Raw genomic sequence first — 71,342 nt, 5'->3', positions numbered from 1 at the left:
ATTACTTTGGTTCTATGTGAAGGCATATATATTATCACTAATATGTATAAAAGGAAATAGTGTTAAACAATATAAAATCAATAATCAATATGAAACAAATAAAAAATACAGTATGTGTGTTAAGACTGAGAGTATTGGGTGTATTAAGAGAATAAGAGGCAGAGGTATCCATCGTGTCAAGTTTAGGGTTGAATTACGAAACCCCAATATGACCCATATTTTCATGGGGACGGCACCAGCCCGTTGAGGCCCGTCCCAAATCGTCAACACCGCCCCTTGGGGCCCATCCAGTCGCAAACGTCACCCAACCCACGAGAGTGACGAGCCAATTTTGAAAGAATAATGCGATTGGATTAACGACTAGTTTATAAAAAAATCAATTTTCTTTATTATATAAACCATTCAACACCTCATTTTTTTAAAAATATACCACCCACACTCTCTAAAAAATCTTATATTCTCTCAAAAAAATCAAACAATGTCTTCTCATCTTTGTGTTTTTCTTCATCTTCGAGTGAAGCCGTACAATTTTTTTGTAAATGTTGTAATGCAGACGAGGTTAACGAGAATTATGTTCCGGTAAGCGAAGAACAACAAGATTTAAACACGTTCTCATTACAGAACGAGTACATACATGAAAACCTTAAAGCGGACTTGGTGAAATACATTTGGAACTTCGCACACAACGAACCCAATGACTACTAATATTTTATTTAGTTAAGTTTTTTTTAAGTCTAGGTTTTATGTTTTTTAATGTAATGTATGCTATATTATTAATTTTTGTATTTAATTTAATATAACTTTTATATATATATCGAATATTATTTAATAAAAGAAAAAAAAAGTGAGGCTCATCACTCACACCCCAGGCCCATCACTTAGGTGAGGTGAGTAAGGTGATGGCCCCCGATGACTTGGTCGCCTACATCAAGGTCTATCACCACACCCACCAACCTAAATGGAAATAAAAGAATAAAACAATATGAACTAAAAACAAGAGATAATAAATGAGTAAACAGAAACTATATAATCTATACATATAATAAAAGAAACTTGATTGAGGACACATGTCAATCTCTGAACTACTCTTTAATTAGGTTTCCCTCCTAAATTATAATATTTTTATTGTTTTTTTATTCCTAAAAATATGCCATATTTCTAGATATTTAAACAACTGAAATTATATGTTATCAATCGATAATAAGTAGAAAACTCATTTTTATTATTATTTTATTCCTAAAAATTTGCCATATTTCTAATATTTAAATAACCCGATAATTAAGTACAAAAATTATTAAGGTGACCCCAAACTATTTTTTTCACGTATCATTAAATATTATTCTTTACGTTAAAAAAATTGATATTATTATTAATTAATACTATCGCATAGGACACTATGACCAGGGCCGGCCCCGGGAATTCATGTACCATGTTCGAGCTTGAAAAAACATGCCCTACCGCCCTTAGGTCTTAACGAAATTGGGTATTGGGCACAATAAATGTCTGAACCTAATGTTAATGGGCTAATAACTACTAAACCTTAAAAATAGTTTTGTAAGTGGGCCTATGTTAATGTTTGTATGGGCATACTCTATTAATTTATTTTTTTACATATACATATCAAATATTTTTAAAATAGTGTGCCCTTCAAAATATCGGGCCCTGGCTGGTGGTCCTCCCCGCCCACCCTCAGGGCGGCCATGACCATGACTAAAGGGCATAATTGAATTTAGGTTTTTTTACTTATAGTTTGTTAGTTTATTTTAAGAAATTGTATATATATATAGTTAGGTTCTTAATTTTTTTTTCATAATATTATGTTATTGTCTTGTGTATTACATGGATTCAATGAATTCAATAATGAAAACTGTTTATTTACATTTTTTTAAATAACAACAAATAATCATGTTTAAATAGTCCTGGTAAAGGCTTAAAATTAGATTATATATGAAATAATGGCCATCATTATAAATCTAATATAAAAACACTTTCGTAAAATATATTTTTTTTGTAAGGTTTAAACAAAAAATATCATTATTATAAGTTATAAATAAAAATATATTTGAGGTAACGGTTGATTTTGTCTGAAGGTTTAGGAGACCTAATCTAACAAAAAATATTCATTAGTTTAACATATATATTTAAAGGTCGGATATTAAGGTAAAGATTTTAAAATAAGAAATGTTGATAGTAACTAAATGAAATTATTTCCGCTTATTATTTCTTAGCTATTTATTACTTTTCTTTATTAATATTTACTTTATGAATGTTTTATTTATTTATTATTTCTTTTTCTAATGTTTCTATTTTTTTTCTTATTTAATAATTTAAAATTTTATTAACTTAACCCCGTGTAATACACGGGGTTCTAACCTAGTATAGTTATATACCATCTATTCCGAAAGACAATCAATCACGGTTACATATTTAAGCGAGAACACAAAGAATATCAAATAGCTAATCTAGTTACATATTGTTGATCATTCAAAGGAATGAAAGGTTGTTTTAGCCTTGCTTCATTATTGTATTTAGTCACTTGACATTTTTGTTTCAAGCTTAAAGGTATCACACATTCACATTCACACTATCATATAAATCAGACTCCTGTTGTATAAAAAAATAGATAGAAAATTAGTGGACTCCTTAATTTATAAGTTGCAAATGACTGAAATGAACTTTTGACAATAGTTATGAAAAATTTACCTTGTCGAGAATTCTTCTTCACACTATTACTAATTTAGCACCAAATGAAGTCGCGCTTGTTGAACCTGTTCGAAGATTGTATAGTTATGACAATAGTTATGAACATCCGGATCCCATCCCACCAGCAGCATCAGTTCATCCCATCCCACCACCACCACGGAACACCGGCGAACAATTTCTCAGGCGGTGTATGTCGGAATTCCATACTATTCCGATGAGATCAACCAAACGACACCGTTTCGGCTACCATGATGAAGAAAACCAACGGATACGTCATCTCCGACGACGTCCTACCGGCGCCGGCGCCGGTACCACCTCCGAACAACCAGATTAATGCCGTCAATCATTGAAGAATATAACGAAAGTAACAGCTGTGAGTTGTTTTTTTTATATAGTGGTCGGAATGTGAACTGTGACCTTGTTATAAAACGCAATTTTTGTAAAACGCAATTGTGTTTTTTCACCTTCATGTTTCTTTGTTTATGTGAATTTGAATCTCCAAAACACAATGAATTTGTAAAAGTGTTTTTCACTTTAATGTTTGTCTGATCCTCATTGTGTTTTATGTAAAGGTCCCTAAAATAGCTTATGTTTCAGAGAATTAATGGCTGTAATAGTATTCCAATTTGTGAATGTAGTGAAAGATGAAACATAAATGATAAAAAAGAAAGAAGAAGGTGGCCCTTTGAGGTATGAGGTGGTAAAATTTTGTCCAGATGCTAATGCTAATGCTCATGTCATGTTTCATTTGGCTGCATTAATTAATATTATAGTTGTTTTCCATTCATCTTTTAAATTAAATAAATGTATTTTATACTTGAAAATTTCTTTTAGTAATGGAATACCATATGTATTAACCTTAACTGTGCATTGCGTTTTTGAATCAACGTGCATTGCGTCCTTGAATCAACTTATTGCGTTTTTATAAAACAATGAGAAAACCCATTTTTTTATGTTTTTAATTCATTGTGTTTAAAAAAAACACATTTTTTTGTGTTTTTAATCTATTGCGTTTTACAAAAAAAAACATTTTTTATGTGTTTTTAGTCCATTGCGTTTTAGAAAAAACAGATTTCTTTGTGTTTTTGGTCTATTGCGTTTTATAAATAAGAGATTTCTTTGTGTTTTTGGTGCATTGCGTTTTAGGTAAAACACATTTTTATGTGTTTTCAGTCCATTGCGTTTTAGAAAACAGACATTTTAAGTGTTTTCTGGCCATTGCGTTTTAGAAATAAGACATTTCTTTATGTTTTTTGTGCATTGCGTTTTAGGTAAAACACATTTTTATGTGTTTTCAGTCCATTGCGTTTTAGAAACTACACTTTCTTTTGAGTTTTTAGGCTATTGCGTTTTAGAAATAACACATTTCTTTGTGTTTTCTAGCCATTGCGTTTTACAAATAAGACATTTCTTTGTGTTTTTGGTGCATTGCGTTTTAGAAAAATGTCATTTTTTAGTTTTTTTTTTCATTGCGTTTTACGCAACTGGGTTTTCAAATTTTTTTTTTTCGAAAATATAGCAGTAGTATACTCGTTTTAAAGATAAAAAAACGCTTGTTTTTTTGGTGCAATTTTTATAAAAAAAAATAATGTCGTATGAAAGAGTTATTAACGTTTAAAAAATGGGGGGGGGGGAATTGAAGAAGAGAGAAACTATTGCCTTGGATTGACTAGAATGCCCCTAACAAACTCACGCGCTTCTTTTCTTCCCTTTAATTTCCATCATTTAATCTTAGCCCTTGATTAACTAAATGGATGGTCAAGATCACTTCTTAACGGGTATTAACAGGTAAACAGGTATTTAACCTGTTTATACACGAAAATTAACAGGTAATATCGTGTCCACCTGTTTGGTACACGATACCTGTTAAGGCCATACACGATACCTGTTAACTTCGTGTAGGTTCGTGTCGTGTATTCGTGTAAAATTACCGGCCCTACCACCCCATATATAATATCTTAAAGATTAGAACACTCATTTTTTAAACTCGCACTCAAGTTCATTTCTAGCGACCCCCCTCTTTTTGTAAGATATGGTGCCATCAATCAGACGCACGTTCTCAATTGTTGACATCTATGTGTTATTTAGTGGCTAATTAATATCCTCATCATGAAGTTCAATTAATATATTTTAACCCATATCTTTCCAATACTACAAGTCAATTTTTTTTTTTTTTGCAATGAGGTAGTGGTAAAGTGATTGGGGAAAAATTTGGTGTTTTTTGTGACTCAGGTTCGACTCTCACTCTTCTCATTATTTTATGCGGCATCCAACTAGAGCCAAGGGACTGGCGGAGGTCGAGTAGTCAACCTTGACCACAACGTCTGGTGTCATGGTGGTTGACACGTCGTTCCTTGCCGTTAAAAAAAAGTAGAAGTCATTTTCTTTAATGGTAATTCTTTCTTTTAGTTCTTGTAGAATCTGAATCCACGAGTTCTCTAATTTAAGTGGTCATAGAAATTTTGTTTTTCTTCATTAGGACACCAACCCCGAAGGATACAAGTCACTTGAGTCTTGACAACAGAAGCCACTTGAGAAAATTAGATTTACTCTGCATTTGTAAAAGAGTTGGGTAGTGGGCCGATTAGACTTGGATCTGATTTTCATTTATATTTATTATTTTGTTTACTGGGCTGGCCCACAACTGTTAATATTATTGATATCCAGTGTTGTGTGTTAAAAGATTTGATTTGAATAATAGATCCTCTTTTCTTTTTGTTTATTTTTTTAAGTGGGCCAAGCTAACAATTATATAGCGGTTGGAAATCTCACCAAAATGGTGAAGAGTTTGGGGAATAGTTAAATCAGTCAGTGTACCTTAAAGAATGGTAAATGGTAAATTATATTTTGTGTATGTACATACACATATATACGAGCTTATTCAGGTATTTAGCGTATATGAACAAACCGAAACAAAACCTTTTGAGGTACACAATTGTGATAATTATTTTAAAACTAGTAAAAAACCCGCGCGCGTTGCGGCACGGGTACATCGCAAATTTTGAATGGATTAGTCCAAATGTTATGTCATGCGTTAACTATATGAAAACGCACGTTTCGAAGTATCTGACTGAACTCAATGTGACCTATATAAGCATTGCGATTGTATCAAAACGTAAAGTAAATCGAGTTTATATCGTACAATCATAACGTATTATATGTTACCCAACTCATACATAGAAAACATCAACCGGTATAAATGAAAAACCAACACGAGTAATCAAAAAAGATAAATAGCAGCTTTTGAAAAAAAGGGGAAAACACAATCTGACTCCACTCGGTTCGAAATAAAATTTACGAAACATACATCAAAAGACGAAAACATGTTATATTTGACCTGACTCGTTTTCAAAAAAGTTTACGTTGAAACGTAAACCAACTGTAATTTATACCAAAACGTACATAAAACATGCACTTAAAAATGTTTTTTTTTTAAATGAAAACAAATTATATCTGACCTAACACGTTTCAAGAAAAAAGTTTACGTCGAAACGTAGAGCAAATTGAATTTATACCGACAGATACATAAAACATACACGTAAAATTTAGTTTTCTTATTAAAAAATATATAGAGGTAAACTCAAAAATATTATTAGTAAAAAACTTAATAGATTAAAAACGTTCGTAAAGACGTGCCAAGTAGCACCAATATTACATCACCGCCAACGACCACTAATATCGGAAAAACTCGTAAAACTAAAATAAATAAAAAGGACAAAATAACACCGGACGAAAAGCAGTCGTAAGATCGTCGAACCACACACGTCCATTGCGGCGTGTTAATGCGATGAAATTAGAGCGAAACGTTAAACGTAGAAAAGAATAAATAAGTCGATCTAGGACCTGTGCGTTGCGACGAATCTGTCAAACGGGGAAAGATAGACATTTTGCGACGGGCTTGTCAAAAGGGAAAAAATAGACGAAAAAACGTTGAACCACACACGTACGTTGTTGTGTGTTAACTCGCAAAATTTAGAACGAAACGTAAAACGAAAAAACTTGCGAAAGATAAAAAGTATGGAGGATCAAAGTTGAAAATATAAAAGTGTTGGGGTTAAATTGAAAAAGATGAAAAACTTTAGGTTAAAAGTTAAAAAATTAAAGGGTTAAAATGCAAAAAGTAAAATTCTTTGGGTTAGAAGTGAATTTTTTTTTTTGGAAAACTCTCAATCCATGGGATACAAGACCATTAAGCAACAACTTGTTGCTAATTTATAATATGGAAATGGTCTATTTCCACCGACACCAATGTTTGTTAAAACTTGTTTTGTCCCGAAACAGTATAACTTTTTCTATATCGACCCATTTCTGACGTAAACACGTCCTTACCTGAATCCATTTTGACCAGAACCAAAACAACTATTTTCTAAAACAACCCATTCTGACCCGTACCCGTCTTGACCCAAACCCGTTCCAACTATAATACATTTTACATTTATCAAATTCATGTATCTAATATTTGTACTTGAGTAAAGATAGAGTTTTGTGTAGGCGTGGGATTTTTAACCAAAACCTGAAATTCAAACCCTATTAAAAGGAACCCGAATAACCCGTAGTTGAATAATCTAGATAATGTCAATACCCTAGCCCGAATATAGTTTATGGATCGGTAATTGGTTAGTTTTCTTGTAGAAAGTTTGAAGCATATTTTGGGTGACGAGGTCATTATCAAGAATGACTATGAGATTTTGTTGGAATCACTAATTCGACTATGAGAGTAAAAACGATGAACAATTATGAAATCACCAACTCGGTTACTAGTTTAACCCAAACTCAAATTAACCTAAACCTGACCAACCCAAGCTTAGAATGATTCGGTTATCGAGTTAGTTTTTCTCATCCAAAAACCCGAAAAACCTTGAAACTCCGGTTAAAAAAAACTCAGAATAATTTGGGTCGTTGTTAAAGTTGTAAATATATTCTGTTAAACCTGTTCTTCAAACGCTACAATCACCATTCACACTTCAAATCCTGCAAGTAACCGATCCATCCGTATGTATGTACCAGATGTTATCACTTTTCATGAAGAAACCCTTACTCACCCTCACATTCTTCACAATCTTCCTGTTGTTCGTCGCGATCTCTCTATCTCCTTCTTCACCGTTCTCGCAGATTCCTCTCAATTACGTCATGTAAGTCCACAGATCCTCCTTTTTTCCTACCTCTTTTAGTTCATAATCGATTGCTGTAACTGATTTTAGATCAAATCGATCTACTCGAACACTTAATTGCAGTGTAGAGTCCGATATATGGAGTGCGAAAAGGATTCTGGAGTGGAGACCTTGCAAATGGTGGCTTCAAGGACATTTAACCGGTCAGTTTGTTCTACTAATTGTTACAATTTATGTTAGAAGATATTTCTGTATACTGTTTGCTGTAGATCTGAATTAGAACTAGAAAACTTTGAAGCATATGTTTAGGAATACTAATAATTATAGTGTAAGAGAATTAGGTTTTCGTTTCGCCCGATTAATGCGAGTGGTAGGGTTTACATGTATGAGAAGTGATTTAGGGTTTATAATTGAGTCGAATTGTTGAATCGCGTTCAGTGCAGACAATTGCATTTGGTTTTTTGTGTTGAAATGCTGCAGCTCTACCGGCTGAAAGCAATGGTTACATTCGAGTGGATTGTTACGGTGGCCTTAATCAGATGAGGAGGGATGTAAGTGCTCTAGACACGTACAATTAATGACATTTTGTTGTTCGGTTAGAAACTAGATCGATTGATGTTTACTTGTTTACTACTGTTTGCAGTTATGTGATGGTGTTGGTGTTGCGCGGTTACTAAATGCAACTCTTGTTTTGCCAAAGTTTGAAGTGGCTGCGTATTGGAACGAATCAAGGTACTTTATGAATTTGTGTTGCTAATGCTTAAAGCTTCAATTATCTTTATTGGATCTTTATCATACGGACTTTTAAATCACTTGTGAAGATTTGAATGTAATTGTTGTGTTTGTCTTCAGTGGATTTGCAGATGTATTTGATGTGGACTACTTCATAGAACAGCTGAAAGGATTTATAAATGTTGTAAAAGAACTACCTGCAGAAATAGCATCGAAAGAACCTGTTAGAGTAGATTGCAGTAAGCGAAAAGGCCAGTTTGATTATGTTGAGAGTGTTCTTCCTTCTTTATTGGAGCATCGTTATATCTCTATTACACCTGCAATGAGCCAAAGACGTGACAGGTATGTTAAAAACTTTTAGTTTTCTTTAAGTAAAGAACATACTTACTAGAAGTGGCAATTTCTACTCGTTAGCTTATGTATAGGTTGATTTGGGTTCTGTTTTGTTTTGAAATAGGCCGAACGGGTTCAACGTCTCCATAAGTCTATTTCTAGGGAAAACAACTTCCTAAATTGTTCCATCCATCGACTTTGATTATATAATATTTTCTTTGGAACCGTAGTTGATGCATTATTTATTCTTAAGAAAATTTAATAATGGACAAAAAGGTATTTACCAATGTATTTTCAGTTTTTCATACATTTATCAATCAAGATAGTGGACTTATAAAACATTACAAGACAGCAATCTATGTACAATTGTTACCAGCCATGGCAACTGGCAAGTTAGCAACAATTGGTAAATGTACATTGCTATGATTGGTAAGAAGTTGGAAAGAAGTGAGATTAGTTTGCCATTTTGTCTAATTTATATTGGAAAATAATATATCCTTCTTCTACTTATTGTGTCTAAAAATGTGATGGTGTCTTGTGGCAAACTCAACAGACTAGATGCAGCGGACACATGTCATCATTGTATTCTTAGGAAGATTGTCATCTTTATACGTACATTGTCTCATTGGTAAAAGTGTTTAAATACGTTTTTAGTTTAGGCAATTAGCCCTTTAATCCAAAAAGTCGTATTATTGTTGCAATCACAATTTATATATTATTCGTTGAACAGCAAAGACTCACACCTATAATAGACCTTTTGTCTCCTGTGGGACTTGAACCCACAACCTTTTGGTTGTTTGGTCACCTTGATACCGCTAGCCCAAACGCTTGTTGGCTAATGCATTATTTCTGTAGCGTTTTTATAATGGTAAAAGTGGGGGGGGGGGATAGTGCACGGTCCTCCCAACCGCCGGAGTGATCTCACTCCGGGAGCCGCTACCCGACCAAGCTAGCTCCGCGGTGACTTCCCCATGCCGAGTTCTTACCCTGGGCGACATATGCCACTCCCAAGGCTCGAACCCGGTACCTCTGGGAAGAGGTGGGTGTCGGTGGTTATCAACCCGATCCAGCTAAAATGACCCATTACCGAACTCTCCCAGACGTACCCGGCTCTAATATATTGTCTTTTAAAACTTGTGAAATATTGCAGGTTTCCACTCTATGCAAAGGCTGCCCTTTGCCAAGCATGTTACAGTGCCTTACGCTTAACAGCCGTTTTGGAGAAAAAAAGCAATGAGCTTCTAGAAGTCATACCCAAACCGTTTCTATCTCTTCACCTTCGGTTTGAGCCCGATATGGTAGCGTACAGTCAATGTGAGTACAGTGGGCTTTCACCGGCCTCTATGAAGGCTATAGATGCTGCACGTGGAGACCGAAAACCATTTACTGGTGAAACAGCACGTGTTTGGAGAAGCCGAGGAAAATGTCCTCTTACACCGAATGAAACCGCTTTCATTCTTCAATCGCTTTTAATCCCGAAAAACACAAATATCTATTTAGCAGCTGGAGACGGGATTATGGAGTTAGAAGGGTTAACGTCTGTTTACACAAATGTTGTTACAAAATCGTCTCTTTTGAGTGGTGAAGATTTTAAGAATATGCATGGGAACACAAAAGCTGCATTGGATTATTACGTGTCGATTAATAGTGACGCGTATGTGGCGACTTACTTCGGTAATATGGATAAGATGGTGGCTGCAATGAGAGCTTATAAGGGGTTGTATAAAACTTTATTTTTAAACAGGAAGGATTTTGCAGATTTTACTAGTCAGGGATTAAAAGGGAAAGAGTTGAAGGAAGCACTTAAAAAGGCTCATGGAGATGATTTTGTAATGGGTAGAGGCTCTGCCTTACCAGATTGCTTTTGTGACTTCAAATTGTGATGTTTTTTTTATTCCACTTTTGGTTATCTGTTTTTTGGGCATGTGAATTCGTTCTTTTAAGGTGGTAACATTTTGCAAATGAAGCACGTTTTACCCTTTGGGCCATTTTGCAAGTTTTGTCCTTTATCTTTAAATTTGACGAGTTTTGTCCTTTATGTTTGAAAATGAAGCACGTTTTACCCTTTGGGCCTTAAAAATCAAGCACGTTTTGTCCTTTATGTTTAAAAATCAATCACGTTTTGTCCTTTATGTTCAAAAAATCAAGCACGTTTTGTCCTTAAAAATCAAGCACGTTTTGCCCCAAAGGGTAAAACATGCTTGATTTTCAAACATAAAGGACAAAACTCGTCAAATTTAAACATAAAGGACAAAACTTGCAAAATGGCCTAAAGATAAAGGACAAAACTTGCAATTCACTCTTGTATTTAATTGTCTTTTTTTGTTTATCTTATGTCGTTGGTTTATTTTTTGGGCATGTGAATTCGTTCTTTTAAGGTGGTAACATTTTTGTATTTAATCGTCTTTTTTTGTTTATCTTATGTCGTTGGTTTAGATTTCATGCTCCTATTGACGGTTTAGCAAAACCCAGTGTCTTAATAATCTATATCTATACTACCTTATTAAAGAAATTAGGTTTTCTACCTTTATGGTAATTTGCACAAATTTTTGAAATGACATAACAAAGGTCAAGAACAAATCTACATCAAATTCACATACTTTTGTCATGTTCTTCCATTTCTACCCCTTGCACAAATCTATATAAATTAAATACTACCTTATTAAAGAAACTAGACTTTCTACCCTCATGGTAATTTGCACAAATTTTGAGTCTTCAAGTGAGTGAGTTGCAGACCTTCATGCTTGTTATTCTACGTAGACTTCTGGTCTAGTGATCTGTTTCTCGACATTATTTTAAATCAAAACTATGTTATTTTCGTTTAGATTTCGTCGCGAAAGATGGTGTGAAGTAGTTTTACTTTCACTTGTTTATAAATTAAGAGAGTGGACGTTAAAGGAGCTAATGAGCTTTTTTATACGGAAGATGTTGTCTTTTATTATATGTATCAAGTATCACTGTTGCTTTGAGAAATGTTTTCTTTAAAACTGATGGCTGACGTCCTTTTTTTATAAAATGATACGATTGATAAACAACGGAAAACAAGCACAACCAGTGGCGGAACTAGCCCAAAAATTTAGGGGTATCCCATTTTTTTATTTTTTAGACCAGGGGTATCCTTTGTATAACGGAGATGAAGTTGACGGGTATTTTTACACTATGAAAACGAAGTTAAGGTGTATTTTTACACTACGGAGACGGGGTTGAGGGGTAGCCCGTGCTACCCCTAATAACCTTCTAACTCCGCCCCTGAGCACAACGTAGGATAATTTTCTACCCCGTCGCAATGCGCAGGTTTCCCACTAGTTTAACACGTACTGATATGAACCTGGTTCGGGTCTATACCCATAATGGTAAACGGATCAAGTCACATATTCAAGTTCCCGCCTAAATTATTTAATTCAAGAGAAATCATTGGAAGGAAAGTAGTGGGGAAGTTTTTATCAATTTAGCTAGTAACCGTATTAGGATTAGTATTAGTTGCTTTGTTTTTCCATTGTAATGTTCGTTCAGTTTTTATCAATTAAAAATAATATTTTGTTTTCGAAGACCTAGCCTATTGGTGTGTATTGGATATATGTGTGTGTATGTATGGCTAGAGTTAGTTACCTGAGTGGTTAGTCGGTTAGATACTATGTTGTGTAGCTCCACTCTCCTATATAGGAGTGATCCTTAGTTTGTATGACTGATTCACTGAGTTGTTATGTGAGTTCAGTTTAGCTCTGCCTTTATAGTCCATCTCAAATCAAGCCAATTATCCTCTAATTTTGTCAATTCGATTTCTGAGTTTTATCACATACTATCTATAATTCTTTTTCTAAATCTACACCTATGCCCATTATAAAACACAAACCCTCTACTTCAAGATAGAAACACCATTTAACAGACGAAGTTATCATCATTACACTAAAAGCTCTTTTGGCCTGGGGCGGACCAATGCTTTAGCAGCCATAGCACGGGCTACGGCTCAAGTGCGTTCATAGTGTATTTTTTTTTTATTTATTTCCGGTTTTATACCAAAGATACCCTTAACCAACCTAAACTTGTAGAATAAGGGACCCCGATTGAAATAGTGGCCCAATTGCCCAAATTATTAATAATATGATTGAAAGTGTGACCCAGTTAGTTAGGTATTTGTTTTACTTGATTTATTTATTGTCGTTTTTTTTATATTGTATGATTGTACGCTAAAAAAATTGGGATACTTCTGATTTAGGGTTTTTTGCATATTTCCCTTTAAAAAACTGTTAAATTGCATATTTACCCAAACCTAAAATAAAATTGCATATTTCCCCTCTATTAACTAATGAAATTGCAAATTTACCCATTTTGCTTTATTTTATTAAAATTACATTTTATAATGACTATTTTACCCTTAATTTTACTAAACTTTAGAAAATTGCATATTTACCCATTTTTTACTAGTTTTTGTCCTTTTTCGTTACTTGCGTCTTTTACCAAGTTTTTTTTTCATTATTTTTTCTCACAAGCTAGAGTAACAATCATAAAAAATACGAGTGACAATCATGTATAAAAAAGCAAAATACCAAAACTTTAATTCGTTAAGGTCCAAGAAATCACTTCAAAAAAACAACCCCAAGCTTTATCATATCATATCTTCCATCTATATTATCATATTCCATTAGCTAATTCATAGAATATATTTTCACAAGCTTTAATAACTAACATTGTACTGTTGCTTTAATAGAATACATATCTTACAGTTTCTTTAATAGAATACATTTTCCGTTTGACTTGTGTTGCACCAGGTGTGATTCCATGATATCCAATTGTTGTTTTAATATGATTCCAATAAATATGAATCCACTAAATATCAATCCATTAAGCATATGTGTGTGGTTTCGTAACTAAACAAAGAGAATTAAAACAAATAACTAACCTCAAATCTTTGAGACACGCCGCTAGAATTACCGCCGTAAAAGAAGCTAAAGAGTCGTGGGTGTGAATGGTGAATGATAACTATGAACCTGATTTTCTTCTAAGCAAGATCTTTAATTTTGAAAAGGGTGATTTTGTCATTTTAATAGAGAAGGGGAAATATGCAATTTTCATTTAGGCTTGGGTAGATATGCAATTAAGGGATGTTTTTAAGGGGAAATATGGTACCTGAGTTTTAAGGGTGTGTTGAGTGTAAAACTTGGTATTGTGTTTGAAGCATTTCATCATACATCTGGTGTGCGGTTTCAAACACATTTGGAACTCAATAGAGCTTACTGACACTGGTTCAACTATGGCAATCAGATCATTCTCCCGGCAAACAAAAACCATAAACCGTCTCTTCACCACAAACCCTAAACTTCATTTCTTTAAACCTTTTTCATCTCAATCTCAACCCTCACTTGCTCCTCCTTCAACACAACTCATCAACGACATCTCTCGCATCCTCAGCGACTACCGTAGCCCCCGACACGACATCGTTTCAGCCCTCACTCCCTTCTCACCCGCCATAACCACCGATTTAGTCGAACAAGTTCTCAAACGCTGCAACAATCTTGGTTTCTCTGCTCACAGGTTCTTTCTCTGGGCTAAAAACTTACCCAATTTTGTACATAGCAAAGACAGCTATCACATTCTTATAGATATATTAGGTAGAAGCAAACAGTTCCCATTAATTTGGGACTTTCTCGGAGAAATTAAGGACTCTCAATCCTGTGTAATCAGCTCAGAAATCTTCTGGGTAATTTTTAATGGTTACAGTAGAGCTAATTTACCCTCTGATGCGATTAGGGCTTTTAATAATATGGTTGATTATGGGATAAAACCGAGTGTTAATGATTTAGATCAGCTTTTGTATGTGCTTTGTAAGAGGAGGCATGTGAGGGAAGCACAGTTGTTCTTTGATAAAATCAAGCATGGATATAATCCAAGTGTGAAAAGTTACAGCATTTTGGTGAGGGGTTGGGGCTACATTGGAGAATCAAAAGAGGCACAGAAGGTGTTTGATGAAATGCTTGTGAGAGGATGTTGTGTGGATGTGCATGCTTATAATAGCATATTGGAGTCATTGTGTAAAGGAGGGAATGTGGAAGAAGCCTACAGGTTGTTTCGCGGTATGAGGTCGAAAGGGCTTGAGCCGGATGCGTTCACGTATTCGATTTTTATTCATGCTGCTTGTAACGCGAACGATGTTCATTCTGCGTTCCGGGTTCTTGATAGGATGAAAAGGTATAATCTTGTACCGAATGTGTTTACTTACAACGCGATAATCAACAGACTGTGTAAAAACGATCAAATTGATGAAGCGTACCAACTGTTAGATGAAATGCTCGAGAGGGAAGTGAAACCGGATGTGTGGAGCTACAATGCTATCTTAGCTTTTCATTGTAACCGGTTGGAAGTTAACATGGCGACTAAATTGGTATCGAGAATGGATCAAGACTCGTGTGACCCTGATCGTCATACGTACAACATGCTGCTAAAGATGTTAATTCGCGTAGGGCGGTTTGATAGGGTCACGGCGCAATGGGAGAAGATGGAAGCGAGCGGTTTTCATCCATCAGCTTCGACATATGCGGTCATGGTTCATGGACTTTGTAGGAAGAAAGGGAAGCTAGAGGATGCATGTAGGTATTTTGAAATGATGGTTGATGATGGCATACCACCATACTCTTCAACCTGTGAACTTTTGAGGAATAAGATTATAGGATTAGGGTTTCCAGAGCAAGTAGATATTCTTGCTGATAAGATGGAAAGAAGCACTAGTTGTACTATACAAGATCTTTCAAGCATTATGAGAGGTAATAGGAAGGATATAAAGCTGACAAAGGAAGAGGATAGCTCAGAAGAGAGTGATTATTGACACTAGAAACAGATACTGATATAATTGATTGTATTTTTGATGATGTAGGATTTGAATTATTTACTTTTCTTTTTAGAGTTAAATGTCATTTTAGTCCCTGTGGTTTGGGTCATTTTGCCAGTTTAGTCCAAATGTTTCATTTTTAATCTGTGGGTCCAAAAAGGTTTCACAGTTGCCATTTTAATCCACTGGGTTAACTTTATCCATTTTTTCTGTTAACGAGAAGGCCAATTCGGTAATTTTGTATGTAATTCTGTTAACTAAAATGGCAATTCAGCCATATAAAATGACCGAATTGGCCTTCTCGTTAACAAAAAAAAATTGATGAAGTTAACCCAGTGGACTAAAATGGCAACTGTGAAACCTTTTTGGACCCACAGGTTAAAACTGAAACCTTTGGACTAAACTGGCAAAATGGCCCAAACCACAGGGACTAAAATGACATTTAACTCTTCTTTTTATCTTAAATAAATATATAGAGTTAAATGCCATTTTAGTCCCTGTGGTTTGGTCCATTTTGCCATTTTAGTCCAAAGGTTTCATTTTTAACCTGTGGGTCCAAAAAGGTTTCACAGTTGCCATTTTAATCCACTGGGTTAACTTCATCCATTTTTTCTGTTAACGAGAATGCCAATTTGGTCATTTTGTATGTAATTCTGTTAACTAAAATGGCAATTCAGCCATATAAAATGACCGAATTGGCCTTCTCGTTAACAAAAAAAATTGATGAAGTTAACCCAGTGGACTAAAATGGCAATTGTGAAACCTTTTTGAACCCACAGGTTAAAAATGAAACCTTTGGACTAAACTGGCAAAATGGCCCAAACCACAAGGACTAAAATGGCATTTAACTCTAAATATATATTTTTGAGGTTTTATAAGTTCACATGTCTACTCGCTCGTTAAGCAGCCCTATCGTGAAGCAAATAAAATGCAACAAGAACATGTAAATCGCGTATTCGTACTTGATACATTTAATATACAATGTAAAATCACCTAATTTCATTCTTCTCTAGCTAACAAAACTTCATGATGCTTGGCCTTACTATTATCAATCAACCTCTGCAAAATCAAAGAAGCTTCTGAAATCGCCCCTTGTGGGACATATCTATCAAAAATCGACAAATATTTTACAGCAACAACGAGATCCGTTTCATTCAAACTGCACGAAATCACATTGTTCCATTCTTTCGCCTTCCCTTCTAAGCAAACGCCATATAACAAAGCAGCAAAAACAATCGGACAGCCCCGAATCCCCATTTTCTCACTCAGCCGCAAAGATATATCGAGCATTCCGTGAAGACAAAGGCATACAACGATAGTACTGTACGCAGCAACTCTTGTACACCGACCGTCTGATATCATCCTACTGTTGATATCCAAAAACATCAAGCTTTTCGCCTCGTTATCTTTCTCATAAGGCTTCGAGAAACCGTTCACTAAATGATGAAACGTAACATCATTCGGCTTGCATTTGTTCGTTAACATTTGTTCGAAAAAAGAAGCTGCTTTTGCTAGTTTACCGTTTTTGCAATAGCTTCCTATTAATATACTGTAAGTAACAACATTTGGCATCACCCCATGAAACTTCATCTCTTTTAGTACTTTCTCAGCACCGAGATTATCTCCTTTTCGACAGAATCCGTTAATTAGTGAAGTATACGTGACCACATTCGGCTTACAGTTTTGTTTCACCATACGATTAAAAATTACCAACGCGCCATCAAGATCATGTTGTTTCACGTACCCGTCTATGATTGTAGAATAGCTAAACTCATCTGGTGAAATATTCGCTTTAATCATCTTTTTGACGCAAGAAACCGCATCTTCTAAGTTACCATTTTTGCTGTAACCCTTGATCATTGCATTATACACGACAACATCAAGATTCATACCTTCTTGAATTGCAAGTTCAAAGAGCTTCTTCGCCTCGTTAATCTCTTGATGTCTAATAAACCCGTCGATTAACGTTGCATAAACGAATTTATCAGGTGGGATGTTTCGATCAAGCATCTTAGAAAGCAACTTCTTCGCAGCCGGAAGTTTATGTTTTTTGCAGAGTCCGTTAATCAGAATATTATATACCCCTGCATCAGGGAATACTCCTCTTTCGGTCATCTTTTCCAATATTATTATTGCGGTTTCAATCTCGCCTAAAGTAACAATCCCGTGAATAAGAGAATTATAGGTTAACAGGTCGGGTTTTTCTCCGTTATCGACCATCTTAACGAACAAATCTAACGCCTTGTGGGCATCATTTTGCCGGCAATACGCGTTTAACAAAGGTGTATACGTTAACTTATTCGGTCTTAGTCCTCTTCTTGCAGCTTGTTCCACAAGTTGTTCGGCTTCTGTAACTTTCCCACGTGTACAAGAATCATATATTAAAACGTTATACGTAACAATATCTGGTGCACAACCGATTTCAATCATGTTTTTTAGTATCTCAACTGCTTTCGTCTTGTAACCGTGACGACATTGAGCATCCATAACGGTGTTATAAACTTGAACATTTATCACCAAACCTCTCGACTTCATCTCGTTCATAAGTCTATCTACAAAACCGAAATTTCCTTCCTTGCAAAAACCGTTTATCATTGCACCATACGTCTCAACCGCAGGCAAAAACCCCTTTAATTTAAGCTCTTTAAACAACAAAAACGCTTTCTTAACATCACCCTTCTTGCAATAACCATCAATGAGGATGTTGTAGAAAACAACGTTGGGTATACAACCTTGCCCCCATCTATCAACAATTAACTTTCGACCTTCTTCGACCTTTCCTTTCTTACAAAACGCGCTCACCATTATACAAGTACTATAATTATCCGCACAAACAGAATCGGTTCTTTGAAGCATTTCATCATACACTTGGTGTGCGGCTTCCAGACGATCATTTCTCACAAGCCCGGTCAATAAAGAATTACAAGCAAACACATTCGGGACACTGTTGTATGTTTCAACAGCCAATGCATAAAACTCAAGAGCTTTATCAACCAACCCGCATTCCGAATAGACTCGAACAAGAACACCTAGAGCATCATGAGTAGGCAATTCATTTTCACATTTCATACGAATGAACACAGAATCAATCTCATGAAAAGCTTTCGACTTTGCTAACAGCTTTAAAAGAGAGGAATAAGCAGCCCCATTAAGAGGACACCCATATGGTCTCTGAGTTATCCAGTTAAGGAATTTTAAGCCGGATTCGACGTCGGGAATTTTATCGAACACTTGGTGTGCAACATCTGATGGGACGATGTTATGTTGAGAGAGGCGGGTTTCGATGGTTTGTTCCCAGTTGGGGTGTTGGGTTGTGAGAATGTGACAGAGTTCGTTGACGATTTTCTTGATATGAGGTGAGATTTTGGATGGTGATTTGGAGTTGTGAGTGTGGTGAGGGGTGATGCGAGAGAGGAGAGTCTTCGACATATGAAGAACGTTTGGTCATTTGGCAGACCCTGAACCAGTAAGAACCGAACCGGTTTGGTTTAGCCTCCGGAAAAATTTACTTTTTTAATCCTGGTAAAGATTCACAAAAATTAGACGATCTGTAGTAATAAAGCCCCTTAATGGCGTTATACGACAAGTAGCGAAATGCGTAAAAAAAGACTTTATGGGACTTTATATCACAAGAGTGTGTAGTCAGTCATAAAGCCACATGCCCATCATTACCTAATTATTAATTTTCTATTTTTTTTCATTTAATCTCCAATTTATTTAAAAAAAACTTTTATTAAATTAAAAAAAAACATTACAATATTTAATAAAAACATTACGATAAAAAAATACATTACGACTAACATGTTGCATGGCTTGAATCGCGATGGCACGTGCACTAGTAACCGCTTCTTCCTCCTCCGCAATTTCTTCAGGTGAAAAAAATTTTCGGTGAACGAATCTTTCGATGGCGAGTATTATTTTGATAAGAATATGAGATTACATAGTATAATAACCCTCGAAAACACCCTAAAACCGCTCCAAAAACGCAAAACCGAACATGTCTAACCCGGGCGTGTCGCAGGGCGCGACAACCCTTGCTTGCTGGACACCCTTTTTATGCCACGTGACCAACACATGTTAAACCTAGGTTTGTGACCAGGCAACCCTAGCCGTAGCTAGGGTGCCCTCACGGGGCGCGAGAGAGGGAGGTGAGACGGGTCGCGGGGCGCGTGAGACCCCCGATTCAGCTATAAATTGAGTAGCAACTTGCACTTCTCAAATCGTTCAACATTTCTTTCTCTCTTTGTCCCTATAGTGCGAAAATAGTAGTTATAATACCCCCTAAAACACGAAGCTCTGCCCCGTTGTAAGTATTTTAACCCCCGATCACTAATTCGTTACCCTACCCGATTGATCTAGTACCTACCAATGCATGTCAAGGCTCTGCCTGACTAAGTTCGTTGGGGTTCTGTCTCATGTTGTATGGCTAAAGTGACTTGGGTTATTTTAGTAACACGCGTGCATTGTATGTTTTTATAGAAACTCGAGAAAATAGTCAAGAAATATTATCAGGAAGCCCATAGAAATATCTAAGTTTACAATGTGAGTCCATTCTCTTTTCTCACAGTTTGTGAGCCATTATTTCAAATGCTTTGCAAAACGCTAAATGTTTATCAATTATACTTACAGTGATTAAGTCTTTGTATTCTACAATTACTGTCAGTATTATGGGGTTTGTATATAGTACTTGATAACCTTCACAATTGGGCACGGGTATACAATGTGTGATATGACTATAGTCACAGATCCGTCGAGTGACAAGTACTGAACGAGTAATTGGTTAGATATAAACATTGTAATCGCTCTTAATACAGTAAAGTTATAACAACTGATGTGTTATAAAATGGAATGTACTCGCCAGTATTTCTTACTGATAAAATGTTTTTAAAATGCGTTTCAGGTAACTTAATGTGAAGCTATAAGAAACCAGCTATGGAACACTGAAGGCTAAAAGAAAGTGGCTAAAAAATTACCTAAATAAAAGTTTATGTTTCAGCAACTAGGGTTTATCCCTATAAAGATATTATGAATGAAACATGGGTTTTATCCCATTTGTTTAATATAAAAGTTTGGTGTTTTGAAACTCTGAAATTTATTTCCTAACTACGATCCTGATGTTTTAATTCCGCTGCCAAATTAATAAACATCGATACCACCGGCTCGTGCTCGTTGCTCCCGCTCCCGGGGTAGGGGTCGGGGTTGCGACAAAGAGTGTTTTGAGGTTTGTTTGAGTGTAATGTTTTGAGGTTCAGTGGATGTATATATAGATTTTTTAGATTTTTATTACATATGACCGTTGCAACGGTAACTTTTTTTAAACACAACTTTTCACCCCATTATCACCTTCACAAGGAATCAGAATCACCAGCCTATAGCCGGCCGTAGCGGTGTAGCGCGGCGCTATGATGGGTTTTGCCGCGATATGCCGCCACACTATGGGTGGCCTTACTTGATATATATATATATATATATATGTATAAAAAACTGAGAAAATTATCAACAATTCAAATTATTAATAGTAATCTTGTGATAAATAACTGGTAAAGATTCACAAACTCACCAAACAAGAAGCATACAAACAACTCAGCATACGAGCAGCTGATAAAAGAAGTAATGGATGGATTATAATAATGACACGTCATCACTCAGTGGTAGGGATGAGCTCGGTATCGGCACCGAATATACCCGGTTTGGTACCGGTATTTGATGGTAAAAATCGGGTTTGATCCGGTTCTCCGGATCCCGACCCATGACCCGCCCTCAATTCCCGTTTTTGACCTTTGAGCATGAAAAGCCTCAATTCTTCTTCAACTAGCCATATCCGAGTGTAACAACTCTCGATCGCCTGCTGACGACATTCCGAAGTTGTGCAAATCTATTAGGTAACAATCGAAACCCTTACCATCTTCATGTAACTAAAGTTGAATAAATGAGGTCACTGAAGTTGAACGTAATAAAACAAAATATATATATTAACGTTGTTTAAATGTGTAAGTATGGTGACAATTGAATCTGGTCCATTGTCTCCCCGGACCCCGGTGACGCCGGTCACATTTTTTTTCTCAGTGGGCTCAGCCCAAATCTAAGTCCAATTTATATGTTGATCCACTTACAGCCCACTACTAGACCTTTAAGTAAGGTATGGAAGATTCATTTTCAAGTTGCCTCTAACTTAACCTAACTTTAGTCCTACTGTTCGTGTACGTTTGTTAATTATTCATATAGTTAAACGAACGAATATGTCGTGTTGTTCGTTTATTTAAATCCCTTTATGTATGTTCGTTAGCTTATATACTCAATGTCGTGTTGTTCGTTTATTTAAATCCGTTTATGTATGTTCGTTAGCTTGTATACTCAATAAAACCTTTTGGCCCAATTTTATGAAATTAAAATATATCGCAGCAATACAATCGGTACCCGCTGTTGGATTCCTAACGTTCCTGCTAGCGAGAAGCCCGCAGAGGGTATCGTGTTCAACTCATTAGAAGATGCAAAAAAGATGTACGAGGATTACGCCGACAAGGCTGGATTCGCTACTAGATTATCAACAGTGAAGAAGAAAAAAGGCGAAATTACCCATCGTTATATAGTCTGCAATAAATCCGGTAACCCAAGTACTAACGATACCTTATATGGTATTTCCAAAACACCAGGCAACATTAAGGTAACTGGTTGCTCGGCGCGTGTTAAGTTTAAGGTTATACCGGGTACTTCAACTTACCCGGTTTATGAGTTCGTTGAACCTCACAATCATGAGTTACTAGAAGCCGAGAATAAGGAGTTAACTAAGGCGAGTCAACGGTTGCAGTGTCGTAAGCAGTTAATGTCGAATCCAAATTTCAGAAGAGGACGTGAGTGAATTTGTTGGTAATGCGGATGCACAAATGTTTGAAATTAATAAACTTGAGTAAACGACTTAATAAACTTGTAAGAAACGCGTATCTTTCAGTGATCGAGTTTGAGGAATCTTGGCGCAAGCTCGTTGCTGAATATGAATTAAGCGAGAACAAGTGGCTTCGTGATATGTTTGAAATTAGGGAGAGATGGATACCGACGTATTTCAAGGATATACCGATGTGTTGTATAACGAAAATCACATCAAGGGTTGATACTTTTTTTAAGGTTGAATCTCACCCTAATAATTCGCTTGTTCACTTTATCATGTGTTTTGAGAATGCCATGGAGGCACAACGTTTAAACCAACGTCAGCTTGACCATGTGACAAACACGACCACACCCGTGTGGCTGACATCTCTGCCAATATAACGCTATGCAGCGAATGTATATACGCGCACATTGTTTACAGACGTTCAGAAAGAGATTCGGAAATGTGTAACGTCATGCGCCCAAATCACCATCCTGTCCGAGAACGGGTGCAAGGTGCATGTAATCGAGGAGAATCGATCGACCGCTACTGCTGAATTTAAGGTATGTGGTGAGGATCATTGGTTTTAGGCTTTCATATTGTACCTAGAAACTATCCTCATTAACAAAATTTTAGAGTAAAATGTCATTTTCGTCCTTGAGGTTAGGCCAGTTTTGCAACTTTTGTCCAAACGTTTGTTTTTCCGCATCTGGATCCAAAAGGTTTGAAATCCTGCCATTTTCTTCTGGCTTGTTAACTCCATCCATTTTTCTCCGTTATGTCAAAGATATTTCCGCCTTTTTGCTAACTTAAATGGCAATTCGGTCATTTTCACTTTATGTAAAAAAGACCAAATTGCCTTTTAAGTTAACAAAAAAGACGGAAATACCCCTGACTTAACAGAGAAAAATGGAGGGAGTGAACGAGCCGGATGAAAATGGCAAGATTTCAAATCTTTTGGATCCAGATGCCGAAAAACAAACCTTTGGACGAAAGTCGCAAAACTGGCCGAACCTTAGGGACGAAAATGACATTTTACTCATAATTTTACATATGCATATTTACCTGTATCGAATTTCAGGTGGTTAGAAATTTGGGGGATGGTACCATGGTCTGCAGTTGCTTAAATATGGTTCGGGTCGGGTACGTATGTCCACTGTTGCAGAAATCGGCCTAGGCGGTCGATTAATCGGCGCCTAGGCGCTAGGCGGTCACTTACTGCCTAATTTTGAGCTAGGCGGTCAATTAATCGGTCATGGTCAAAAATCGGTCAAAATCGGTCCTAGGCGGTCAAAAATCGGATTAATCGGACAATATTAGTCGGTCAAAATCGGTTCTAGGCGGTCCTAGGCGGTCAAAATTGGTCAAAATCGGTCAAAATCGAACCATACTATCTGAAACTTGAAGTATTTATGTGAATTTTGAAGTATTATTTTTATATTATTGGGTATATATATATAATTTTGAAAAAATACATACAAAAATCCCATTCCGATTAATCCCGATTAATCCCTAGGCTGTACCTCACCGCCCGACTAGCGCCTAGCGCCTTCTACAACATTGCGTATGTCGCCATATCTTTTTTGTGCTAAGGGTTTTAGGTGTGCATGAAATTTCGGATAAGTACGTTCTACAACGTTGGAAAAGAGATGCACTACCGGCTGATATATTAAAGAAGCCGCGATATGGTTCAGTGGATGATGAGAGTGATGCCTTAATGTCCAAGGCTAGACTATTGTGGTGATACCGATAAAACCAACAAGTGTGCGTTTTTTGTTTCGCTAATGTTGACACTTCATATATATATTTGGAAGAAATTTTAAGACTCTTTTAAGTATATGAAAATCTGATGATTTTTTGGATGCTTGATTATCAACCTTTGGATGTCATCGCGAGCAAACCCAATGCACCGAAAAGAACATACTGCAACACGGTAAAGAATAACGAAAACATTAATCAGAAACTTGCTAGACTGGCGGTTACTTTAATTTGAAACAAGGGTAATATATGTACCTTTATAATAAGCTTTTCGGTCATGATGATCGTAAGATAGCCAACATAAGGTAAAAACCTGCAAATGAACAATGTAAAATGGAATGATCCATCTGGTTTGTGGTTTGGAAATGTCAAAATTAGGGATTACAAACAGAACCGCGTATTTAGAAGAGCCAACGACGACGTTATATATCTTAGAATCTATACATGTAACAAAAGTTGCAGGACATGGGTCAAGGTCAAACAACAGATACACTTGGTTCAACGGTCACTCGACAGTCGACACCCATGGTTGTTAGGATCCTTTGGTTGGCAATTTCACTTGATTTGAGGGTAATCGGGTCAACTTATGTCGGTTAAAAATAAAAAGGTAGAAGTCATTCAGAATGCATAGGATCTCCTAACTCGTTTTTCTTTTAATGTGAATTCTCATTTTCAATATTACTGTCAATCAGCATGCCTTTGTCCCTCTGGCGTTTGACACGTTCGGCTCCTTGGCGCCGGAGGCGGTTCGATTCTTGGCTAGAGTTCAGCGTGTGGTCCACAGTAACTTTTCGACCCCTCAGGGGCGAGGCTTTGTTTTTAGTAGATTAGGGTTTTCTATTCAGAAGGGGATGGCGGCGCAGTTTGTTGCCCGTCTACCTGCTATCCTTATGTAATTTGCCCTATGATTAATTTAAAATTGATAGTTAACTACATATAATATAACCATTTTCTTGCAGAACTTTGATTCATCGAGTCTAAAATGGTTTATGGTCCAAACCAGTCTTTATATCCAATAACAAACAATGCCATTTTTCTCTAAGGGGTCATTTTAATGGTCTAACATTTATGCTAGTCATTTAATTTATAGACATCTTAACCTTACCCAACGGCTCTACCCATGATGTGGTGTCGCTGAAGCCACTCCTGACCTGGGGCGTATATGCCTCTATCGTCCGCCTCTCTATTGTTATCCCCTGAGATTAACAAGTAAGTATCCTATGTAGAGATCGTCATAGATTAACATCTAGAGATAAATCTAACACTTTGCTAGAAAAAAACACCTTTTGTAAGGACATCGAAATCTGCTGTATCATTCCGTTCATGAACCTGTGAGAAGAAACAACAAGACACACCATTCACATTAACAAAATGATTAAAAGAAGGGAAATTGACCTGTAATAATTCCACCTAGACCTTATTGGCCATTAATAATCCCACCTCAGAATATTCCCTCGACCAGTCCCACCTTTCACCTATTTTTCCTACAATGGTCCCCCGTTAAAAAAACTTAACGGAGTTAAGCGTTTTCCAAATTACAAACAAATTTTTTAGGGCTTTTGATTAGAACGACGATAGGAGTCCGTTGATGTAAAACTTTCCTCGAAATGGTGCCCCAAACGATGAAAACGGCGCTTCAATTCGGGTGTTTAAATTTCCAACTAACTAAAATCAAGTCACTTGGAGCACCATTTCGAAGTAAGTTTTACATCAATGGACTCGTATCATCGTTCTGATCAAAAGCCCTAAAAATTTGTTTGTAATTTGGAAAAAAAACTTAACTCCGTTAAGTATTTTTAACGGGGGACCATTGTAGGAAAAATAGGTGAAAGGTGGGACTGGTGGAGAGAATATTCTGAGGTGGGATTATTAGTGGCCAATAAGGTCTAGGTGGGATTATTACAGGCCAATTCCTCTTAAAAGAAACCCCTTCCATCCCCAATAAAATGTCTTGTTTGACTTGAAATAACCACCTTGCTATAACTCATTATCCATTCTTACTGAAGTAATAATGAGCTAATATTTAAGTGATACCTTGATTACACGATGGACGATTGGAATGTCACGGCCCTGATAAAAATGTGCAAGATCATGCTTAGAGTAGCTAAATTATTAGGCAATCAAAAAGAAATTTAAAAAAAAAAAAAAAAAAAACTCTTACATCAATGTTAAACACAACAATTTCACCCGCCCGAATAGGTTCTTCACCCATTCGTAAGAACAGAATATCTCCCTGATAATGTAATTTAGACATCAGTTTAGAAAAAAAATATATATATACAAAATATTCACAGATCTCTCAAACTAAGTCAAAGTATAGCAAAATAAGTGTTTAATACTTTAATCTGCTTCTGTTTGTCCATCAATTGGACATAAGGCAGTTAACCAACGGGATAATGTTATGTTATATAACCATTAGTTACAACAAATGTAAAGAAACCTACAAAAAATACAATTATAAGTTAGAAATAAATATAATAATAATGTACAGGCAGGACAAATTACCCTCTGGAATGCGGGTTCCATGCTTTCGGTAAGAACTACAACAACGGGTGACTCGCAACCAGTAACACACATTAAAAGCTTCCATATAAGACTACATGGTATGGTGATGGACCATCCTTGGAGGATGATCCGCCACGTAGGCGCCACGTCACATTCCTCTCTAAGATGGTCCATCCTCCAAAACTAGAAGGCATGGTAGGATGATCCTAGTCATGGTCCTCCACCACTTTTTATGTTTTTTTTTTTTGTTTTTTTTAGTATTCTATTTTTTTTAACATTTAACAAATATACTAATAAAATATTTTCATTAATATTAAACCCACATTACATAAATATATATAAAAAAAAACATAAACTTAAAAAAAAAGACTTAATAAAAATAAACATAAAGTTAAATAATTTGATGTTTTTTCATGATGTCGTGTTGTAATTTTTTCAACATCGAACGTTTAAAAAGATGTAAACTTTAAAAAAGTACGAACCTTTTACCGGGTTGTCGGAAGTGCCAATGAAAGCCTTGGCTAAGGCTTCTTCTTCGATTGGGGTCCACTTAATCGCCTTCGGTTTCGACGTTTGATCACCCACCACTTGTTTGCCTTTGTTTCGTTTTCCTTTCCCTTTAGGCGGTTGGGTTTCGGGCACAATCTCCACATCGTCTTCGGGTTCGGATTGGGTCGTGATCGGTTGAGGTTGAACGGGGGGTGTGGGGATCGGTTGAGGTTGAACGGGTGGGAAGTTCCAAGCACCCCGCATCATCATTTGTTGAAGGGCTTGATTTTGGGAGATTTGAGTGAATTGGTTTGGCGAGTGTTGGAATGAAGCAAACGCGTTCGATGAATATTGGGAGAATTGGTTCGGTTCTAGCGTTGGATAATATCCCGGAACCGAAAAAACATTTGGTTGGGTCGGATTGTTGGGAGTATTCGGGTTGTTCGAAGTGTTCGGGTTCTCCGGGTTGTTGAACGGATCCATGAAAATTATGTGGAAGAAGGTTGAGAGAATAGTGGAAGGAGTATAAAAATTATATGAGAAAGAGGTGAATTTTTGAGGTTAATTTGGTGTTTGATAGTGAAAATGGAAGTTATATTTATATATTTTTAAAAAGTGACCGTTTGGCATTTTTCGAATTATGGTTTTTTTGTTTTTTTTTTTTAACGGTAAAAAAATTAGGTGGCCCCACTCTTTTTGCATCGTCGCAAACGGCTACATAAGGACGGAGAGGACGGGGACGGTAGGGGGCGGCACGGTGTTTGGACCGTCGCCGACCCGCGACGGGCCGGGGCCAACCCCCATACCGTGTAGCCTAACTAGTGCTGATGAAACAATCATACCTGAAGTCAAGAAAATAACATATTTAGGTAATCTGAATTTAAAAAAAAAAAAATAAACATGCTATTTCACACGACAAACTAGTAAAAATTGTAATTACCCAGAGTGATGACCAGCTCTATGGATTGTCTGACATTAATGGACTTCAAAGACTCGATCGAATCTCCGATGAAACCCATAGTCTCAAAGTTGACCGGTCTAGGAAAAAAATGATCAATGTATCTGCCTGTGCAGTGTAACAGTCGGGGTGTTCCATTCAGCCTTTTCTTCTTTTCTTTTTCGATGTGTTTTCGTCACATGTGATTGGTCAAAAGTCTTTAAATTTAGTCCGTCGACTTTTCTTTGTCTTAAGTTTTAGTCTGTCGACTTTTCTTTTACTAAGAGCATTCCATCCCCTAAATTCTGTGAGAGAGCTTTTAATATTATGAAAACTGATTGTAGATAGTTGGAAGTGATTGTGAGTAAAGAAGAGATAAATTGTTACTGTTCATCTGAAAATTTGTGGGACACTGTTCTCTCTCTAAAATTTTTTAATATATTTTGAAAGTGATTGTGAGCGGATGAGGGAGAAAAGGTAATTATAAAAGTATAAAAAATATTATTTAATTGAAATGAGAGAAGAAAAAGTAGTTATTTTTAGTGAAATTATAGGGTAAAAAAAATGGAAGAGATGTGAATGCTCTAACACCCTACGTGTGTTTTGTATTTATGGGCTGATCTAGTATCTAAAGATCGGGTTCTCAGAAATAGAGCTGTCTAGAAGTGCACAAATTGGGTTAGGGTTTCAACCTGAACAAGGTTTAAACATGATTGGGGTTAGGTTAAAAATATTCAAAGCGGGTTGGGTTCTAACCGGGTTGGGAGACCAGAGAACCAAACCCTATGGAACCGATTCAGGTTGGGTTGGGACCGGGTTAAGTTCTCAAACCAGGTTCAACTCTATTGTTCAACTCTATTAATATAAAATTCTTAAAAACAATAATAAACATAAATAACTTAAGAAGTCTTACTTTATTTGTTTTTGTAATATAACAAGTAAACTAAAACATAATTTCATAAAAAAAAACTTACGACTCGAAATACAATTATTTTTACATTTATTCGTCATATTCAGTAAATTTAGTAGAGAAACAACCTATATTGGCAGATTAATGTCCGCTTTCGATTCCATAGCGTCTTGGGAGAGTTTATTTTTTGTGTTTTTTGAAACGGGTCCAAATCGGGTTGGCTAGAGACCAGGTTCGGGGTTGGGTAGGGTTGTCTGGTTCGGTTCCTAACCCGATTCAGGGTTGCACCTCTAGAGCCGTCCCTGAAGATTTAAGTGCGTCAGCCAAATATAGAAGAGACATTGGATTTTAATACTTCCAACTCTCACATGTTGGCCGATACCACTCCAACTAACGAGTTGACCATCACCACTCCCAACTTGTACCTTATTTCTCTCGGCCTGGATGGCTTGGTAGTTCGGTTCAGCTTAGCTCATATTATATACATTGTAATATATTACAAAAAAAACTTATTATTATCCATATTTAAAGGTTGATTACCATTAAAATTTTGCGGGTACTCATCGTTTCCAAAAGAAAAAATTAATTCCACTCATGACAATGCACCAATGTTCAAACATTGTGAACAACATAAGTTTTAACCCTCATGCTTTCTCAGTTTCTTTTCATCCCTCTCTTACCATTTTGTTCGACTCCATTATATATATTTTGTAAGATTCGAAACCAGATATGATTCAAAGTTTCAAATATACATCACAAAATACAGAATCTCCAGGATTTCTTTAAAAAAACTCCCATAGTGACAATATTCATTATTATGGTACAATTGCGACCAGGTAGTCCGGGTCACATACCTCGTGTCAACCTTTATTCGAGAGGATAGATACAGAACGGACCCTATTTCGCTGCCATACGAGCCGCGTAGCCATAACAGTAATCCGGTCCATACCAAACATCAGCCGGAATCCAAACATTGAAAGAAAAGGAAACCGCCCGTATATTATACCCGTACACATCTACTCTCTCTGGCATCCACCCGTCATATCCACTCCTGTACAAATACAAATAACATACCTCATACGTACACGGCCCGTATAACTCAAACGTATCCGATGAACACCGCTCAAACGTCCTCGTCGACGGATCATCTATTCTCGGCACATAAACCTAATCATTATTCCAATCATCATCACTTAATCTGAGTATTGCGATTTGAAATTAACTCACTCTAGAATCTGAGAATTGCTATTTAAAATTTATCGGAAACCTTAATCGAAGCAATTTTAGTTTGAACAAAGAAAAAAAAATACACTGGACAATTAACCGATCATAAACGAAATTGATTCACAACCGTATTGTTAGAAAATCAAGCCCTTGACCAAATATGATCAAATACGTTAGAAAATCAAGCCCTTGACCAAAATATGATCAAATACAAAAACACGGTACAAAGGAACTTGTTCGACTCTTTTATTATTAATCAATGAAAACACACCGATTACAATAACCCTAATCATCTATTTACACTCATACTAATTCTAACCCAACTTAAACTTTATTTAAATAATAAAAATAGACAAAAGATCAAATACAAATACGCTTATCGTATAAAACATAAGAATAGGGTGTAAAAGTAAAAAAAAAAACGCGGTGATGTTTTCGTAATTCTTTCACCCATAGGGTAATTATAAAAAATACTCTACAAATGAACTGTAGGGCAATTTTGATCTTGTAGGGTAATTTTTTAAAAGGATCCTGTAGATGATTTTGATCTTTTGGGGTAATTACGAGTAAAATAATTAGGAAATGTCACCGTATTTTTTTTTCCACGCTGTTCCGTACGTTTTGTAAGATAAAACTATTTTTATGGAATCTTTACTCAATAAAAAGAGTTAAATGCCATTTTAGTCCCTGTGGTCTAAGTCATTTTGGCAGTTTAGTCCAAAGGTTTCATTTTTCACCTGTGGGTCAAAAAAGGTTTCACCGTTGCCATTTTAGTCAACTTGGTTAACTTCATCTATTTTTTCTGTTAATGAGAAGGGCAATTCGGTCATTTTATATGGCCGAATTGGCCTTCTCGTTAACAGAAAAAATGAATAAAGCTAACCCAGTGGACTGAAATGGCAATTGTGAAACCTTTTTGACCCATAGGTGAAAAATGAAATCTTTGAACTAAACTGACAAAATAGTCCAAACCACAAGGATTAAAATGACATTTAACTCCAATAAAAATAACCAAATAGATAAACAAACCGATAATCCAAACTTTTTATTAAACTAATAAAGTAAACTGTATCTATCTTTTAACCCATTTGAATAATCTTTAACCCAAATTAAACTTTCTTCTAGATAATATCTCCTTCAAATCAGAACTATCCTTTCAAACCGAACTCCATAACCAAAGTTTGGTTATGGACTTATGTGGTTATTATCAAGCCTCCGTAACGAACCGAACTGAACCGACTTTTCACACCACTAGTTTATATAGGATTGTACGGAAAGAGAACCTGATTGCCGTAAGCATCGCCGAAGGCTAGACTGATCTGGTCACGAGTGTAAGTAGTGGAAGAACAGCTGGTGGTGACTTCTACGGTGAACGAACAGGTTCTTGCATTCTACGAAAATCAAAAGTCAGTTAAGTGAAATCTGCTTTTAAATTACGCGAATTAAACAACGCACCTTGTGATCAGTAGAGTTGAAGATCTTGAAGTTAGGGTTAGGTTGAGGTTTTAGGGTGATTGATGATGATCTGGATGAGGATTCTGATGGTATGAAGATTATTATTAGGGCAAATAGCAGAACCAAACACACAGCTTTCATCATTTTTCGCCTGAACTTGTGAGTTGGTGGTGTGTTATCTACACTGACTGCTACCCACGCCACATTATATTTACTAATTATGTATGTTGTCTTTTTTCATGAGGTCTGGTAAGACTGTAAAAGTCGGTTAACACGTTAAAACCTGTTACGGTAATAATCGGTTTGAGGGATCGAAAACCATAACCTATGTAACCGATTAGGTTATTTTAGGACCAGTTAACCTTATAATTGGTTATTAATAATCGTTTTTTTTTTTTGTTTTTTTTTATAAACTAACCTGTTTAATTGTAAAAAAAGTTTCTATGAGGGCAAAATGGTAAAAAAAAGATAAAAATGAAATAGCAGGTTAACCGGTTATTTTAGGTAAAAAACGGTTACTAACAGATTCTTGTTCTAAATCTTCAAACCGATTTCTAGCCTACAATCTTTTTTTTCTAATCTAAACGCTTTCTAATGTCCCGGTTATGGTTATAGTAACTGATTTTTTTACACCTCTAAGTCAGAATGGCATAAAACTCTAGACCGGTTTATTAATTTCTCACCGAAAAGTAATAGTGATATTGCATACAGTAGTATATGGTATAAGGTATACCGTATCTTTATTTTTAATAAATAAAACTTTTTTCAGAAGACTGTATTCAAGGGTTTAAATGTCATTGGGAAGTGAAAGGAAGTGTCTAGATCTTGTTGGATATAATATATGTTACATGATGGTACAAATGGGTGGACCAAAGCTTTCCAAGAGGCACCATAAAGTAACCAGTTGTAAAGGGCATTTTATTGCTCTTGGACTTAATACTCTTTACAACTAGTGTATTAAGACCTGCCGGTAGGGGGACGGCCCCAGGCCCATACTCTTGCCGCCGCCCCAGTCACCCCACCCCCTTGCTCCGTCGCCGCCTCAGGCTCGCCTCCTCCGTCCGCCCACAGCCACCCAAGCCAGGCCTCACCCCCTCACACACACCTATACATACATACATACATACATACATACATACATCCATACATACATCCATCCATCCATCCATCCATCCATCCATCCATCCATCCATCCATCCATCCATCCATCCATCCATCCATCCATCCATCCATCCATCCATCCATCCATCCATCCATCCATCCATCCATCCATCCATCCATCCATCCATCCATCCATCCATCCATCCATCCATCCATCCATCCATCCATCCATCCATCCATCCATCCATCCATCCATCCATCCATCCATCCATCCATCCATCCATCCATCCATCCATCCATCCATCCATCCATCCATCCATACATACATACATACATACATACATACACACACACACATATAAATGGGTTCAGCCCCCACCCTCTAGGTCCATCCCCTTTAGGCCCATCCTCACACCCTCTTACGTGGTGGTCTACGTGGCGGCCCATCCCCTTGGGGATGAGCCTCACCATACCTTCCAGTCTAAGGGCTTGGAAGGGCTTTAGTCCTTTGGGCGTGGGTGCGTATTTTTGTGTTTTTTCTTTTAAATTTCCAACCAATTATATTTATCCCCATGAAGTAGAAAAAAGGCGCGTCGACGTTTCTTATACGTGGCATCACATACTCACATGGCAACACTTTTCCATCTTTAAGCCCCTTTAGACCCCTTACACAACACATGGTCTTACAACACGTTTACAACCCACCTCGTGTTTGGCTCATTCATATAAATGGGTTACACGGTCCAAGTTCGTGTTACACGATTTTAAGTGTATTCGCGTCAGGGATGATGAATTTGACATGAATAGATATATGTGTTGTGTCCAGGTTCATCAATTCAACCCGCCATCCAAACACGATCGACACCCACTTTATCTTCTAGCCGGTATTTGAAGTTTTGTACATCAACTTGAGAGGAACAAAGTACATGTGATTTTGTCAATTGGAACCATGTCTTTAAAGAAGTTCTATAGATATTACAATTCATAAAGGACCCTTATTGTAAATCGAAGAGCACCGGTTAAGCTGATTAAGATTACAACTCAACGACTCATTTTCAAGTGTTTACCCACAAAGAACATATGATATAACATTTAACATTACAACATAACCACTGAACTTAGTATATAATTTCGTTTCAAGTCGTTAATCGCTTTGAACTTTTTTTTTCAACTATTTAAAAAGCTCCATCTTCCCCAGATGAATCATGGAGGAGACATTAGTATACAATATATAGTATAGACACATAGAAATTTCTTGATTTACACCGTGCCCATAAACTGCGCGACGTTTATTTTACTTAGGTTGAGTGCACCAGCTGTACTAAAGTCTCTACACACTCTGCTAGAAGTTTGTCAAGAGAATTGGCAATGAAGACTAGTTTTTCATCATCTCCCTGCATAGATGACAACGTAAACAATTCCCCGGTTTTCTTCATTTGTTTCTTGATAATCTTCAGGAATCCTGTTTTATATATTGATACTTAGTACTATATGAGAGCATTGTACATTTTAAGAGTTTGTTACAAGGCGAAGAATGTATACCATCAAAGTTGAGTTCGTAGTAACGAAGGAGTAAAACCAATTGATTGTGGAATTGCAGTAGATCAACCGTCACTTGTGTTGCCTCTTCACCGCTATCTAAATCAGCTACCTCCCTTTTTAACTCCTGAATGTTTACTTGCAAAGTTAAAAACACACAAAATGGGGGGGGGGGGGGTTGGTTGACATAACAAGTACCTGTAATCTGTTCTTGTATTCTTCTTCCTTATTTGAGAAAAAGTCATTCATCTTTACAAGCTCGTTTTGAAGTAATCGTTTGAAACCTTCATCACGGCTCCCAGGATCCATCAAATTTAGTTGCTTTTTCAAGTCTTTGTATGACATACACTCGTGTTCCCATTCTGGCATGATGTCGGATATCTTAATGCGAAATTCCTTTCCGAACTTCATGTTTGAATTCTTTTCTTTTATCGCGGTGTTTCTCTAATGTTGAAGTATAACCCTTTATGGACATAAACCTAAGTATCGTTAAAGCATATCCCACGATTATCCGCGAATCATACCATGCTCTTGATTCGGTTTTTACACCATTAAAATGGTAAGTCAACATATATGTAGTATATTCTTGATTCTTCTTTGTTATTGTCATCAGGATGAATTTGTCTCGCTCTTTGACCGTTACATAACTAATGCTATGTGTCTGACAAATGCGGCTATCAGATAGAATATTCTGTGTTCATGTCATATGCATAGTTTATGGTTGTGATCGATAACTCCTAAGATAAATGAATAGAAATAACCGTATAATCCTTTGACCGGTTTACTGTACGTAACACATTATAGACCAAATTGATTTCAGCCTATCACCATTTTGAGTAGTTCAAATTTTACTTAATTTAGGCTATAAAGGGTTAGTATGAAACAAAACTATGAATAGAAATGTGATTTTAGACCACATGTGGGAACAGTTGAAGAAGAATATAATGTGTGTTGAGTTAGCATCTCATTTGTCTAGTTCTATAAAAAAATATTAAAAGTATTTGCTATAAAGAAAAATAAAGCTCAAGTTGAGATAGATAACATATGGTGTATGTGCCCCAATTTAGCACCTAAATTGACAGCCCCTCAAAATATCTAAGATTATTTTCTCTGTCTAGTTTTTTTTTTTTTTTTAATTTTATAGCATTTGATAGAATCATTTTTGTTAGTGACTGGAAAAAAGAGTAAAAGACATTATGATGGATCTATTTGACATTAGAATAAATATAGTTAAGTGTCTTGAACGAACGACAACTCAAATATAACCGAATTTCGTTTTCTTTTAGCCTAGTTTCATCTTGTAATAGGGGGGGGGGGTTTCGCTTAGTAGCGTCCGGTATGTAGTTTTCATATAGAATTTTTTAGGTATATACGTTTTCGACCCCCCCCCCCCCCCCGGTTTTATATTTTTTAGGTATATACGTTTTCGACCCTCGGTCGAAAATCTCAAGCTTCGCCATTGCTTGTAATCAAGGGTTAAACCTAAGTTAATTATGAGTATAATGAACCATTAATTCATTATACATCCATTGTAGCTACCTAATTTAATATATATAATCCTTTGCCTATGTATGTATGTATGTATGTATGTATGTATGTATGTATGTATGTATGTATGTATGTATGTATGTATGTATGTATGTATGTATGTATGTATGTATGTATGTATGTATGTATGTATGTATGTATGTATGTATGTATGTATGTATGTATGTATGTATGTATGTATGTATGTATGTATGTATGTATGTATGTATGTATGTATGTGTGTATGTGTGTGTGTGTATGTATGTATGTATGTATGTATGTATGTATGTATGTATGTATGTGTGTGTGTGTGTATGTGTGTGTGTATGTATGTATACACTCACTCACACACTTTATGATGTCTTTTTCATTTTCTCACAATAGCATAGGTTGGAAATTCCAATGCTAGCTTCTTTAGTTTATTGCTACATTGCTCCACCTATTTATCGTAAAATGATGTTTACATATTTTGAAAGCTTGAATAAGATCCTCATGTCAACTTGCTACAATTAATTGATGTGCCTAACCTCTATGATCTAATAAAGCAAATTGTATAATAATATGGTCTAATGTCTAGTCCTTGTTCTTGTCGGTTTTGTGCAATTTGACATAATATAATATATATGCCCCCTCTCATAACCAACTCTTTGTTAAATTCAATCATTATGCTCATATCCATTTTCTATATTTCTTAATTGGATTTATATAATTATTTTTTTTTTTGTAATCATATGCTTAATTTTATTGATGTCATGTGTTAATTGATGGCAATCCTTCCTTTCACATTCTTTTACATATTAAATTTATTAAGTTAAGAAATATTAGATTAACAAATAACAAATGATGTTGGAGGTTAAGAGTAGAAGATCTGTTATAACGGAGATAAATTTCACTTTTATAGAAGCTTAAAAGTTACATATCCAAATTTACTTCTAAAAAATTTTTTCGTTTGAATTGTAGATTACAATAATTGTTATAAATAATACGAAACATAATACAAAGTAAAAATATCTATTGAAAAAATCTTATTGCAACAATAGAATTCTACTCATGAAACTAGACTGAGAGTAACACATGATACTTAGATGATGTAAAAAGCTCAAATGTCCAATGAAGCTCCCACCTCTTTGGAGTAACACAATATTAGAGTTATGTTTAAGGTTTAATTTTGTTGTTTGGTCCATCAGTTTGTGTTGAGGAGTTCCTCAATCATTTGCAACGCAATCGCATCCTCTTCATCGCCGCCTCTTCCTGACATCATCTGCGGCGTATCTACCACCACCGGAGTTTCGGTATTTCTCCCCATCTCAATCTTATCATTCTTCTTTCCAAGCTCAACAGTCATGACCCAATTAGATTCCGAGTGAACACCAGCCCGTTTCTGCCACACTCCAATGTGAGAACTCTCGTTGTCTAGCCGAAGACAAGTTAGGGACGGCGAGGGGGACTTACAACACTTGCGCAGCTTAGCATTTAGTAGAGCCGAGAGACCAGTAGCTGTAGTGGTAGTGGCAGGAGCATCACCGTCGCTAGATGTTTGACCATTGGCCACTGGAAAATTAGTTTTGGCATTGCGGCCGCTCATTAAAATGGCGGCCTCGTCATAAGCTCTTGCCGCTTCTTCTGCTGTTTCAAATGTCCCTAGCCACACCCTTCTTTTCCTACATGTAGAAAAATAAACATTAGTTAGTTAAAGTGACATGTAAATGTAAATTTAGTGTGTTAAGGTGGCGGCGGGGATACAATAACGGGTGGCGAATCTCGGATACCCAAGAACCCCAGTGTCGTTGGCGGACGCCTCGGAACTTCTTTGTTTGTACCATTTGTACCGGTTAGAAATAAGAGATGAGATGAGTGTGAGTTAAGCTGAAAAGTGTGGAGAGCGTGTGGGAAAATATAAAGGGGGGATATGTGTACGGAAATGGTGTGGGAGAGTAGCATATTTTGTCTTTTGTTGGTGTAAGTTTGAGTATTAACTAGAATGCAGGGTGGGTTAAGTGTTGATGTGGAGAGTTGAGACAATAAAACACATTGGAAAGTGTTTGTTTGTGATGAATTAAATATCACACACTTAACTATCATACAATTACTCTTGGTAAAATAACTATTGAATTTAAATGATCTCAACTTTTATCAATTGGTTAATATCATTCTCAATTTTCGATTTGTGTCACACCACTCTCAACTTTCAACTTATTGGCCGATAGCACTCCCAAACTAATTGAACACTAACCCAGTTAGTTTTCTGCTGATGTGGCACTTGTGTGTTGACATGACATCTGACGTGGAATTTTTTGATGATGTGGCAGCTGAGGTGGCCAATGACGTAGCAGCTGACGTGGCTTTTTGATGACGTGGGGCACTAGTAACTGGGTTAGTGTTGGGTTAGTTTTGGAGTGCTATCGGCCAATATGTTGAAAGTTGGGAGTGGTGTGGTACAAATCGAAAGTTAGAAATGCTATCGACCAATTAGTGAAAATTGAGGTTATTTAAATCCAATATCCAAAAAAAAACATAGGTAAATATTGAACATCTATAGGTGCTTGTTCAGATTATTGAACATGTATAGGTGTTGTTCAATATGTTCCACCAAGTTATGTTGAAGTTGGTGATAAAATGAATGTCATGTAAATTATTGAACATGTATAGGTGTTGTTTAAATTCGTTTAGAACCTCGTGAATAATACTAAAACACGTAAATATTTTTAAATTAACTCTTTATAAAAACAAAAGATATAACAAATAGCTTTGATGAGTAGATTTCTTAGAATGGTGTGTTTGTCGGTGATGATTTAGGTCTTCACTTTCTTACTCGTTAATCATGTGGTCCTTTTCAGCCTCTCTTCTCTAGTAACCAATAGTTATGGCGTCTCTTCTCTAGGTTGCCTTTTTAAGTAAAAAAAGCAATCTTATTAAGTTGGAAACATTGGGTAAAACTAATTAATTTATAAAAAATAGATCCCATCCCTTCCTTTTTTTTACATTGAATCTTATAGCTTTAATTAGAAGTTGTGGCTAAGAGTTGCAACAATTTTAATATGAATTAGCCCGAGTTGACCAGTAAGATCCGTTATGTCCGAGGTTGACCGCGATTGATCGATTCCAAGTAATTAGACGGAGTTGAAAAAAATCGTCTCGACAACCTAACTTGTATCGATTACTCGGCCTTCTAGACCTTGCTTTAGAACATGGATTGGAACAAGAAGTTGCAATCATATCTACTCTTGTTACGAATGAACAAATAAATTTAAAACACATGGTATCTAAACAACCACATACATATATGCACATAAAAATACTTAATTTGTCAATGATTTAACAAAACAACTCTATTGACGTTTAATACAAGTTAAGAATTCAGATTGAAAATAATGACACATAAACGCTATTTAGCTATAAATAAGCTTTACATATAAGTTAATATATAAATTACGTACATGTATAACCTAAAAAGCATGTTGTACATCACCCTGATGCACAAAAAGTCGCCATGTAACCTTAAGTCATTTTCTTGTGTGCCTTAATTGAGCCTTTTGTATAATTTATAAAGCTCGCACACAAGATTGGTTGGACCTGTGTCTGAGTCCGCCTTGCACCTAGGAGTGCCATGCATATAATATGCCAAGTGTATTATATACGGGTTAATTTTTTGCATCTTTTGTTTCCGTACATGTCCATGGTTCGTCGCTCGTCTGTAACTCCATATATTAGAATGTATTCTCCGTTGTTGCCGTGCACATATACATTACAAAGTAACATGTATGTTTCCCAATGAACTCACTAACAACACAACTTAAATCACCATTTACCCAAACATAAAATTTATACATCATGTATGGTTAATTTACTTAGCGGGTAATGATTTATGTTGAATATGTAATCACATAAAGGGTATTCAAAAATCACGTAGTCATGTACCGAATCACGTAATGGGTACTGAGTATTCAAAATCACGTAATCATGTAACGAATATTTAAAGTCCTGTAAATTATTTTTAAGAACACTATAGCAATAGGCTGCTCGAATTAAAAAGAATGAAATGCTCGTTAATACGATGTATTTTTTTTTAAAATATTAACGTATAAAAAAGTTATAGCCGTTTGAAAATCAATGAGAAAACTAGTTGAAAGGAAAAAAGACCATCATACCATCCCTTCCTTAAATTGAGCAAAACAAATGCTACACTTCATATAAAATTTTCTCTCTTATACGTGATCTCTTATCAATATACTAGATGGGTAAGTTTTTTTGTATTAAAGAAACACTCTTTTAACATTCAGATCTCATACTCTATATTACTCTCCATCTTTAAAATATAAAAGGAAATATAATTTTTCACTTGTTTAGTTTTCATATCTCAATCTTCATTTTACTTTCCATTTCTAAATATATAATAAAGGCTGGACAGTATTCATAGTAGGTACACTTTCTTTATCACTATAATATAATATAATATAATTTAACTGAAATACATCATTTTCTCTAAACTTTATTTATCTGTTAAAAACCTCTTATATCAAATTCTCTATTTTTATTTTTTACACATATACAATATCTTTTTTTTCCAGTTTTATAAATTATACACTCACAAAATTATATTTAGAGATGAATAGTGAATCTCAATATCTAGATAACTTTTTTTAGAACAACAAATTTGGATCATTGATGAACGACTAGAGTATCATCCGGTCACCAGTGGAACCACCCAATCATATCCATCTCCATTAGGCAATCATACTTATCTAATAAATGGGAATTAAGGCTGATGTCATAAAACAGCATTCCCCCAATCATAAACAGTTATTTTAAAAAATGTGATGTCAATTCTTCAAAAAATGATGTCATCTTTTTTTCTAAAGCACATACATGACCACATACATGTACACATGCATACATAACTTAACCAATAAAACTATTTTAAATAATAAATAAATAAATCCCTGCAAATAATTAAAATCTCTACAACATTTTCATTGGGCCAAACTTCTCCACCAATTAAACCTGTTCTTTTTGCACGTTCTTCCATCCATTCTCTCCCATCGATAAGCATGTTTAAATCTCCAATCTTTATTCACCAGAAGATGTATCTTTCTAAATCCCTTTTCTATTTGTTTTCCCTAATCACTTCAAATAAACCCTAGAGCTCTTCGTCTGCAATTGGAAAATGGCGAAATCTCCGGCGACGAAAGATGATGCACAAGCTCTTTTCCACTCTATCTGATCTGCATATTCCGCCACTCCTACTAATCTCAAGGTTCCCCTCTTTCTCTCCATCTAATCACCTTACTTTTTATGCCCTAATTATCCAAATCGATTCACATTTTCGTGTGTTTCATCCAGATCATAGATCTGTACGTCGTCTTTATTGTCTTCACTGCTCTAATTCAGGTATACAGATTCGTTCATTTATGTTTGATTTAACATTGTACTTTATGTTTTAGACTTTTCGATAGTTCAGTTTATTTTTTTCTTGCAAAATTTTGAAAATCCAGAGGCCTGATTAATGATTATGTAGATATCGGTGTTTATTTGTTTGTGTGTTTTATTGTATGTAAGAATTTAAGTTGTTGATTGAATCAGCTTTGTTATTTGCTAACAAGAAAGGTTGAGGAAATTTTATTCATTACTCTCGAGAGATAGTTTTTAAAAATTTTATTGATGTTTGAATATAATGAATGATATGCAACCGACTGAAGCCATAGTTCAAGATAACTTAGCCATAGTTCAAGAGTTGATTTGTGTGTACAGAGCCTTCAATTTTATTTAAACATACAGGTTGCTTTGAGCTTTACGGATGGCTACTATCATGTTCGAAGTGCATTTTCTCTATTAAACCAAGAAAGCATATACAACCTTATTTTATTAAAATAAAAAAATTAATTTGATGTTTTCTAAATGGACCTTCAAGGTGTAACAATCATATATATAGATGAGCATGAAACAAGTTCCTTCATTTCAATCAGATTTATGCATGAAACAATCATATATATAGATTAGCAGATAAGGAAAGCAAACAGTTAAGGATCAATTTCCTTTATTTCAATCAAACTGTTTAATCTTGATTTATTTTTCTCTTTCATTTTTTCCTTTAACAGTTTTAATGTTAAATCCTTCTGTTAATTGTGTCAGTTTTAATGTTAAATCCTTCTGTTAATTGAAGCAGCTCCTCAAGTAAAGCTTTGAATTTTCTTCATTCGATATTAAAAAGTATTACAAAATTGTGATTTTGAAAAATATTAAAAATTACACATTACAATAAACACTTCCTAGGATATCTATGACTCTCGTCTTCTTCCATGCAATTTCATTTTTTGTTTTAATTTGCAGATCAGCTAGCATATCACAGGTCTTCTGATCCTATTTCAGCAGATGTGTTATAAACTTTTCTGCTTTTTCTTTAAACTCTGATGGAGTAGAACAGACAACTTCATCCAGCAGTGCAATGCTACTCCAGGTTTGCTTATAATATTTATCACTCACCATAGCAACTTTTTTGTTGAGTTCTTCATCTTTTCTCTGTTCTTCGAGTGACCATCTTGAAAATTCAATTTTAAGATCGGTAGTATCCGACCAGTGGTAGAAGGTTTTGCTTGCCATTTAGAAAGAGTGTGAGTGTTTTTGGATGGTTTGTTTTAGGATGAACAGTTTTTTAAAAATGAAGTGTTGATGTTTTCAAGTAAACTAATGATGATCCTTTATAGTGTTTAAAATGTTTGATAGAGTAAATGAAGAGTCGTCTCATAATTATGATAACCTTTTTTAAAGGTTTAAATTTTGTTCTTTGGGTTTCTAGATATTTAATTTTACTTGCTTTCCCATGAAAACTCATTTTTCAAAGATTTTGCATTAAAATGTTTTATAGGGTAAATGCAGAGACGTCTCCTATATACACGTTTTTCCCTCTTAAATCATTAAATATACATGGTTTTTAAATATAAATTTTTATTTAATGGTTGCATTTAAATCTGACCTTTGGGCTGTTACATATTCTATATAATACCATTGCCAATTCAAATGTTGTTTCATCATACCCAGATTCATTCAGTGAAATAGAAGAGCAACTGTTATTGTTTTGCCTTAGTTCTTATAAATACATTAAAATGGAGTCATATACTTCTGCACAATCTGACGATTTCAAGCAACGCTTTATTAAACAAATCGAAGAGCAAGTTTTTGCTAATAGGTCTACTCTTCAAGAGTTGAAGAGGTGTTTTAACGGACTGCAACTTGGTCTGCTGACAAGAGACCAGGTTTTGAGAGACCTGAGGGCGATGCCGACTACTTCCGTTCGTGACCTGTGTGTTGCAAGTAATATAGAGTGTGGAGATAGAGACATGTAGTTCATGAGAAAGATCAACGACATACATCGAGAGGTTCAGTGCTCCATGGAGTTGAAATTAAAGTTTCTTGATTCTTGCTATTAGAGTTTAAGTGTCTGATTAGTTTTCTTTTTTATATGTAATTGTTACTTTTTTAATACTTTATATTTTAATCGTATTAATTTTTCTTATCACAGTTTATTTTTACTTCTTTTTATGAGTTTGAAGATAAAGAGACAGTGTTCCATTGTCGATAAATTAGAAAATTTTTCATCTGAATTTTTTTTAAGGTTGTTGTTTGGTACCATTTTCTCTATAGATATTACTTTTTCATTCCCTAATTATCCAAATCGATTAACATTTTCCTGTGTTTCATCCAAATCTTTGTTGGCTTCATTACTCTAATTCAGGTATACAGATCATGCATGAAGATTTGTTCATTTATGTTTGATTTTACATTGTAGTTTATGTTTTAGACTTTTAGATTTAAGGATCAACTTCCTTCATTTCAATCAAATTGTTTAATCTTGATTTATTTTTCTCCTTTAACAGTTTTTGAAGCCAAACAGTTTCAACAAACCCGGGTAACTTTTTTCTCAATTTGGATTAAGTTAACATTGTTTGGTAGTTGTATATATTCTAGGGCTAAAGTCGAAAGCTCCATTAGTGGCAGGAGCACTCAATATGGTAGTCTTATAGACTCAAGTTTTTTTGGCTTTGTTTTCAATGCTGAAAGTTTGTTTTGTTATAGGTTCTTCAAACACATACCAACTTGCTCTCAGCTAAGTCACTATTCTTCTTCATATAATTTGACCTAATTTTCACATCTGATGTTCCATAGTTCCAATATGTCTTCTACTTGTCCAGAATGTATATGTTTATAATTCAACTTCACCATGCATCCTCTTGTCTTTATATCTTCACTTGAATGTTTTGATTAGTGATTATGTTTCTTCTGATTAGTTCTTCACATACTATTCTTGATTAAACAAATAATGAAAATGGGTGTTTAAGTATATCATAATTTAAAGGTGACTTTAGACATGTTATCAGTTATGTTGGTGTGTGATTGATAAGTGTGCAAAACAAAAGAATGATAGAAGAAGATATGTATTAGATTTTATGATACGTGTGCAAAACAAAAGAATGATAGAAGAAGATATGTATTAGTTATGAAATTAGGCTTCAGTTTTAATTATGTTTTAGGACCATTTATCTCACACTTATCTTTGGTTTTATGATGAATTATTACTCATAATAATATTTTTATTGTAATTTTGAACTTTGTTATATATATATACATACATATATATATATATACATATATATATATATATATCTATATATATATATATAATAGGAGTTGGGTAGAAAGTGGGTTTTTCCTAGAAAGTCTAGGAAGCAATCAGAATGCGACATGTGGCATTGAAGATTTTTAACTAGAAGGGCAATTGTGTACTTTCACATTCTATTTTTATTTTTGGAATTTATCTTCATTAACTAACTATCCATGTCCATATTTTGTAACCGTTTTTCTCCATGATTTTCTGAATAATTTGTTTACGAAATCTAAACCAATCGCATATTCCATTGTTCAGAAGATTACTGGAAATTATCAGCATGTTCTTGGTGCTGTGTTTTAATAGTTTACAGGGGTAAAGTCAATTTTTTTTATAGATCCCATAATATAAAGGTGGTTTTGTAATTGGCAGATTACTGTTTTGTAATCTGCTTGCTGTTTAAACACAGCGTCAAGAAATCCTCCAGCATTACCAGTATGGATGGTAAAACACAGCGTATGAACCTGCTTGCTGTTAAAACACAACTGTATGAATCTGAATGCTAAAACACAACTATATGAATCTGCTTGCTTTTAAAACACAACTGTATGAATCTGAATGCTAAAACACAACTGTATGGATCTGCTTGCTGTTAAAACACAACTGTATGAATCTGAATGCTAAAACACAACGGTATGAATCTGCTTGCTGTTAAAACACAACTGTATGAATCTGCTTGCTGTTAAAACACAACTGTATGAATCTGAATGCTAAAACACAACTGTGTGAATCTGCTTGCTGCTAAAACACAACTGTATTAATTTGCTTGCTGTTAAAACACATCGTCAAGAAAACGAAGATGATACGAACAGTGTTTGAATGGTGATGATGAACTCGGATATGGTGGAGATGGAGAAGTGTTTTAATTTGATCCAGTGCTCTCTATCATTTCTAAAGTTATCTTCTTCCATGATTGTAGTTATTTTTGGTAGGGATTGGGGTTTCGAAGATGGGTTTGGAGAGAGAGAGGGAAAATCGCGTAAAATTAGGGACTGGGTTTGACTGACGGTTATCTAATTGATTTAAAACACGATATATTGACAAAATTGCCCCTAGTCTTTTAAAACAATGAATTAAATAAACTAAAAAAATACAAGATTGCCATTGACTTCATCTTAACAATTAAACACACCCATTGGATGGCCCAGATCGCTTCCTAGACTTTCTAGGAAAAAACACACTTTCCGCAGGATCCCTACTGTCCTAGTCTTTACAGGGATAAATGACTACAATCTCATTAGAACCTTAAAAAATGCAGCTTCTTTAGGATAATCTCATGTTGTGGACTTCAGAAATTCATACATGCAGGTCGGATTTTGAAATGTTTTTATTCAGTTCATCTTTTTACCTCATATTTCAGCTACATTATTGTTTGAATTATTGGTGTAATTTAGGGGCAGTGGCCTCTACAAATGGATCAGCAATAGCAAAGATCTGCTCCATTGTAAATGGACAGGGGATATTTGTCTAATATGCTAGAATTCAAAAGATCAAGGTTGTAAGGTAAGTTGTTTCTTGAATAATAGATGCCTTGGATATATGAAACATTATATTAATTGGTTACGTTTTATGTTTTGTAGTTTAGTCTGCCAATTTGGTTGAATCATCTTTGCCATTCATACGGAGTGACCAAGAAGATGTTAAGGACTACAGATCAGGGCGGTTACTCTCAATTCTCGATTGTTGTTCACTCAGAAAGATAAGGTACTTTTACCATCCGTGAAGATGTTCTTGGTCTGTTTGTTGTTAGTCGTGATTGGTAATTTCAAGAATTTGTAGTTTGATAAAGGTTTCATCTTTTTTGGATAGTTTTGGTTGTGGTTATGATTTTTGTTTTCTTGTTTAGTGGGCATGGAAGCTTCCCCATAGTCGAAACTTAACAATGTAGTTTTTCATTAATTTCATTATTCAATTATTGTACCTTATTATGGATGGTATATTGGGATTAAATACTGAACTGTTGGAATTATAGCAAGTACAGGTTATGCTTCAAGCTGTCTCGATCTCTTTGGAGTTGGATAGGTGGCTTTGGGAGGTATGAAAAACAAAATTGTTAAATTTAGGCAGAATGTGGTTGAAAGATGATAACCTAATAGTTGAGGTTCTCATTCTACAACTTCGATAAATTCAGGGGTGTTTTTAAATAATGCTTCCTAGATATTTGAAGACCTACAAATGTCCAAAGAAGCAGCACTGTGGACATTTGTCGTGATTTGTCGGTCTTCAAACTTCTAGGAACCATTATTTGAGAACACCCCTGCATTTATCGGAGCTGTAGAATGAGATCCTCCATTGTTGGGTTATCATCTTTCAAACCCATTTTCCCTAAATTTATCATTTTTGTTTTTCATGCAGGGATATAATCTGTTTTTTAGATTTGAGTTGGCCGATGACCCATGTTCAAGGGTGCCTTATGTTTCAGACTATACGAAGATTGCCTCTTGGTTATCATAAGGTTAAATTTTAAATTAATATGGTCTCATTCGTTAATAAGCTTATAATTATACTTAAGAAAGTATGAACAGCCAATATCTAATCATCAATGCACCTAATGACAGCAAACCATAAACAAAGCAAGAAGATATGTTGTGAGGATACATCTGTTATCAATCTCAGGTATGGATTTTCCGTTGCTAATTTCGTGTCAATATAAATTTGATTCTTATGAGTAAAGTTATTCTAGAAATGCTAGGTTTTCCGTTTACATCTCAGGTAACGGTTTTCCTTAATTGATCTCGACACTTAGGTTGTTATGTATGTTTTTTGCTGGGTTTTGAAACTTACGGCATAGTAATATAGAGTGTGGAGATAGAGACCTGGAGTTTATGACAAAGATCAATGACATACATCGAGAGGTTCAGTGCTCGATGGAGTTGAAGTTAAAGTTTCTTGATTCTTGCTATATAGATCATCCATGAACATTTGTTCATTTATGTTTGATTTAACATTGTACTCTATGTTTTAGACTTTTAGATTTAAGTTCAGATTATTTTTTTTGTTGCAAAATTTTGAAAATTCTGAGGGCTGATTAATGATTATGTAGATATCAGTGTTTATTTGTTTGTATGTTTTATTGTATGTAAGACTTTAAGCTGTGGACTAAAATTTTGTTTAAAGCATTATGTACTTTTCAAGTTTTGTTGGTTTATTATAGTGTTTTCGTTTCATTCATTAGTATTTGTTGGTTTAATATTAAATATATATTTTTTATTCATATTTTTTGGCATGTAATAAATGAATCGCAATCGCAATCAATTAATGAATAAAACGTAAAGCACTATGGAATTATGATTGTTTTCATTGAAAGATTGATATCATGGTCTAATTTTAATGTCTCATTAGCATACACTGTTTAATTATTATTTATTTCATTATTGATTAATATTTATCGTTGTAATGTTGCTAGCAAATGTAAAATGTTCATCATATGACATTTCGTATTATCTATCAATTAATGAATGATTTTTAAAACATTATATACTTACGATTGATTTGATGGAAAATTTGATCTAATGGACTAAAACAAACCCGTGTTTTACACAGGTCATAAGCTAGTAATGTCTATACACCAATTCATGAAGAACCCAATAAATCTTGAAAAATCCTCTTATCAAAATCAAACCAAGAACCTAATGGTCACTAAACCTTATTTTACTCCAAAATGCCATTAAGCTATAATGTCATGGGCAATATCTTGATAACTAATTTAGGTTTTCCAAACCTTATATCTATTTTAGAGATGCTAATGGACATGACAAATATGAAAAACTATATATTTTTCTCTATAATTTAGTGATATGGATGAAATAGTGAACCTAATGTGAATGCTAGCTCCAATACTAACTCTCCATATATATGTGAGTACGTAAAAAAATAATAATAAAATAAATGTTTGTCAGTAATCTATAGATAGAAATAAGACTGTGAGTACGTAGAAAAAAATAATAAAATAAATGTTTGAGATAGAAATACAATATGAGATATTTATTAAAATCTTAAAAAAATTAAAATAAGAGAGATCTTTCTATACTAATAAACAAAAATCTTTTTTGGACACGTGTCATTCTCTGGTAATTTCTCACCCTTATTTTTTATTTATCTCTTTTATTAAATAATAATAATAATATTAAACATTAATTTAACTAAATCTATTTATCTCTTTTGTTTTCATAATTTGAAATTGATTTCTTTTTTAACTCTAAAGTTTCAATCTTTAGCCAGTTAAGTCTAAAGTTTTAATCTTTGGTATTTTAACCCCTTTGATTAATTTGATTTTTCACTTCTAATTCAAAAGTTTTCATCTTTTACAATTTAACCCCTTTAATTTTTTTTTTTACTTTCAACCCAAAGCTTTTCATCTTTTGCAATTTAACCCCTTTAATTTTTTTTACTTTCAACCCAAAGCTTTTCATCTTTCGCAATTTAATCTCAACATTTTTTTTACTTTCAACTTTAGTCTCTTATATACTTTTCATCTTTCATAAGTTCCCCGTTTAACGTGTCGTTCTAAATTTCCGAGTTAACACGACGCAACGTGCGTGTAGGGTTCAATGTTTTTTCATCTATTTTTTTCCTGTTTGACATGTCCGTCGCAGCACGTCTATTTTTCCCGTTTGATAGGTCTGTCGCAACGTGCGAGTCAGAGATCGGCTTAGTTATTTTTTTCTCGGTTTTACACATAGGCTCGTAGTCATGTGAGAAGCATTTACCTTTCATCTAACATGATATATAACTAATGAATCCCCGCCGCATTGCGGCGGGTGGTAATTCTAGTTTTTTAATAAGAAAACATGCTCAAAACATTACCAACCATATTTTAAACTCCGTTGTTAGGCACGTTTTTGTTGTATGTGGTTAATGTCTCACTAAATCAAATATAAAATTAGTATGTGGATAATGTCTCACTAAATCAAATAAAAAATTAAATTGTGTTTTTAGTACCCCTCTTTATAAATTTCTTACTTTGCTGCCTTTCTTTGTCCATCATTAATTGTTTTGGGTAGGTTGTTCATAAGATGTTGGTCGCAATGGTTTTTCCCGTTAAATAAAGAAATTCGATGATGTTAATTTAAAATAAAGGGATCGGAGACATAAAAATCAACCTAAAAAGAAATGAAGATATATATAAAAAGGGAGAAAGCTATATAATTCATTCAATTTTCAATAAAAAGGGAGAAAGCTATATAATTCAATCAATTTTCAATAGTAAAAAGAAATGAAGAAAGATATAATTTTTCAGTGGTAAAAATAAATGAAGATAGATATAAAAAGGGAGAAAGCTATAATTTTCATTCAGTTTTCAATTGTAATTTTGGGTAAATATTAGAAAATGGTTGAAATCAGATGTCTGTTTATCATTATGTAATTAAAAGAAAAACTATATTAACAAATTTTATTTATTTATAAAACAAACACACCAACCTTTAAAAATCGAATTAGTTAGTTTAATGGTCATGTTTATTTTCATAACATATGCACTTGTATGTAAGAATTAACAGATGTAAAAAATATGAAGCATTCATAAAAAATGAACAATGTAGTTTTGTTTTTTTATTACTTATTTAGTGTTCTATAATAAACCCACCTTTTATATATATATGTATATCAACCAACATTCCCATCTTAGCCTACATCTAACGACGTTGTTGGTGCTAAGTACATATCTACTTCATTTGCAAATCCTTTTCTTTGCAAAAGAATAAAACAAAATATATGAAAGTAAAAATAAAAAACCTTTATACAATAAGCTTGTGCTTATTTTACAAAAAAATATATAAATAAATAAATAAATAAATAAATAAAATCTGTACTTGCATGAACATGGGTGTATTCTTCTTTTGCTTCAAAAACTTGAATATGAATATACAAAAATGAGCTTGAATATGTTAGCTTACTTTTATACTTTATTTCTGTTGTGTATTTTTATTATTAGGGTGCTAAATGAGTCATATAGCTGGCGGGTCCAACGTGACACGACCCCGGAAATTTGATACAGATCCATAAATGACATATGAACCTGAACACGACTAATATTCGAGTGTTGAGAAGAATACAACCTTTATACCTAATTTTTATTACGTATTAATACTTTGAAATTTTCAGATTTAAACCTAAAAACACAAACGTATATAAACCGTCTACAATTTGACTTTAAAAAAAATTATGACAATTTCTCTTTCAACTTTTATATTGGCGTATAATGTCCACCAATTTATATTATAAAATAAAATAAAATAAAACACATTTTAAAAATATATAAAAAAAAACAGAAAAAACGGATCAATTCGTGGACTCCCCAAGTTAGCCCAAATTGAGTTTTAGCTAAACGTGCTACATAGAAAATTGGGGCCACACAGTAAAGTAATAATAGTATAATACTATTTACATTTACAAACTTCTGTTATTTAGTAGTTAGGAAAGAAGAGTGGACAATAAAAGCCCAAATAATGGGACTTGGACCAGTTACTAATGATGTTTGTATCGCTATTTAGTATTTACTGCTTGTTTACAAACTAAGCAATTACTCTGTAATTATATTACAATTATTGATCTCTATGTAAATAGTGATAATAATAAAAGTAGATTTTAATCAGTTGCATCATTTGTCAATTTGAAAACTGTATATTTTGGTTTGATATTGGAGGATATACGGATCCTGTCATTGGCAACAAGAATCTCTTATCATAAGAGTATTGTTTGGTTAAATATACATGACAATTATTAAGCCTTATAGACTTTGATCTTAATAATCAAATGTACACTAGAAAATCAATTATAGAAGTCTAATGGCTCTTTATATTTTTGGGATTATAATTATTACACCATACAATCTTTGCAAAATAAGTTGATTTTGAATTTATATGAGTTTATTAGAACCACACAAGAGTCAAGTTGTGTCTGCTTAAATTATAAAACGGATAAAAAAACTTGTTAACTTAAACGAGTTCAAATGGACGAGCACCATCCCCCATCTACTAGTTGTCATCACCTTTCCCGCAACTACCACCATCTTGGCCACCACTGATCTTTTCACTGTTGTTGCCCCATCTCCACAACCACCGTCGCCCCTATCACCTCCATCTCTGCCATCTCCATCGCTAAGTCCACCTCTGCCGCTGGCACCTATTGCCACTAGCAAGTATAAAAGCACCTAAAAATCAACTTACAAAGGAAATTAAGTATGAGAATTGAGAAAATAAACAATCATATACTTTTTTTAGCAAAATTTGAATGATAAATTCACCATCTACATTCTATATGTCACACCCCAACCGATGGCGGAAACATCGGGATGAGACGAACAAATTGCTCAAAACAACATAACACTATTGTGACAATATGAATTAATTGATTTCATTAAACCTCAAAATGGGATACATAGTTCCAAATAAATAAACATAACATTTAACAATAATCAAAATGCTAAGTGGGTTTCTAATGTCCAGCCTAGCTTGATTCTTGTTTTCTTGATCATTCAACCTGCAATATGTATTAAAATAAATCAACAAAAGCATGTTGGCGAGTATACAAGTTTTCATACATAGCATAGTACGTGTTTAAAATGTTTCCTCATATCCAAATGTGAGATACAATATCATGTAAACAGTATATACTCGAAACGATGTTACTCTATGTGCCCAAACCAAAGTTTAACGCAATTAAAGTGTACCCAAACGAGTTTGAGTATGTTTGACATAGTTTAACCTAACAATACCTGCTCATAGAACAGGAGGGGCGTTTCTCAACCTATAGCGCTACCATTGTTAGGGGAGGCTCGTACGAAGTTAATGAACACATAGTCATGAGTGTTTACAATAGCATAACATGTCTAACATGATTAAAATGTATCACATAGAATAAGGATAGAGTGTGCAAAAAATGTTTAACGTGTTGTGTGATGTTTGATATAGAATACATATTGCACCCAAAAGTGTAAAAGCGAAAATGGGTCATGTATACTCACCTTATTTTGCGTTGCGTTTTCTTGGTGAGAAGAAAGGTTTGAGAATCAAAGATTTCCCAAGAGACGTGCACAAGAGGATTACCCTATTAATTTTGAGGTTTGATTAATATTGGGAACTTAGAGATTATTTAAATAATCAAGGCATTAATAATATAAACATGTCTAAAATAATATTCATATGTTTCACATTTTCATATTTAATAAAATATATGACAATAAGTAAATGACAATAAATAATACTGATTATAATAATATTACTGATTTTATCAAAATGTTGTAAATATAAATAAATGGATTATATATAAATAATGATTTCTAATACATATATATAAATATAATAAATCTGATAATATTTAGATTAACAATCTAAATAATAATAAATCTGATAATATTTATAATCTAAATAAAATATATTTGTTACATAATAATTCGGAAAATATATAAAACAAAATTCTGATTTTATATATATATATTTAAAATGATAATTCTGAATATAAAATAAAAATTCTGGTTTTTGAAAATGAAAGAATAATTCCGAATAATTAAAGAATTATAATTCAGATAAAAATAAATTCTGCTAATTAATAATTCTGATTTTTAATAATATTTTAGATTTAAAATATAAATAAATCTGTTAAATAAATCCTGATTATAAATCTATTTTAACTATAATAATGAAATAATAGTTATAAATCTGATTTATAATTAAATAAATCTGTTTTAGTATTAATAATGATATTTATATCTGAATTTATAATATAATAATAATAATAATAATAATAATAATAATAATAATAATAATAACATTATATTATAATAATGATAACAACAGTAACATATATAAGAAAAAAAAAATGAAGAATCGAAGAAAAGAATCGAAAAGAGTTCGATACCGGAAGGATCGTCTTCTCCGGCGACTCCGGCGAGGTTCCGGTCGTCGTCTCCGATCTCCGGCAGCGTTCAATGTCCCCTGTGAACCTCAATTCTCTCTGGTGGAACTCCGAACTTATCCGATAACTTGTTAACGAACAGAGAGGATGAGAGGAGGTTTCGAGTGGAAGGATGTGATGGGTTTCGGTGATTTGCAGGTTTTCCGGTGGCTGGAGTGTGGTGGAAGATGTGTGCGGTTTCGAGGTGGTTACGGTGAGAGGGATGTCGAAACCGTGATGATGATCTCGGTATTTATAAGAGGTTTCGGGTGGGTTGTATTATGGAAATGATCGGTTGAAAAGGAAGGGAATGGTGATTGATTATCAATCCCATATAACCGGAAACAAGTAGTCGTGGCCGGAAATCACGTTCAATCAACAAGGAAGAAGAAAGGAAAGGTCAACATGGTGTTGTCGGTTGTCTGCTTTTTGGCGGTTAAATATGAATCAGGTTCAAATCGAAAGCGCGTATAAGATGAATTAATTTTAGTAAACTACCAGCTCCGGAAAGGAGGATAAACTGGTTAGTGTGTTGTTTGTTATACTTGAGGTCACCGGTTCGATCCCCATTATGCGCATAAAAGTCCCTTTTTTTTAAATAGCCAACCAACTAACTGGGTTAGCCACTAACTGAGGTTTCTAACTCAGTTAGTGCTGCCCCTTAATAAAATTAACCTGGTTAGGCTCATTTAACCGGGTTTTCACTAACGGGGTTAGATTAACTAACAAAAAGCTTAAAAAAATCAATAAAAATTTAGTTTTTAATATATATTTATTTATTTATTTAATTTTAGTTATTAATTTATTTATTTAAAATACTAATAAAATAGTATAAAATTATTTTAACCCAAATTTTGATATTTCAACCGAATTAACGTACGAATTCCCAACTTTGTTCGGTTTTAGGGTAATCTCTTGGCAACGATGGAATTAAGAGCTGAGATTTAGATGGAATTTCACTGTTTTTACGTGCTTAACATAGTTTGACGTGTTTCAACGTGCAATAGCATAACTTAGTATTAAAACAAACATATGATCAAAATGATGCAATTTTTCATTATGATTCAAGTCTCGAAATTCGATTAAGTTGACTGAGGGTACAATTGTCTAAAATAGGACAGTACAAGTCAACAAGCTATAAATAGAAAGTTCAAAAACGCGAGGCGTTACAGTCTCCCCTACTTTAGGAGATTTCGTCCTCGAAATCAAGATGAAACTTTTGAAAAGATTATATCTAAAGGTTTATAAAATGAGACTTTGATCATAAGGTTTTTATTTAGGAAAATTGGTTTCATGAATGCATCACATAGCACATTGTCTTTCACATTGTTGTTCACATAAAATGAATGAAATGTCATAGATTTTCACATAGTATAACATGTATAATGAAAGCATAATAAATTTAATTTGTTCACGAGAGAGTATCATTAATTGTTTTAGGTTACGACAATAGTGCGAAATGTGTCTCCTAGCTAGAAATGAATGAGACGTTCAAAGTAAAATCACATAGAAATTGAGATAACATAAAAGAGATTTAACATAAAACATGGATTGTCACGGAACGTAACATATGACACTTCCAAAGTGAATCGAAGACCTTCCCGAATTAAGGAAACGTGCTTTGGCCTAATAGGTATTAGTACTCTCATCGATGGTCCCCAGGTAGGCAACGGGTCCTTAATGGATTTATACGAATGCCAAACCTAGACAGGACGTCCCGACTACCGGTACCTAACCCTTCCAGTTACTACACGTTCTTAATCGATTGGGAAATCGAAACTTTGGCGAGAGCGAAAATCGAAGAGTGGGACTAGTTAAACAAGATGCGAGTATCACCTCTAACTTGATAACATCGTACCCTAACGTGGTTGGTACTTATCAAAAGATAAGGGTCCACTAGAATACGAAATGGAAAACTCCCAACAAGGTTTGGATATCACTCCTAACTTGAGGGTAGATTTCGTGCAAAAATCAAAGTATAGCTGAGTGAAAATCATCACCAAGTGTGGGAATCACCCCTATCTTGATAAGTCATTTCGATTGTGTTGTAAGAGTGTCTTCAAAGCCTCCAAATGTGTATTGTGTTAGCCTTAGGAAAGGCATGTATATTAAGAGTCCAAAAGAAAGTAGAGGGAAACAAAGAAGATAGAAGGGAAGTTGTTTTAAGCAACACATAGTGAAAAAGCTTCTAAACTATAGACTAGGCAAAGCATCCCTAATTCCCTATAGTTATGGCTCTGATACCAATCTGGTATCAGAGTACTCCTACTATAGACTAGGGGAAGTAAGGCAATCCTACCTAATTCCCTATAGTTATGGCTCTGATACCAATCTGTCACACCCCAACCGATGGCGGAAACATCGGGATGAGACGAACAAATTGCTCAAAACAACATAACACTATTGTGACAATATGAATTAATTGATTTCATTAAACCTCAAAATGGGATACATAGTTCCAAATAAATAAACATAACATTTAACAATAATCAAAATGCTAAGTGGGTTTCTAATGTCCAGCCTAGCTTGATTCTTGTTTTCTTGATCATTCAACCTGCAATATGTATTAAAATAAATCAACAAAAGCATGTTGGCGAGTATACAAGTTTTCATACATAGCATAGTACGTGTTTAAAATGTTTACTCATATCCAAATGTGAGATACAATATCATGTAAACAGTATATACTCGAAACGATGTTACTCTATGTGATACACTTTAATCATGTTAGACATGTTATGCTACTGTAAACACCTAATGACTATGTGTTCATTAACTTTGCAAGCCTCCCCTAACAATGGTAGCGCTATAGGTTGAGAAACGCCCCTCCTGTTCTATGAGCAGGTATTGTTAGGTTTAACTATGTCAACCTACTCAAACTCGTTTGGGTACACTTTAATTGCGTTAAACTTTGGTTTGGACACATAGAGTAACATCGTTTCGAGTATATACTGTTAACATGATATTGTATCTCACATTTGGATATGAGTAAACATTTTAAACACGTACTATGCTATGTATGAAAACTTGTATACTCGCCAACATGCTTTTGTTGATTTATTTTAATACATATTACAGGTTGAATGATCAAGAAAACAAGAATCAAGCTAGGCTGGACATTAGAAACCCACTTAGCATTTTGATTATTGTTAAATGTTATGTTTATTTATTTGGAACTATGTATCCCATTTTGAGGTTTAATGAAATCAATTAATTCATATTGTCACAATAGTGTTATGTTGTTTTGAGCAATTTGTTCGTCTCATCCCGATGTTTCCGCCATCGGTTGGGGTGTGACACTATAGGATTTGAACTTCCAATCTTTTAGTTGTGGAGTGCATCACTTACCATCAAGATGTTATTTAGATGACAATTAAATCATATATATGTAAAGTTTTAAAGAATTCGGAAAGCGATAAGTGAAGCTTCATCATCAAAATAATTGCGAAAACAAATTTTGAATCAATAATTTCAGTCGCAAAAGCGGTCACAAATAATGAAAAATAAATAAAAGAACAATTAAATAAAACGATCACAGATAATGTAAAATTCCGGCAAAAAATTGAAAGTAAAACTTAAATTTTGGTTACAAAATGCTCCCATAAAAAGTTAAACCAGTACTAAAAGTTACTAATTTGTCGCAAAAAATAATAGATGAACTATTAAATAAAAAAATTAAATGTAGGGCTCAAAAAGATCTTACAAATTGAAAAATAAAAATAAAGTTAAAACTATCAGCTAAATTAATAAAAAGTAAAAATTAAAAAATTGAACCAAATAAGAAATTTTAAAACTCAAAAAATCTATATATTTTAAAAAATCATTAAAATAAAAATTAAAAAATTAAAATTTTGAAAACTAAAAAATAAAAAAATGTAAAAAAAATCAAAGAAATTTTAAAAAATAAAAAAATAAAAATATTTAAAAGATTTTAAAAAATCATAAAAATTTTAAAAACTTTTAAAAACCAAAGAAATTTTAAAAACTTTAAAAATTTTTAAAAAAATAAAGAAATTAAAAAAAAAAATGAAAATCTAGCCTTGAAGTTATTGTTGTTAACTTTTGATATAAGATTTAGGCAAATATATATTTATTTTATAATACAAACTTTTAGTTTTGATTCAAAAATTTAAAAATTAAAAAAAACCAAAAAAAAAAAAAACTAAAGCACATGGCCAATGTTGAGGAAAGCGTGATCAAATGTGTTTTTTTTTTAATTTTTAAAATTTACAAATTTTTTTATTTTTTTAGTTTTCTACTTTTATTGTCTTTTAAGTTTTTTTTAAATGTTTTGGATCTTGTGTTTTTTTTTATTCTTTTAACCTTTTTTTTCTATTTTTTGGATATTTTATGTCTTTATTTTTTTTATCATAATTTCCATTTTTCTGATTTTTAAATTTTTCGTTTCCTTTGGGATGTTTCTAATTTTTGTATTTTTAGATTTTTAACTTTTTTTATTTTTCTGATTTTTTTTGTTTTTTATATTTTTATATATATTTTTTATTTGTAAAGTCATAACTCTGAAGGCTAACGTCTACGAACACTCGAACATGATGAAGAGTCCGACTATGATGATCTTTTTATGGTTACTCACTTACCTAGCGTAATATCCATCTCGACCCACAAATTATTTTAAATAGATATTTTAAAACTTATCCTGACTTATCCTTAATTATTTCCCAACCAATCCTGATTCATGCTTATTTTTAAAATGAACCAAATAACTCAAACGAGCTTTTATTGCCATGCCTAGAAAAAAAAAAATAACGGAAGATAAAAGGTTAAATAATAGGCCATGGACCATTTACTAATGTAGATTATATCTCCATTTACTCATTTACTGCGTATCTACAAATTACACAATTACTCAATTATTATATTACAATTATTAATCTCCATGTAATAATAAACAAATACAAAATGCGCACACCAAAATAAATGGCGATAACATGAACAACAAAAAAAATATATAATTTTGCTTGATAATATATCATTTTGAAAAGTATAATTTTGAATTTAACATGTCATGTCCCACAACAATCTTTTATCATAGAGTTTTGCTTGTTTTGTTTTTTTATGCCAATTACTAAGCCTTGCAAACTTTAATTGCAACAAACAAATATAATAAAACAAAAAAGATTTTGTTGGCTGAAGTCTCATTTGTAAAATTTCCCCATGTTCTATCCTGAACATGTTGGTTAACCTTTTACTCTTTTTCCTAACAAGAATACATATTGATGATCTTACATGGTTAAAACTACACACTGAGATTTTAGTTATTCAAACTCTATTTTAAACTCAACGAAAAAAAAGCAACTTTAACTATCAATCATTCAGCTACAAATATAATAGTTATCTATATTTAATAACTTCAGATTTTAACAAACTGTATTTATTAAAGCTCTTAATATTTATGTTTATATAGACGACCTTATAATGAGTAAAGAGGTATGAAATCGATTTCAACGGCGGGTATCACCTAAGCCTAGAAGTGGCAAAATGGGTGGGTTGGGTAGGTTTGGGTAATGGGTTAGGATGGACATGGGTTAGGATGAGTTTGGGTTAGAATGGGTTTATTAAGAAATGAGTTAGAATGGGTTTAGGTCAAGATAGGTTTTTTTATCAAGATGTATTTGGGCATGATAAAAAATTCTAAAAAATCCAAAAAATTATAAAAATAAAAAAAATAATAAAAAATTCTAAAAAATCAAAAAAATCCAAAAAATTCAAAAAATGAAAGAAATAAAAAAAATCCTAAGAAATAAAAAAATCAAAAAATTCTAAAAAATAAAAAAAAATTCCAAATAAAAAAATCCAAAAATTTCAAAAAAAATGAAAAAAAAATAAAAAAAAATCCTAAAAATCAAAAAATTCTAAAAAATCCAAAAAAATCAAAAAATAATAAAAATTCTAAAAAATCCAAAAAATCATTAAAAATCCAAAAAAATCAAGGATATCAAAAAAATCCTAAAAACTTCAAAAAATTATAAAAAAATCAAAAAAAAAAAAGAAAAAAAAAAGTTTATCAAAAATCAACTTTAAAACGCCATAACTTTTTATCTACGGGTCCGTTTTAGGTGATTCTTTTTCCTACGTGACCGTAATTTAATTCTCCATCTCATGGAGTAAAAATCCGACATTCAAACTAATAAAATTCTAAATTTTTAAGCATTCGGCTTATTGCTCAAATCAACATTTTGACTCGTTTGAATTTAAGACCTCCCAACTTGTTTCTAGTTAATCAGAAACCATATTCCAAAGTGTTTAACTCAATCCTTTATCTCGGATTCATAACTTTTGTGAAGTACGTGGCAAACACCTAAGTTACGCGCGTAATTTATTTTGACCCGTGTAGATGACTTTTGTGCATTAAGCATCCAACTCGCCATTTTCGTTTCGCATCTTGCATTTCCATACTAGTTAACTAATTATTTTCCACCACAACTATTTTTGTGGTGGATTTAACGTAAGGAACCCCAAATCCCAATTTTTACCCTTCGAGTAGTCATTTTACGCAAATGAACCATTTTTAGGCATTTCGACCCACAAATGTTTTTGCCTACACTTTTATATGTATCTAACGGTTTCATAATCAATAAACAAGGTTCTAAACAACCTCTAACGGTCGTTTACCCGGTTCGCCCGTTAAGGGCTTTTTGGTCAATTCTAGTCTCTTATTTTACGACAAAAGACTCTCACCAATTATTGACCAAAATAGCACTTTTAACTACAACATAATTATGTGTACCTGGCTCGGATCAATACATTGACCCGTTTTAATACCTTGTCTCGAAAATTTGCTAATTCATAGCAACGCGAATTCATAAGCCACTTCATCCTGTAAGCATAAGACTCGACAAGTGCTTATTAGTCGATATTTGTCAAACGGTATCCTCATTACCATTTGACCCGTTTTACTCTTTTTATTCATTTAGGCTTACTTATAGTAACCGTTCAAAAATCCAATTTTACAATTAGCTTTCCATGGCTAATTTACCGTTTTATTTCTTTTACCATTAAACATGGTTTTTTTATCATTTATATTAGTTCCGACCCGTATTATTTCGCGTCGGGAACCATATCTTGAATATTATCCTTATTGTATTTGCAACTTATAGAATAAACATTTATTCTACTAAAAGGTGTAAGTTTCACTTACCTTGCATCCGGTTATGTGCTTTTTCCGCATACTCGATCCGTTTGACCCGCTTCTTTCCCAAGTCTTCATCTAGCTTGTCTAGAGTCAAACTATCATCATCACAATTCGTAAGACTGTTAGATTAGTCATAACCGTTTACGACTATTCCATCCTACGGGTTTTATGTCGAATTTATAATTCGACCATATCAAAATTATCATTTGATCTAATCATTGGTCGGTTTGACTTTTTAAAAGTCAATTGACTTATCAACATATTCAAATGCAGATTTGGTTCATTGAACTCACTTAGGAATATTTCATCCGAACTCTTAATGAAATCAAATTTTACACACAACCAAGTAGACCGCGATTTCATTCAGGCATTTCATATCACTGAAAAATGGGCTGTTTTTTGTGACTTGGTTAACCTGTTAACAAGTCTTCAAAAATTATGATTTTTTATGTGACGCACCTCTCGGAGGGTTAGACCTTGTGTTAAAATTTCAAAATCTAACTCTTTACCAAAAATTCATTTACTAAGCTAAGCTGCAATCAGATTCGTCACTTCTGACTGCAGCTTACGGAAAAATTCATTTAAAATTCCTCGTTTATCCGATTGACAAAATTCCAATATTCTTTTAATCACTTAAAACTTTCTACAGTAAGAATTTGAGATCATAACTCAATTCCTAAATTGAGTTATGAAATTCGTAATGGGCTGCAAATTCTGCCAGAAAACGCAGCTTGAACCTTTGATACGGAAAAATTCATAAAACGCTCAATTTTCGTCGAAAAAATGTGATTCCAGTGGGGTTTTAAAGATATTTCTTGAAATTACATTTTAGACTCAAGAAACACATGTTTTTGTCACGTTTTGTTCAGGTTACAGCCAATACAAGTCGGCTGTAAATTCTGATCAGGAGCTGTTTGAATTCAGCTTTCAATTTGAACATGTTTATGACATTATAACACTTATTCTTAGCAATCAAAACCCCTAAAAGCATCACATACACGAATTTAATCAAAACCCACTTAGCACATATATGGGTGGTTATCAAATTCCTATTTTTCAATCTTAATTCATCAATTTTTCAATTAGGGTTTGTTCCTAGACATGGATTCATCCTAGTTTCACCTAAACATCAATCATGCAAGCTCGAATTTCGATTTCATAAGTTCATCAAGAATCTGAGGTGGAATCAAATAATGAAATTTGACATACCTTGTGATCCCCTAGGCTTGGTGATCACTAATTTTAGCTTGGTTTTCTGTTTAGACTTGATTTGCTCCTTGAATTTGGTTGATTTTGATGATTTAGGGTTCAAAAGAAGAACCCCTTTCTTGGCTCAGTGGAAACGTCGACCAGAACATACTTTGTGTGTGTTTTGTTTTTTTTTTTAATTTTTGTTTTAATCAAAACTCTTTCCACACTTTTAGTCCCTATAGTTCTAACCTTTTTATAAAAAGGTTCATAAATTCTTATTTTATATCTTGTTTTCACTTAATTACTCATTACTAACTAGGTTAATTATTCATAGTTAACTTAATGGGTTCAGGGAGTTAAATCTCGTTTTATTTTAAGTCCCGTTAACTCGGGCCTCTTATAAACTTTTTTTCCTCTAAAGATTTTATTCCCTTTTTAATTTAATATTAGGTTTATTTATTTAAATCCTAATATTTACCGGGTTAATTTCACCACTAACGGTATTTTACCCGTTCATAAATATTAACGTGGTTTAATTACCAAACCTGATTTCGGGGTGTTACACCTTGATCGATGGAATCAACAAAACTCAAGGGCGTCCTAATGTATCGAATAACTATGTTAGTGTGTTGAGACTTTAATCGGAGGATTCGGATAGAATAAGTCTTATAAACCAAATGAGTGTTGGAACTCATGTGACATGGTTTAACAAACTCAACATTCTGATTTGGAATGATCTTTAAGTGCTTTTGACCCGTTATGACTCGTTAAGGTGGTTTATACTACTTTAACGAGTCATTAGCGTAATTATAAGTTCGGATGGTCAAATATGCCATATGATGAGTCTTACATGCCAAAACATGTTTGATTATGTTATAACATCAGTTTAGATGTCAAAACTTTGGTTATATATACTTAAAACCAATTTATGCGCAAAAAGGACATTTTGGTTATTTTTAAGTACATAAAGATCAACTCATCATATAACCATTCAAACCATAAGACCATAAGATATAACCTCAGAGGGCTATTCCCTATACAACTATGGTCCTATAAATGCACTTGGTCGAATCCAAAGATCGACCAAACGAGTCGGATTCGAAAGTCAAAGCGGTGGTCAAACCGTTCGACTTACGACCCAAATAAAGCACTAAACTTGAAGTGAAGAGTTAGACATGTTGAAACTGTCTAACTAAGTTATAAAAATGATTTAGTATCAAAACTTAGAGTTTTGATATCCGAAAATAGTTTCGTCGTAAAATGCACCATATGGGCATTTTTGACCAAAACTTTGAGTCGTCACTTTGGCTAGTTAACGTGGTAATCAGAAGGTGCAATTGAAAGGGATTATAACCTTCGTGTTTACGATCACGTTACAAAGTTCATTTGAACTTTGACTTGACCAATTATGGTCAGAACCGAAAGTCAAACAGAAAGTCAAACTGTTTGACTTTTAGCTCAAAATAGATAAAATAATGAAAGAACTAGGAAGAGCACTTATAATGAAAGAACTAGGAAGAGCACTTACTTGTGTTGAAGAACACTATAAGAACTCAGATTAGGAGGCCTACAAAAGTTGGAAGCAAACTCCAATAGAGTGGGAAAAAAAAGATGGATTGAGCAAGTTGAAGTGAATATTTAGTTTGGCATTTATAGTGCTCTCGAGTGTTTGAGATTAATCCAAGTGTCCAACATGTGTCTTGATCAGAGGGGAGGTGTTAACACTTGTTAATTGGTGGCAAGATGTTGAAATTTCGACTTCTTGGGGTGCAAGGCTTTGAATAACAGGCTGCCAACAAAACTGATGAGCTGGGGACCCCGTACGAACCGTATGGGGTTTTCCTTTACGGTCCGTAAGGCCTTGGCAGGGGCAAAAGTTTGGCAGATTTGGCCCATGGACTTGTTTTGTCGCGTTTTGTCACTTTTAACCTAATATTTAATTTATATAAAGTGTTAAAGCATATGTAACTTGGATTTTGCTCAGAAATGTCGTGGATGTCGGTTCGTTTGGTTGTACGGTTACACATTTCGCAAATAACGCACAAAGCTTTATCGAACACGAAAATGACCGAAATTGCGCAACGATTGAAATTTTGCATTCTTGCCAATAAAGTACAAGATTTTATTGAATAAAAAATGTCCGGATTTATAATGATTGATAATTTGTACATTTTCACAAATAAGACACAAGATTTCATTGATTACAAAAATGTTCGGAATTGGACAAAGATTGAAAGTGCACAAATGTCACATCTAAGGCCTTAGCAACCTCAGACGCGTTACCGATTAGTCCAAAAAAGTACTTTTAGGAACAAAAGTCATAATTTACACCAAATTCTTTAGAATGCTTAATGTAATTCAATCTAAATTTTGTAAAGTACTTTTAGGAACAAAAGATGTCACTCATTACTTTAGCATAAGAAACTTGTGTTGCTAGGCCTTCTTGTCGAGCTAGCCCACGTCTAGCATTCAAGAGCGATTTCCCAGCATAAATCTGAATTGCACCAAAAAAATTTCGTACCTATAGAAAAAAATTCTAGATCCACCACTGTGTGTCAGGTGCATTGTGGGGCCTTACAGATGCGTCAAACTTCATTAAATGCATGTTTATGTGACCACCTATTAGAGTAGAGATGTCAACATTAACAGGATTAGTCCCAATGGGCCAACCCTTTCTTAGCAATGACACATAACAATGTCTAGTATATATATACTAGTGACCTCATGCAAATCATGTTATTCGATCACTCACTACTCTTTCTCTTACATACTTGTTTTCTGGTGATATATATACTTAGTCTCATATCAGAGGGTGGTTACTGGTTACAGAGGGAACTCCAGGCTAACGGCGCTCTATTGAAGTCATCTCTGAAGTGTTCGGATCATTTCTCCTGTGAAAGTTGATATCCATACCCACTTGGTCACTAGTATTTGCCTCTTCACAAATAGTGATTAGTATTTTAATGTTTATGTTACTTTACTAATTTAGTATATTGAAAGTAATATTCACGCAAAAATAAAAAAATCCAAGATCCATAAAGTGCTGTTGTGAACATTTTTGAATTCCTAAAAATAATACCCTTTTTGAATTCCTAAAAATAATACTCATTTTGTGGTTAGTTGTGAGCCTTCTATGTTTTCACAACTGTTTTTACGGATCACTATTCCCCCCAGCCCTTCCCTCTTATTACCTCTTGCATTACACATATTCTCTATGTTTCCATATCTCATCTAAAGGGTAAGCAATGCTTCAATTGCTTCATATCATATAAGCATATAAAACACAATTCAATAATTTGATCTTCACATGTTTCAATCAGCAAAAAAGTGTGATTTCGGAGTCACCATTTGTATACCTTATTAACGCGTTTATTCATATGGTGCAGGCTTGAAAATGTCTAAGGTACTGCTTCATGGAACTCTTCATGTTACCATCTATGAGGTTGATAAGCTTCATGGTGAAGGTGGTGGCCCTAATATGTTTGGGAAGGTATAACATATATTCTTTCTTTTTAAAATAAGCAAAGAGCAATAATGTTGGATTTGCTTATGTTGTAATTAAGCCTGGCAAACCGGATAGATGAGTGTTACAGGTCAATACGGGTTTTTGCAAAAAAATAAATTCCGGTCAAAACACATTGTATAAAAAATTTGGTTCGAGTAAAAATAAGTTCTCGCCAAAAATAAGTCGGGTTGAAATGAGTCAGTGGGTGGTGACGGTGACAATGGTGATGTTGCGACAAACAATAGTCATTGCCCATTGTTGGTGCTAACACATTTAGACCCTTTATAATAGTGGCCTGTTTTGACATATGGTGTGATAATTTTATATGCAAGTAAAATGACAAAATGGTCCCTAAGTAAGGTATCTTTTATCACTTCAATCCAAAAATGAATTGTATCTATGTCTCTAAGTTTTCATTTTTGTAGTCATTTCCATCTAATTGGCAAACAAGGTTAGTATTTTATGTTAACTTCTCCCCCTTTTTGCCGTTTTTCTCGTTTATTTAAAATATATTATGGCATAATATGACGATTATACCCTTCATTTAAACGAGGAAACCGACAAAAAGGGGAGAAGTTAACAGAAAATTCTAACCCAGTTTGTCAACTGGATGAAAATGACAGCAAAAATGAAACCCTGAGGTACTTAGATACAAAAAAGTTTATTTTTGAAATGAAGTGGCAAAACCGCCTAAACTCAGGGACCATTTTTGCATTTTACTCTTTATAAACCCATTCTTTAAAAAAGTGGATCATTATTGCACCTATAGTTATAAACTTATAAATGTTTGATTTGTTGTTGCATGCAGCTTATGGCAAACATACAAGAAACTGTTGGATTTGGGGAAGGAACTCCAAAGATCTATGCAACAATCGATCTAGAAAAATGTAGAGTTGGACGAACGAGAATGATAGAGAACGAACCACAAAACCCAAGATGGTTCGAATCATTCCACATCTACTGTGCCCACTCAGCATCTAACGTAATCTTCACAGTCAAGGACAACAACCCGATCGGCGCAACACTGATCGGTCGAGCTTACATGCCCGTTAGCGAGCTCACTGAAGGCGATGAGGTCGATAAATGGCTAGAGATCATGGACGAAAACAAAAATCCCATACCAGCTGGAGCCAAAATTCACGTCAAACTACAGTTCTTTGATGTTACTCAAGATCGAAACTGGGCTCACGGGGTTAAAACCGCTAAATATCCTGGAGTTCCCTACACATTCTTTGCTCAAAGACAAGGATGTCGTGTTTCATTGTACCAAGATGCACATGTTCCAGATAACTTCATCCCTAAAATACCCCTTGCGGGTGGGAAGTATTACGAGCCGCAAAGATGCTGGGAAGATGTGTTTGATGCGATAAGTAATGCGAAACACTTCATCTACATTACTGGATGGTCTGTGTACACTGAGATTGCGTTGATTAGAGACGATAAGAGACCGAAAGAGGGAGGTGAGGTCATGCTTGGTGAGCTTTTAAAACGAAAGGCGGACGAAGGTGTTCGTGTTGCAATGCTTGTTTGGGATGATCGAACATCTGTAACCGCGTTTAAGGAAGATGGGTTGATGGCTACACACGATGAAGAGACTAAAAACTACTTTCAAAATACTGATGTTTATTGTATTTTATGTCCGCGTAATCCGGATGATGGTGGAAGCATTATTCAAGATCTTCAAATTTCTACTATGTTTACACACCACCAGAAGATTATAGTGGTTGATCATGACATGCCGAATGGTGGTTCGAAGCGGCGAGTGGTTAGTTTTGTTGGTGGGATTGATTTGTGTGATGGTAGATATGATAGTGCTACTCATACTCTTTTTAGGACTCTGCATTGCATTCACCATGATGATTTCCATCAGCCGAACTACACCGGTGCGAGCATAACTAAAGGCGGTCCACGTGAGCCGTGGCACGATATCCACTCGCGGCTTGAGGGACCGATTGCTTGGGATGTTTTGTTTAATTTTGATCAAAGGTGGAGGAAACAAGGTGGGAAAGATGTTTTAGTTAACTTAAGAGAACTTAAGGGAGTACTAATCCCTCCGTCTCCGGTCACGTTTCCGGATGACCAAGAAACGTGGAACGTTCAGCTTTTCCGGTCAATTGACGGTGGTGCCGCCTTCGGGTTCCCGGACTCTCCGGAAGAAGCGGCTAAATCGGGTCTCGTGAGTGGAAAGGATAACATAATTGATAGGAGTATTCAAGATGCGTATATTCAAGCGATACGTAGAGCCAAAAACTTTATTTATATCGAAAACCAGTATTTTCTAGGAAGCTCGTTCGCGTGGAAATCTAGTGACATTAACATCAATGAAATCGGTGCTTTGCACCTTATTCCAAAAGAGCTTTCTTTAAAGATTGTTAGCAAGATTGAGGCGGGTCAAAAATTTATTGTTTATATTGTCGTGCCAATGTGGCCTGAAGGGATCCCAGAAAGTGGATCTGTTCAGGCCATATTGGACTGGCAACGGAGAACAATGGAGATGATGTATAAAGATATTGTTAAGGCACTCCAAGCCAAGGGACTTGATGATGATCCAAGAGAGTATCTCACTTTCTTTTGCCTTGGAAACCGCGAAGTGAAAGATGGCGAAGAACATGAACCTACCGAAGCACCTGAACCGGGTTCCGGATATCATCATGCCCAACAAAACCGACGCTTCATGATCTATGTACATTCCAAAATGATGATTGGTAAGTACCTAATAACTTTAAATTTTGTGTTGACATTTTAAAACATGTTATTATTTAACATCATACATACCATATATGCGGCGCAGTTGATGATGAATACATAATAGTTGGATCCGCTAATATTAACCAACGATCTATGGATGGTGCTCGAGATTCTGAAATAGCTATGGGAGCCTACCAACCATACCACCTAGCCGGGAAGCAACCGGCAAGGGGTGAAATCCACGGGTTTCGTATGGCTCTATGGTATGAACACCTTGGCATGATTGACGACACTTTTGAGCACCCAGAGAATGCTGAATGCGCGAGAAAGGTGAACCAAATGGCTGATAAATATTGGGATATATACGCTAGTGATGATCTAGATCGCGATCTACCTGGACACTTGCTTCGCTACCCCGTTGGTATTACTAGGGATGGTGATGTTACCTCACTGCCCGGAATCGAGTGTTTTCCGGATACAAGTGCAAAGATCCTCGGTGCTAAATCTGATTACCTTCCTCCTATCCTTACTACCTAAGACAAGTTTTGTTCCCCGTTATAATTTTGAGTCTTTGACCTACAATAACTTCAAATCTTATGTTTTTATAATCGAATAATAAGCAATGTTTGGATCATTATATGCATAAGTTGTAAGAGGTTAATAACCTTTTTTCATATTGTATTGTATGCGATTTTGTGGTTTTGTTAGAATAATTCTATCGACTTAACCAGCTGGCCCATTTTCTCATATAAGAAGCCTTTAAAAGGTTTAAAGTCCAGTCCCAATGTTGAGGTTTAAATTTTTGAATCAAGTTAGCAACTTAGCTGAAGTTTTAATCGAATCCGAACATGTGATTTTCGAACCGAAATTTGACTCAAATAACATAATACAAAGTTTCTATGTTATATTCAATTTATGGTGTTTATTTATTGTACAAATAAGTCTTAACATACAGAATATCCTAAACGTAAGAAATGAAAGAGTATTTTTTTTTTAAAAATTTTCCCCTACTTATTAAGCACGTATTTTACTCTCTAAATAAAAAAAAAATTGTGATTTTACACTAGTGGAGTAATTATAATTACTCTACAAAATTGTAGAAGAGTAATTATAACTACTCTACAAATTACTCTACCACAGTAAAATACTAAAATCACGAATTATTATTAATAATATTATTATTATTTATTTTTTTCAGATTTTGCAATTAAACAACATTCTTAAGTAGTAAGGAAAAAAAATTAAAAAAAAAAAATCGCTCCTTCAATTCCTACGTTAAAGGTATTGTATATGTCAAAACCCATTTGTATTTTATCTACACTCATCTTATGATATCTAGATGCTTAAAAGTTTTTATCTATTTTTCTCATGACTTAGCTTATTATATTATATTATACATATATATACATATTATTTTCAACTGGCGATGAATAGTAAAATTAATGTTTTAATATTATATTTATTTTAATTTAATTTATTTTAATTTGTTTTTTATTGAAAATGGATACTGTATTGCTATCGTATCAAATCGAATCAAAACCGATAATGATATTTAAGATGGATACTATGACGCTATTGTATCAAATCAAACCGAAACCGACAATGATATTTAAAATGGATACCATGACGCTATCGTACCAAAGCAAACAGGAACCGACAATGATATTTAATTTGTTTGTTTTTTCTATCGTAAACTATATAAGTGCCGATAAAAATATAAGAAACAGATTTTTGTATCGTAAACTGTACGAGTACTGATATGGGACTTACCAAACCAATTTCAACCGAATAACATCGGTACCAATATCGGCAGTATGGGAACCAATATTCCTTTTTATGGTCTTCGATTGATATTTTTCTATTGAAAACTGTAAACTATACGAGTGCCAATAAATATAGAAAAAACAATTTTTTTATTGTACACTATACAAGTGTTTATACGGGACTAACTAAACCGATTTCAACAGAACAACATCGGTAAAAAAATATCGATAATATCGGAACCGGTATTCCTTTCTATGGTTTTCGATTGATATAAAGTACGTATTCTTTTGGGCATAACCCGATTTATTTTATAGTTTTCTCTTTTAGCTACTATAGCGAGTGTCAATATCAAAACGAACCGAACGGATACCAACTGAGTTCTCGCTGCATAGCACGGGGGAAAACCACTAGTTTAAATGAATCCGAACTTGAATTGGGTTTTTGAATTCGGTTTGAATCAGATTTCACTCTCAACATCAAAATTCGGAAAATGAAAAAACCTTTGATATATGTGCAACAAAAAAAAAACATTTAGAAAAAAAAAACTTTTTTATGAACAAAATGAAATTGTTGACCCACAAATATCAAAAATCAAAAGAATGGTTCATGCAATATTCCTCAACAGTCAATTCTACAATGGAGCACCTTGACCCTCTCCCAAGTCCCAACTGCCATTGCCAAACCGTTCGTTCTTTCACGTTTCCGAGCCCACCATCACACCCCACCGGCACCACTCTTTGGGCCGTGTAAAGTCTTCATAATTATTATTTATTAATTATTATTTATTTATTATTAATATTATTATTATTATAATTATTATTATTATTATTATTATTATTATTATTATTATTATATGTTAACTAGTCGTAAGCCCCCCGCGTTGCGCAGGAGGCGTAAAACTATGCTAAGTAGCAACCGAATGATCATCAAACCCAGGAAAAACGTAAAATAAAAATATGAATTTCTAACAACAAATGACTCACGTGACACGTTATTATTATTATTATTATTATTAATATATGTTAACTAGTCGTAAGCCCCCCGCGTTGCGCAGGGGGCGTAAAACTATGCTAAGTAGCAACCGAATGATCATCAAACCCGGGAAAAACGTAAAATAAAAATACGAATTTCTAACACCAAATGACTCACGTGACACGTAGGTGAAGTCGAATTTATACTGGCACGTATTTGAAAGTTGAAGGGGTCAAAACCTAAGGGATCAAATGTGACCACCAAACATTGTGCTAATAAAAAAAACTAAACTTATTTAACTTTGTGGAAAAGCTATAAAAAAACCAAAGTTTTATTATAAAAATAAAAATCCTTAAAGTTCAAAAAGATAATAAAAAAAGACACATAAAAGACAAAAAAAAAAAAACACTATTCCTTTAATAATAATAATTTAATAATAATAATAATAATAATAATAATAATAAAATAATAATAATAATAATAATAATAATAAAATAATAATAATA

The 71,342-nt window shown here is 34.2% G+C and overlaps 8 protein-coding genes across 10 annotated transcripts; 3 read left to right on the top strand and 5 right to left on the bottom strand.

Annotated features, from left to right (window-relative positions):
• The first annotated feature begins 7,589 nt into the window (after nt 1-7,589).
• LOC110880082 (O-fucosyltransferase 13) lies at nt 7,590-10,875 on the top strand. 3 transcript variants are annotated; one of them, XM_022128644.2, is made up of 6 exons: nt 7,590-7,835; nt 7,938-8,017; nt 8,295-8,365; nt 8,458-8,546; nt 8,667-8,888; nt 10,030-10,875. In XM_022128644.2, the coding sequence occupies exons 1-6, from the start codon at nt 7,702-7,704 to the stop codon at nt 10,760-10,762; spliced, it is 1,329 nt and encodes a 442-aa protein (XP_021984336.1). In that variant the 5' UTR covers nt 7,590-7,701; the 3' UTR covers nt 10,763-10,875. The 3 variants fall into 3 exon arrangements, with proteins under 3 accessions (XP_021984336.1, XP_021984338.1, XP_021984337.1); XM_022128646.2 differs by having other exon boundaries at nt 8,258-8,365; XM_022128645.2 differs by having other exon boundaries at nt 8,253-8,365.
• Nucleotides 10,876-14,021: 3,146 nt separating this feature from the next.
• LOC110880083 (pentatricopeptide repeat-containing protein At1g52640, mitochondrial) lies at nt 14,022-15,811 on the top strand. The gene has a single exon (XM_022128647.2). It carries the CDS (start codon nt 14,131-14,133, stop codon nt 15,697-15,699), a length of 1,569 nt encoding a protein of 522 aa, XP_021984339.1. The 5' UTR covers nt 14,022-14,130; the 3' UTR covers nt 15,700-15,811.
• Nucleotides 15,812-16,626: 815 nt separating this feature from the next.
• Nucleotides 16,627-19,173, bottom strand: LOC110880084 (pentatricopeptide repeat-containing protein At1g52620). Its single transcript, XM_022128648.2, has one exon. The coding sequence runs from the start codon at nt 19,129-19,131 to the stop codon at nt 16,702-16,704; it is 2,430 nt and encodes an 809-aa protein (XP_021984340.1). The 5' UTR covers nt 19,132-19,173; the 3' UTR covers nt 16,627-16,701.
• A 5,032-nt stretch (nt 19,174-24,205) lies between these two features.
• On the bottom strand, nt 24,206-28,428 carry LOC110875108 (signal peptidase complex catalytic subunit SEC11C). The gene is made up of 9 exons (XM_035977997.1): nt 28,260-28,428; nt 28,138-28,161; nt 26,831-26,919; nt 26,487-26,558; nt 26,360-26,395; nt 25,609-25,654; nt 25,431-25,521; nt 24,581-24,638; nt 24,206-24,490 (listed from the first exon to the last, which is right to left on the bottom strand). Exons 1-9 carry the CDS (start codon nt 28,336-28,338, stop codon nt 24,440-24,442), a joined length of 546 nt encoding a protein of 181 aa, XP_035833890.1. The 5' UTR covers nt 28,339-28,428; the 3' UTR covers nt 24,206-24,439.
• A 1,435-nt stretch (nt 28,429-29,863) lies between these two features.
• LOC118482282 (embryo-specific protein ATS3B-like) lies at nt 29,864-32,063 on the bottom strand. Its single transcript, XM_035977998.1, has 3 exons — nt 31,846-32,063; nt 31,674-31,781; nt 29,864-30,333 (listed from the first exon to the last, which is right to left on the bottom strand). Exons 1-3 carry the CDS (start codon nt 31,987-31,989, stop codon nt 30,064-30,066), a joined length of 522 nt encoding a protein of 173 aa, XP_035833891.1. The 5' UTR covers nt 31,990-32,063; the 3' UTR covers nt 29,864-30,063.
• Nucleotides 32,064-34,008: 1,945 nt separating this feature from the next.
• On the bottom strand, nt 34,009-34,986 carry LOC118482281 (SPX domain-containing protein 2-like). The gene is made up of 3 exons (XM_035977996.1): nt 34,684-34,986; nt 34,489-34,612; nt 34,009-34,408 (listed from the first exon to the last, which is right to left on the bottom strand). Exons 1-3 carry the CDS (start codon nt 34,894-34,896, stop codon nt 34,245-34,247), a joined length of 501 nt encoding a protein of 166 aa, XP_035833889.1. The 5' UTR covers nt 34,897-34,986; the 3' UTR covers nt 34,009-34,244.
• Nucleotides 34,987-37,022: 2,036 nt separating this feature from the next.
• On the bottom strand, nt 37,023-37,903 carry LOC118482280 (ethylene-responsive transcription factor WIN1-like). The gene is made up of 2 exons (XM_035977995.1): nt 37,756-37,903; nt 37,023-37,673 (listed from the first exon to the last, which is right to left on the bottom strand). Exons 1-2 carry the CDS (start codon nt 37,833-37,835, stop codon nt 37,196-37,198), a joined length of 558 nt encoding a protein of 185 aa, XP_035833888.1. The 5' UTR covers nt 37,836-37,903; the 3' UTR covers nt 37,023-37,195.
• A 27,141-nt stretch (nt 37,904-65,044) lies between these two features.
• LOC110864715 (phospholipase D alpha 1) lies at nt 65,045-68,648 on the top strand. The gene is made up of 3 exons (XM_035977994.1): nt 65,045-65,397; nt 66,221-68,117; nt 68,204-68,648. Exons 1-3 carry the CDS (start codon nt 65,302-65,304, stop codon nt 68,635-68,637), a joined length of 2,427 nt encoding a protein of 808 aa, XP_035833887.1. The 5' UTR covers nt 65,045-65,301; the 3' UTR covers nt 68,638-68,648.
• Nucleotides 68,649-71,342: the final 2,694 nt, after the last annotated feature.

The sequence above is a fragment of the Helianthus annuus genome, chromosome 9 (assembly GCF_002127325.2).
Source record: "Helianthus annuus cultivar XRQ/B chromosome 9, HanXRQr2.0-SUNRISE, whole genome shotgun sequence".
NCBI lineage: Eukaryota > Viridiplantae > Streptophyta > Magnoliopsida > Asterales > Asteraceae > Helianthus > Helianthus annuus.
This window is presented reverse-complemented; position numbering and strand designations above follow the sequence as displayed.

Bases quoted from the DNA above. Each gene is read 5' to 3' on its own strand.
- LOC110880084 (XM_022128648.2), bottom strand. From the start codon at position 19,131: ATGTCGAAGACTCTCCTCTCTCGCATCACCCCTCACCACACTCACAAC.
- LOC118482281 (XM_035977996.1), bottom strand. From the start codon at position 34,896: ATGAAGTTCGGAAAGGAATTTCGCATTAAGATATCCGACATCATGCCA. The intron at 34,613-34,683 runs GTACTTGTTATG...GTAAACATTCAG, and splicing joins AATACAAGAACAGATTACAG to GAGTTAAAAAGGGAGGTAGC. The intron at 34,409-34,488 runs GTATACATTCTT...TATATAAAACAG, and splicing joins CTACGAACTCAACTTTGATG to GATTCCTGAAGATTATCAAG.
- LOC118482280 (XM_035977995.1), bottom strand. From the start codon at position 37,835: ATGGTACAAACAAAGAAGTTCCGAGGCGTCCGCCAACGACACTGGGGT. The intron at 37,674-37,755 runs GTATCCCCGCCG...TTCTACATGTAG, and splicing joins GAGATTCGCCACCCGTTATT to GAAAAGAAGGGTGTGGCTAG.
- LOC110875108 (XM_035977997.1), bottom strand. From the start codon at position 28,338: ATGGGTTTCATCGGAGATTCGATCGAGTCTTTGAAGTCCATTAATGTC. The intron at 26,559-26,830 runs GTAATTTGTCCT...TTACATTATCAG, and splicing joins TGGAACCCGCATTCCAGAGG to GGAGATATTCTGTTCTTACG. The intron at 26,396-26,486 runs GTAAGAGTTTTT...CATTTTTATCAG, and splicing joins TTGTTGTGTTTAACATTGAT to GGCCGTGACATTCCAATCGT.
- LOC118482282 (XM_035977998.1), bottom strand. From the start codon at position 31,989: ATGATGAAAGCTGTGTGTTTGGTTCTGCTATTTGCCCTAATAATAATC. The intron at 31,782-31,845 runs GTGCGTTGTTTA...TGATTTTCGTAG, and splicing joins TCAACTCTACTGATCACAAG to AATGCAAGAACCTGTTCGTT. The intron at 30,334-31,673 runs GTTCTCTTTCCG...AATAATGATTAG, and splicing joins GCGATGCTTACGGCAATCAG to GTTTATGTGCCGAGAATAGA.
- LOC110864715 (XM_035977994.1), top strand. From the start codon at position 65,302: ATGTCTAAGGTACTGCTTCATGGAACTCTTCATGTTACCATCTATGAG. The intron at 65,398-66,220 runs GTATAACATATA...TGTTGCATGCAG, and splicing joins GCCCTAATATGTTTGGGAAG to CTTATGGCAAACATACAAGA. The intron at 68,118-68,203 runs GTAAGTACCTAA...TATGCGGCGCAG, and splicing joins ACATTCCAAAATGATGATTG to TTGATGATGAATACATAATA.
- LOC110880082 (XM_022128644.2), top strand. From the start codon at position 7,702: ATGTACCAGATGTTATCACTTTTCATGAAGAAACCCTTACTCACCCTC. The intron at 7,836-7,937 runs GTAAGTCCACAG...ACTTAATTGCAG, and splicing joins ATTCCTCTCAATTACGTCAT to TGTAGAGTCCGATATATGGA. The intron at 8,547-8,666 runs GTACTTTATGAA...GTTTGTCTTCAG, and splicing joins GCGTATTGGAACGAATCAAG to TGGATTTGCAGATGTATTTG.
- LOC110880083 (XM_022128647.2), top strand. From the start codon at position 14,131: ATGGCAATCAGATCATTCTCCCGGCAAACAAAAACCATAAACCGTCTC.